At 32.7% G+C, this 51,461-nt stretch overlaps 5 protein-coding genes and 1 long non-coding RNA gene across 13 annotated transcripts; 1 reads left to right on the top strand and 5 right to left on the bottom strand.

Moving 5' to 3' along the window:
- Nucleotides 1–714: 714 nt before the first annotated feature.
- Nucleotides 715–11,748, bottom strand: LOC105795253 (autophagy-related protein 2). 2 transcript variants are annotated; one of them, XM_012624790.2, is made up of 15 exons: nt 11,162–11,746; nt 9,636–10,729; nt 9,082–9,230; nt 8,501–8,664; nt 5,179–8,385; nt 4,968–5,080; nt 4,139–4,337; nt 3,617–3,730; nt 2,570–2,677; nt 2,344–2,476; nt 2,045–2,259; nt 1,695–1,891; nt 1,381–1,479; nt 1,185–1,279; nt 715–999 (listed from the first exon to the last, which is right to left on the bottom strand). In XM_012624790.2, the coding sequence occupies exons 1-13, from the start codon at nt 11,369–11,371 to the stop codon at nt 1,407–1,409; spliced, it is 5,976 nt and encodes a 1,991-aa protein (XP_012480244.1). In that variant the 5' UTR covers nt 11,372–11,746; the 3' UTR covers nt 715–999; nt 1,185–1,279; nt 1,381–1,406. The 2 variants fall into 2 exon arrangements, with proteins under 2 accessions (XP_012480244.1, XP_052484653.1); XM_052628693.1 differs by lacking the exons at nt 715–999; nt 1,185–1,279; nt 1,381–1,479 and having other exon boundaries at nt 1,747–1,891; nt 2,017–2,259; nt 11,162–11,748.
- Nucleotides 11,749–15,823: 4,075 nt separating this feature from the next.
- Nucleotides 15,824–18,967, bottom strand: LOC105795254 (B3 domain-containing protein Os01g0234100). 4 transcript variants are annotated; one of them, XM_012624794.2, is made up of 6 exons: nt 18,724–18,967; nt 18,519–18,601; nt 17,352–17,459; nt 17,064–17,270; nt 16,894–16,984; nt 15,824–16,794 (listed from the first exon to the last, which is right to left on the bottom strand). In XM_012624794.2, the coding sequence occupies exons 2-6, from the start codon at nt 18,588–18,590 to the stop codon at nt 16,052–16,054; spliced, it is 1,221 nt and encodes a 406-aa protein (XP_012480248.1). In that variant the 5' UTR covers nt 18,591–18,601; nt 18,724–18,967; the 3' UTR covers nt 15,824–16,051. The 4 variants fall into 4 exon arrangements, with proteins under 4 accessions (XP_012480248.1, XP_012480249.1, XP_012480250.1 ...); XM_012624795.2 differs by having other exon boundaries at nt 18,519–18,617; XM_012624796.2 differs by lacking the exon at nt 18,519–18,601.
- Nucleotides 18,968–19,883: 916 nt separating this feature from the next.
- Nucleotides 19,884–23,521, bottom strand: LOC105795255 (B3 domain-containing protein Os01g0234100). Of its 2 annotated transcripts, none has more exons than XM_012624799.2 (6): nt 23,335–23,521; nt 22,740–22,774; nt 22,186–22,372; nt 21,885–22,091; nt 20,755–20,845; nt 19,884–20,645 (listed from the first exon to the last, which is right to left on the bottom strand). In XM_012624799.2, the coding sequence occupies exons 1-6, from the start codon at nt 23,464–23,466 to the stop codon at nt 20,125–20,127; spliced, it is 1,173 nt and encodes a 390-aa protein (XP_012480253.1). In that variant the 5' UTR covers nt 23,467–23,521; the 3' UTR covers nt 19,884–20,124. The 2 variants fall into 2 exon arrangements, with proteins under 2 accessions (XP_012480253.1, XP_012480251.1); XM_012624797.2 differs by having other exon boundaries at nt 22,740–22,777.
- A 6,243-nt stretch (nt 23,522–29,764) lies between these two features.
- Nucleotides 29,765–31,884, top strand: LOC105795257 (uncharacterized). Its single transcript, XR_008194626.1, has 2 exons — nt 29,765–29,960; nt 31,268–31,884. It is a non-coding gene; the product is annotated as an uncharacterized LOC105795257 (long non-coding RNA).
- Nucleotides 31,885–36,283: 4,399 nt separating this feature from the next.
- On the bottom strand, nt 36,284–40,762 carry LOC105795256 (uncharacterized). Its single transcript, XM_012624801.2, has 7 exons — nt 40,427–40,762; nt 39,121–39,178; nt 38,931–39,011; nt 38,416–38,451; nt 38,042–38,281; nt 37,815–37,956; nt 36,284–37,058 (listed from the first exon to the last, which is right to left on the bottom strand). Exons 1-7 carry the CDS (start codon nt 40,600–40,602, stop codon nt 36,580–36,582), a joined length of 1,212 nt encoding a protein of 403 aa, XP_012480255.1. The 5' UTR covers nt 40,603–40,762; the 3' UTR covers nt 36,284–36,579.
- A 5,385-nt stretch (nt 40,763–46,147) lies between these two features.
- LOC105795258 (cyclin-dependent kinase inhibitor 7) lies at nt 46,148–47,590 on the bottom strand. 3 transcript variants are annotated; one of them, XM_012624803.2, is made up of 4 exons: nt 47,243–47,590; nt 46,988–47,034; nt 46,570–46,725; nt 46,148–46,426 (listed from the first exon to the last, which is right to left on the bottom strand). In XM_012624803.2, the coding sequence occupies exons 1-4, from the start codon at nt 47,549–47,551 to the stop codon at nt 46,357–46,359; spliced, it is 582 nt and encodes a 193-aa protein (XP_012480257.1). In that variant the 5' UTR covers nt 47,552–47,590; the 3' UTR covers nt 46,148–46,356. The 3 variants fall into 3 exon arrangements, with proteins under 3 accessions (XP_012480257.1, XP_012480256.1, XP_052484655.1); XM_012624802.2 differs by having other exon boundaries at nt 46,982–47,034; XM_052628695.1 differs by having other exon boundaries at nt 46,148–46,448; nt 46,982–47,034.
- Between the last annotated feature and the right edge of the window lie 3,871 nt (nt 47,591–51,461).

Raw genomic sequence — 51,461 nt, forward strand, 5'->3', positions numbered from 1 at the left:
TTATTTGCAAAATTACCCCTCTATACATATCTAATTTGTTTTCCAAGCCCCCTCTCTTGCTCTCTTTTCAATTTATTTCACAAGTCCCTTCTCTTTGTAAGGAACCTTTGTTGTTTCTTTTTTCTTGTATGCTGTAATTGTAAATCACAACTATTCCACAGGTGAATCATCAAGCAAATCTAATAAAAAATTGGTATTACAAAACTTTTTTTTTTTATTAATCACATTTTCACACAAATTTAAAAACATTTTAAAAATGGCTGAATTCATGGGAGTCAAGTATACTATTATTTTAGGAGTATGAGGTTAAAGCGAGTTAAATTCTTTTAAAACCAAGCAAGCTCAATGCAGGCCAAAAAACCATCCCACCCATTCCCATCACAATATTTTTATATTAATTTCTATAAAACTAAATCAAATATTATAATATTCTTATAAAATTAAGAAATTATTATAAAATTAAAAGAGATGCAATAAATATATTAGTACCCAAACCCAAATTTTCAAAATAAAAAACTAATTGATTTTTTTTTGTTTTTGCGATCCCTACATGTTCATGTTAGGGGTGCTTGAGGTTCATCCCATAATTCATTTGATATTTAAGAAGGTAAGAGAAGATTAGATTTGAAGGTTGTAATAATATATATAGATTAATTTGGGCATCCTATAAATCTAATATATTTCCGATAAATAGGTAAAAAGCAAAGACAGACATTCTTTGAAAGAGGAATTCAAATTGCTTCCTTTTTCTTTCTTTCTTTTTTCTTTTCTGAATAACAAATATGCAATGAATTTATTTACAACACAAAACAGAAGCAATATGCACAGTGCACACAGCACACCTCACTGTTTTTAGTGGGAAAGACCATCACTATAGGAAAGCTAATACTTTGCTTATAATTACTGATATACATAATTACATTTTTGTACAAAACTTACCGCCGGAATCCGATTCCGACGAAAAAAGAATCAGTGTAATGGCCTTGATTAGCTGTATACCTGGAACAAGCAGATTACATTTAAAAAAAAAAAAAATCAGGCATTGCACAATTTCTGAAACCGGTTAAGTAAAGCCGAGCTAATAGGGTCAGGGCAGTAATTTAGCTAGTGACAGCGGACCATAAACCCAATAGAATAATTACAGTAAATGAATATTACTATTTTAAGAGGCTCACTCAACTTACATGAAAAGTCGAACTCTCGCCAGCGAAAAGTCGAGGTACATGACAATCCGTGTTCTCCTCGAGGAAAGAACACTCTTTGATCTATCACAACAATCCTGAGTATCGATAAGAAAATGAAACAAGTAGCTGAAAATTTCTTTTGATGCGCAAATAGTTGACCAATAGAAAATTTTGAACCGTAGCAAGGTGAAAATACCAGAAGTGACACTGTTGCTTGCAAGATTAATTTGGATCCTGTGGCAGAGTGGGACCAAAATATTTCTCCATCGACTCTTTCTTGCGTTCAGGATCAAGGCTGCAACCAAAGATACCATCATAAGTTATTTACTCCAGATTTAAAATGTCGCTTGGAAATCATTTTGTCAGAACAACTAAAAAAAAAGGAATGAATAAGTGACAAATGGAGGAGAGCAGTGTATTGCACTCGCACAACCAGAAGCTGGAGTAAAATGATTTATTCATTTGTCATGAGAAACCATGGCTCCTTCATTATAATCCTAGATAAATTACCTATTTCTGAGTCCAAGGAGAGCACAGTGTATTGCACTTGCACAACCGGAAGCTGGCGCTATAGCAGCAGTAGGAACTGCCCTAACAGCAGTTGCCAGAGCAGAACTTGCACTGGCTCCTCGTTGGTATTTTTTCAAAGGTGTCTGAACCAAAGCAGAAGCAGATTTCCCAAGCCCGTTACTGATGCTCTCATAAGCCTGCCAAATTTCGACCATCAAAAACTTTGAAATATAATTTGCTCAGAGCATGTATCAACTTTTAGTGTCACACTTTAAGACTAGAAAACATATATCTCAATATTAAAAAGGGTGAATGGGTTCACCTGAAGACAAGGATCTAGTACTGCTCACCTGTTGTATTCCTTGTTGGGCATCTTTAGGATGATTATGCCTAACATTTGTCTTTTTCTTCGTCTTTGACTTGCCTTGTGAAGACCATGATACAGGTGGAGGAATATTTGTGAACATATACTCAGCCTGAAGCAGAATGTCACGAGTCCCTGCTGCCAAATGCACACCAAGTCCAACAGCTTCAAGTGATATACTTCGAAGGAATGCCATTGTACCTGAATTGCACATCTTAGCTTGCACGCAAGGGCAAAATTTGCTTAAACAAGCAAGATTGAAGAAATTTTGCTTAAACAACCTACCTCTTTGCATTCCCTTCAGTACCCTCTGATCTTTTCTATAGCTCTCAAGTGGCAAGGAAACCAGCTTTGCAGCAGCAGCACCAACAGCAACCAAAGATTGGACGGTAGGAAAGCCACACAATACTTTATGAATCTATGTTAAGGAAAAGGAGAAGCATATCATGAATAAACATTTGCAAGATGGCAAACAAAATTCTCTCAATAAACATCCAGAAGGTTGGTATACCTGATTTTGAGAAATATCTTCCAACCACTCCCCGATAATTGTTTCACAAACACTGCCCCACCCATAGACACCAACAGCATGAACGTGTTTAAGTTCTAGCTCAATTCCCTGCATCAAAATCTTGTTTCAATAAGAAAGACATACCACACATAACCTTGCACAGTTGAAAGTCTACGCACATGTATGATGGGAAAGAGAGAAAGTCAAATGCATTTTAGTTATCAAGGTGCTGCAGGTGTAAGTTCAAATCACGAGAGAGCCATTATAGGCATATTACCAAATAAAACTACAAAACATGAGAATGCAATGAGGAACAGCGGTAACATCAAATCTACAAAGATAATGCATAATCTTGGCAACTAATTTAAGAACAAGAGGAGAACATTCTTAATCAGTTGGCAACTAATTTATGAACATGAGGATAAGGGAACATCACTAATCGGTTGGCAACTAATTTTGAGCTTGAAAGTAGGGAAACATTGTTAATCAGTTGGAAACTAATTTAGGAACATGTGACATATCTCGGCAGCAGCCAGAAGTACTATGAGATGTAACCATTACAACGAATAAGTGGATAGCAGAAGTTGTATTATTTTTGCAATTCCAGTAAAAAGAACAATGAAACAAAATGCCAGGTAGAAAGCACAATCCACAACATTCTTTTAAACAGAATTAAATAAGCAAATGAAAATAGAAATTTAGAAGCAGTTCTCTTGATCTTAATAAATATTATTTATGTGATGACATAAAAAGCAGTGGAACTACATAAGTAGGAGGTCTAGCACGTGTTTGGAACAATAAGAAACTAGACTAGGAGGCTTAATAGGACCAGAACAGAAATCATGACACAATGCCACTGAAATCATGCAGCACAAAACGTGAAGCCAACTATTGTCCTACTTTATTCATAGTTTAATTAGAAGATACAAATTATTCAAAAGAAAAAGAGCCAAAAACAAAAGAAAAGACAAAAAGCAACATCAAATGTAGCATTGGGACATGCATAATGAAATTGCAGAAAAATGATAATAGGAGGAAATAGTTCACCTTCCATGGAACAAAGTTTACAAGTTCCGCATATTTACCACCTTTCAGTGCAGCTAGATCAACATGGTGAGGACTATAGTCAACTCGAACAATAATGGGCCAAATATCAAACTTCTGTAACAAAATTTCCTCATTCAGTACACTAAATTAAGTAGACAAATAGATACATAAATAAATAATCCACAACCAATAAACTCAAGTTATGCTGCTCATAGATTATCCAACAATAACTATATTATATATCAGCCCTGAAACACAACACTATTCATCAAATCCATACCAGAATAGTATCAGAACACAAATAATGCCAAAAGGAGAAAGATAGGAAAACAAATTGGCTCGCCAACTGTCCTACCAAAACTAGAATCATATGCTAATAAGTGTTCATAAATTTGGATACCAACTGTGCAATTGCTACACCAATCACCAAGATGCCAACACACCAAAAAAAAGTGCTGAAAATGCAGATCCAAGTTAAAAGTGACTCAAGAACATGCAATAAAAATATAAAGCCACACTTGCCTGAAAATAAGGTAGCAATGCCTCATTTGCAATGGCATGGCCAGCAAGATTATGGCTCTTCTTCACCAACAAATCAGTATCTGGAGGATAGCTAGTAGTCTGATCAAGTGATGTGCTTTTTTCACCAAAAAAGCTGATGAGAAAATCAAGTTGGCTTTGATGAAGCTGTAACCGCATAGGAAGGAGGGCAATGCGTAACCTGCAAGTAAACAAAAGCAACAGCAAAGTTGCATAGCCATAAGAAAGTGACAGAAATTCAGAAACAGAAAAACAGCAAGCAGAATAGTGACAACTAAGAGTGATTCTAATATTTACTTCAGTTATAAATTGCGTCCAACACAAAAATAATTACAGTGAAACCTATGGTGGCAGCAATAGTTTTAATAATACAAACTTTTTCCTTCTGAATAGAAATGGTAAGCAAAGCAAGGCTCCAAGAAAATGCCGCTAAAAACTCAAAAAACTACATTATAGAACATAAAAATATTGACTACTGAGTATATAATATGTAATAGCATGAGGCAGTTATTTAGATCCGAATCAGATCAGTATCTAAAGTTCTGAGCAGATGGAGCTAGACATGTGAGTGACAAACCATTTCAAAACCTAAACTGCGAAAAACAAAATGACCAATTCTACTAGAATACTAGTCCTCCCAGTCAAAAACAAACAACTGAAATGATAAATTAATTTAGATCATGCATATGGGCAGCGCTTTTCATGGAAAGGACAACACATAATTTCCCTCACTGCTTATGGAACCCTCACAAGAAAAGATTCAGTGCTAATTTTCATTTATTCAGAAATATATATAAAGCAGTAAGAATACCGGTATTCCTCAAGAGGTGTAGAAGGATCTGGTCTTACAGCCTCTAGGTCCAGTTTGAATGCCTTTGAAGAGGATTCCCTAGGATGATCTTTTGAATCGTAGTATCTTAGCACCTACAAGTTAAGCAAGGATTAGAGAAATTCAAATTTTTTTATCATATAGGAGAGGTAACAAACTAGAAATAAAAGTAAAATAGTAACGTGAACATTACCAGTTTCCAAGGTGCATCTGTGCTCTTGTCATAGAGATGAAAATCATGGACTGAAAGAGAAAGTTTGGACACAGAAACTCCGCCAGGTGTGAATATGTCATATTGAAATTCCAACCCAGATACTGCAAGCTCTAGACATACAGTTCTATCCCTTCCAAGAATATTATTGGAACACATGTTACTCTTTCTAGTTTTGTGCCAGTCCAACCCAGCATGCATTCTCCATCTTACATTAATGTTCTTAAGGAGTACACGTCCTATGATGTTTACTGTATTATCAGGTACACCAGAGTCATGATATGAAAGCTGGCCTTCCACAATTGGTTTCAAACCAGCTTGACCACTTGGTTCTGAAATGTGATTTTCTACAATTCTTAAAGAAGCATCTTCATACCATCCACTGTTCCCTCTTCCAAGATCTCCCTCCCCCATATCTATGGATCTGTATTTCAGGACCTCATGAGAAGATTTTAGTCCTGTAGATAATTCTGTAAGGGGGCGTAACTCAGATAGACAGTAACTTTCTATTAGTTCAGGGAAGCAACCTGGTTCTAGAAAGGAAGTTTGGCTACTTTCAAGACCTATCCCATTAAAAGGTAGATCGTGAGAAAACATCTCAGCATTTTCAAAGCTTAAGCTACAAGCTTCTTCAGTAACATGTTCCTCAAGGGGAAGGTGAAACTCTACCTCAGAAGAACTGAACTGGAAGGTCTCCTTTCTATCCAAGTAAAATGCATCTTCAGATATCTCATCCATCAAGCCAGCCACCCCACATTTACCCTCTAACTCTACAGTAGCAGTATGAATTTGAGAAGATGGGCTAATGTCCGAATTTAGGTCTCTACTTTTCTCATCAGTCCTCTGTTGTGCCATCTGATAATTATTCCACCGTGTTTGTAAGTGCACAATAGACTCCTCCACATCAGGGGCAAATAACTGTTGGAATTGAGCAGCCAGGCGAATCAAACCAGATGTGGTGTCATGGCAGGTTTCAACATAAATTTGAGAATTAGAACACTCTACCATCCACAGAAGGCCATTGCTACAGTTAGTTTTTACAACAGCTTCAATAAGTGCCTCTCGAGCAACTTTAACATAACCACCCCCATTAAGTTGTTCGGCACTATAAGAATCCCCAAGTTTGTCGCACTCAAAGACTTCACAAAGAAGAAGACCTAGATCTTGCACTCTAATTTTATATTCATTATCTAGGGAATCTGCCACCATTGAATTTGAAAGACAGAAGGTAGATGCAGCTAGCAGACAAGCTACATAAGGTTCAGACATGTCTTCTTTGCCATTTGAAGAAGCAGAATTTGAATCAAGAACTTCACTATGAACAGTCAAGTTCTTTAAGTGGGGTTCATAACTCACAGCAATATCAACCAATTTAAGAACAAATGAAGCTCGGCGAGGGGGGGTGTCTAAATCTCCCTTTGGTAAATTATGCTCAACAGATTGTTCAGGATCCACTGAAGGCAAGCTGAAAAAGGAGCATATGACATCCATCCAGTCCAAACGACCACCTACAGCAACAATTGTGCTGCACCTCACAGTTATAGATGTAAAATCTTGGCAGCTCTCTGGCTCCCAGAAGTTTACAATATCTAAACCAGCTAACCTAGAAGATAAAGCATTTGAACCTCCTCCATCACCACGTTTCATTGCAGAATCACTACATGAGATTAAAAGAAACTCCTGATTTTGAACCCCAGAGATTGAACCCCATAATGTACCCTCACTGTGGGTTAACCATAGAAAACTGGAACCTCTAATACCACCAATATTTGAGACAGATAGTAAATTGAATTTCTGAATGTTCAGTCTCAGACAACCCCATGAACCTGGAAGTTCACTCTGCATGGGAGCTTTCACATTTTCAACTGCATCTGGTTTGATTGAAATTTCTAGAGAATCGCATTCCAGAAGAACTGATGTTTGAGGCATTGAATCCTCTTCTTTGGTACCAGTTGCATCACATGAGAAACACGATAATCCAGTAATAATCTGTTTTAAAAGGTTATGCAAGCCACTATACTGTGAACTGTCTAGGTCAACCATAACAGAAGACAAATGAATGTGAGCAAAGCATGTTGTGCTAAAAATTATCTCCTGGCGGGTTTGAACACTTAGATCATCAAGATCTTTCACAGTGGTAACAGTCGCAAACTCATAACCTTTTCCTATGTATTTATTTCCACTCCTGCTTTCTTCTTGTGTCGCTAAGAACTTGGCTTTCTCTGCTATCCAAAGGCCAGTCACAGGACCCTCCTGCCAAAAGATACTAATGAAGGAAAGACACCCACTCCCGTTGCTGACAGAAAGAATCTTTTGAGAAGAAAATTTATGCCTCTGCATGCCACCATAGTCAATTCCACTACCATCTTTATGAGCAGATATGACTGAGTATAAGCAAAGATTACCAAAGTTCAGATGCAAAGAACGTGTGCCAGCTGAGGGAAATTGTTTCTGCAGACTTCCATCAAGATGTGGACTATTGTCTTGCATTCCACCCTTTGACGGTGATGGTGAAGAAATATCAAGAACAATAAATTGATCCCATGAAGTGTATCTTCCATCATCATCATCATCACTCTTAAAAGGGAAACAGAGAATTACTCTTGCATCGGAGATTAATATGTTGCCTCGTAACGTTTCTGCCGAAGACAAGGTTGTAATGCAAGTGCTAGAACTTCTTTTAACACGAGGATGAGATGATTCAGAATTCTCATAGCAAGCATCATATGAGACTTTTTTGTTATTACCTATTTCAGTAGATTTTCCAACTTCCTTCAAGAGCTCCGATAACATTTTTAGCAATGAGAAGTTAAACCAAAAAGTTAGAGGTGGCAGTTTCAGTGAGAAAGAAGTTTGCCCCGAAAACCCACCACCAGATGAACTAGACCTCACAGTACATTGGCAGTGAGTGACCCCAGAGGTTGTAAACAACATAATTTTGACCATATCACCGTTGCCTCTGAGTGGAAAATCAGTAGAAACTAACTCGCGGAATACACCTGAAGATTGATCTCCCGTAGATGAGGAAAACAGAGGAAGAGCATGGTGAACCTCATCTTGCAGATTTCTGATTTTAAAGGTTTTACTGTCAACGTTACTGCTACCATCCCCTCCATCCTTGCAGAAGAAATAATCAGCAGCTTCAACATGCACCAGTGTTCCTTCAAACCTCATTTCTTGAGGACATACCTGTTAAGCTCACGCATATTTCAAATTAGTGTTGTTCTGTCATGAAGAACAAACATAAAATTATGTTTCAAAAATAAGACGGAACAGAAAAGGACCTCTCCAAACAAAATATTACCTGCACGAGAACAGAGATATCCCTGCATTCTATGCCCAAATAATGAATGTTTGAACTGAGATCTATTAGATCACACAAATGATCCAGATCTTCATCATGAAAGGACAACACAATAGAAATTCCAGCAAAGGCTGCTTTAAGATTAGTTTGAACGTGCTGCTGTTCTGTTTAGAAACAAGGAAAAGCACATGTCAAACCAAATTACACAGGCCAAAGCCTGAAATACTTGTTTATCAGGAAGTACAAGAAACAACAATGACAATAACAAAGTTCCCACTACTTCGGTGACAAGTGTCAATTATATTGATCAAATTATGCTCTGAAGCCTCTATTTATGACCGTATGTGAGCACCAAGATCAAATCTCCATCATGCTCAAAGTGGGTTAATACCTCCTGGACGTTAACCAGAGGTCTTCCTTTCATACACCAACAAGCACTGTTGATTAAAACAGGAGGTATGTAACCCTAACTTATTTGGCTCTTTCTTTCCTACAAAGAATTATTCCTTAAATCCCTTAACCTGTTCTAAAAGAATTGAATTTCAATCAGGCACAATGGAAGAGGAAAACAGAGCACATACCAGAAGGAATATGCAAAGATCCAGATGCAAGGCTGGAAGCAGCAGTTATTGCACTGAAAACAGAGCATGTCCAGTTCCACATTCCACTACTTCCCAAAGCTGATTGTGAATTTCTCATTCCATCAAAACACTCAAAAAATTGGTCCACGCTATGAAGAGGCAAGAAACTCAATAGGTTAGAAGAATCGCATTTGAAAAGATTACAATGCATAATCTTAGGAGGTAAGTTTCATCATTAAATTCTCCCTCATTCATATTTCATACTCAGTAATAGTCAATGCAGAACCATTGAAGCAATTTTTAGAAAATGTTCTTTAAGATTCGAATTAGAAATGCTTAAGATTTCTTTTTTATGAACAGAGATAACATGCGAAACAATGACAGTAAATACTACATGCAAGCTAGACGGTGCTTTTTTCTTTTTGTATTCTCTAAATTTTGTTACTCGTAGATATGATATATAGGTTTCTAAATAAAACCTTAGAAGCTTATGATATTAGTTCCTTTCAGAAAAACTCTACATAAATTTTAATTGTGCAGAAACTGGGACCAACCTTGCACCAAAGTCAGCTTCTTCTCCAACACGGTCCCTCTTGTTTTTACCAATGGAAATTGGTACCCAATTAGGTATAAAACGCGAACCAGGTAGCAATACTTCATCGACAGATTCTTGAACACGCAAGGAAGTACAGTCTGCAGAAAACCTTCCATGATTTTCTACAACTTCATCAATGACAGCCATGGCAGAAGCATGTGCTGGTGATTGGAATTGAGAATTGGAATTTAAGTATATAGAGTCTGCTGTCTCATAGTGCATACTCTTCTCAACCTTGTCAAACTTCTTGCAAGTTTCCCATGAAAGTAAGAACCATTTAATTATGCTAGGTTGAAATCTTAATTCTACTGGATCAATAGAAACATCTGCATCCACTTTGCGAATGTCCAAGGAACCATTCTTCCAGGGAATGCTAAGCTTCAAATTCCCTGAAAATCCACCTCCTTTCCCTGACAGGATTCGAATAGCAGCATTTGATGGAGAACACGACTGCAATCCAGAAAAAGTCATTCCTGATGTGTGTGAAGCACAAGATTTATTGTCAACATCCTCCATCTGAAGAAGCTCAAGTGCAGCTCCATGGAATTTAACAAAGTTTGTAAGTTGGCTAATTCCAAGAAAACTGTGATCTCTATCTTCATCACCTAAACTAGCATCTTCAGAGACACAAGTTCCACATTCTATTTCTGATATCCGAAGCACCAAAGTCCTGTGGAAGCCCAGTTCTTCACCCTTCTCTAGAGATGGATCAAATGCAACTATTAACTTTTTAATCTTTACATTAAAGCTTGTAAGAAACCATTTTACCATCTTTGCAATTGTTTTTACACCTTCATGGACATTATCAGGATTCCTATGACTTCCTGCCATTTCATTTGAAAATTTCCCTAAGTCAGTGTAATTATAATCATTACCATCATCATTGGAACTACAAGTCTCATCTGCACTTGATAAATGATCCTCCGAGCAAGGGGCAAGCAACAGCTCAAGTTCATCAACCTCAACTTGACATCCTTTACCCTTCCAAGGCATTTTAACTAATAAAGAGCCTATAGACCCCTCTTTTATGACCAAAGATGCTGCTGGACCAATCTGGCAATCAAGCGCAGAAAGAGCAATATAACCATAAGAAAGCAACAGAATGCTAAAAATGTTTTTTTTTTAATGTATGAGAATACTGCCCCTAGTTACACTGTGTTTCATTAATATTCTTGCCAAGAACCCCTAGTTACAAAGTCGCACTCAAAACCTAGAGCCTAATATTGTCTATCAAATTTCAAAATAAAGCAATACGGAATTTACTTGATTACTGACTGTTTCGTATTTCTTCCTTTCCGTTTTCCTTGTTCAAATTTCGCACTACTTATAAATGTAAAAGCCCAAATATACAGCCATAGCACCCCGTATCACATTTTGCCAACAAAAAAAAACCCATAATTTAAATTTTAATCATAATCAAGCATTTTTACTCTCATAATTCATTACAAGTTTTGAAATAAACCAATAAAAAAATACAAAGCGTACCTTCCGATTAAGATAATCGACGTTGAGGGCGAGGTCAGAGAGCTGGATGGTGCCTTCTGTAAGCTGAACATCGAGTTGGTCCAAATCAATATCCCCTAAAATAAATTGTCCAAGCTTCTTCTTCAGCAAAAATTTAAACACTCTCTTCACCGCCCACCGGGAAACCACCGCCTCAGCCGATTTCGCAAAATTATTCCACGCGCCAAACATCTCGTCCTTTCCTCAATTCGCCGCCGCTTCAATCCAAATTCGCAGCGAATTGGTCAAACCAAGAGAGTTTCTTTCTCTCTTTTTTCCCCTTTCTCGGTCTAGGGTGAAATTAGGGTTTGGAAACGGTGAATTATGTGCTCGTGATGGAAGATTGTGACTTCCATCTAGAGCGCGAAAGCGAAGAGAAATAAAATCGGGGATTTTCGTGAGAGAAAATTTTTTTTAAAAAAAGATTCAATTCAAAGGGATTTTGATTGATTTTTGGATGAAAATTCAATGATTTTGCGTTGCTATTTTTGAGAATCGGAGACGTACCTGTCGCTTTCGGACGTGCAATTTGTAAAAATCCAGCTGTTTTGTGCACACATGCAAAATTTCATTTTAGGGTAATTATTTTATGGGCTGCCTGCGGAACCATAGTTGAAGTTGCGTGTAAAATTCCCAGTTTTTATATATAAAATATTGATGTTAAAAGGTTAATTACACCATAAATCCTCTAACTATAGTTTAGATTTTGAATTGGTATTAAACTTCAAGGTGTTTTAATTGAGTTCTCAAAGTATCAATATAGTATCGATCATGTTCTTCCGTGAGTCTATCTGTTAGCTTGTATATTAAATATCAGCTCAAATATGACGTTAAAAGATATGGATTGAATTGTAAACAAGGTTTTCAAAATTGGACTAGTGGTCGAATCGGTCAAACTGTTGTTTGCCAATCTGATCAAACTGCCAGATTTGATTAAAAATTGTTAAAAATTAAAAATAAAATATGAAAATTTTGATTCAATTCCCTTCTCCAAACTAATACCCCATCGATTCTCGATCTAACCAATTCAACCGACTAATTCAATCAGTTCAAACAACCTTGATTGTAAATACTGTGTCAGATCCAAAATGTTCAAAAAGAAAGACTCCTAAATTTCATTCATTTTGTCTTTTTAACAAGTTAAATCCAAGTTGTCCATGTATTTGCACGTGTTGGGTATTTTGGTTTGACTCTGCTTTACACCCAAAAAGAAGCGAGCTACATCTAAATTAAACTTGGAGATGGAAGCCTTCTTTCGTTTCTTGATAGTGAAGTAAGACCAAGTCCATGAGCTTATTATCCTAAGTCAGAACAAGTTGATAAGATCTCCTTTTACGTCCCTGGGTCCCTTCCATGTGGCAACATAGGGGCGTAAAAAGGAAAGAGAGGGATGGGGTTTCTCTCGCTTTTGGCATAGCGGGCCCCAATGGAGGCTCTCACGACGAACTATTAGCTCGATGGTAAAGCGCCCATCGATAATTGCGTCATTGTGCTCGGGTCAAGGGCTCTCAGCCACATGGATAGTTCAATGTGCTCATCAGCGCTTGACCCTGAGATGTGGATCATCCAAGGCACTTTAGCATGGCATACTTCTCTTGTTCGAACCGGGGTTTGAAACCAAACTTCTCCTCAAGAGGATAGATCGGGCGATTCAGGTGAGATCCAATGTAAATCCAACTTTCCATTCACTCGTGGGATCTGGGCGGTCCGGGGGAGACCACCACGGCTCCTCTCTTCTCGATAATCCATACAGCGATTGATACAATACATATACTTTAATAATTCAATTAGAATGCTTTAAACCTTAGGGACCATTTTAGAATTTGGGTGATAGTTTAGGGATGTTTGATGAATTAACCCAAAAAATTGTATAATTTAAGTATAAGTTAATTATTATTATCTTTCAAAGTGTCTATTTAGAAAATAATTTAAAATACTTTTGAGTTTAAAATTTATTATCGATAATTAAATAGTAATTAATCAACACATCATCAAATTTTAATATAAATAAAACACTATTTTTAAATTTAAACTAATTAAAAGAATTAGATTATCTAAAACGATAAATAAAAATAAGCGATAGAAAAGGAATGTATATTATAAATACGTAAATCCTTAATTATATTGGAGGAATAAATAAAAGAAATTATATAAATTGCTTAATAAATTAATGAAATTCATTTTAAATTATCAATTACACTTTCAAATACAATTAAATTGTATAATTTATTAATAACTATTTTTAAAAAATAGGGGATAAAATTTTAAACGGGTTTTTGACACATTAATTCGAATTATTCATACAATAAGTATAAATGTATTTATATTTTAATTAATATATTTAAATATAATCAAGATTGAATTCTACCTAGCTTTTATCACCCAATATAACATCTAGATGAAGAAATAATTCGATTGATACGATAATATTTTAAACCCTCAATTAAAATATTTTAAAGCTTAGGGTCCAATTTAAAATTTGGGTTATAGTTGAAGAATATCTGGAGAAATTAACCCGAAAATAAAAATATCAGCTTCTATGGTATTAACAAGGGATAATATAATTTTTTGCCCCTTCGCAAGTCCACTTTAGAATTTGTACTTTTTTTGTTCACTTTGATCATTAAGCTTGGCAACTAGATCTATTTTGGTTCATAAACTTAGATTTTGTAACAAGAGATTGGATAGACCAAAAGTTTATGGATATAACGGTCCAAATAAATGGGTTGAATCGATTGACTCGGAAACTACTTGAAACTAGTAAAAATAAAAAAAATCGGGACAAAACTGAAAGTTAAACAAGTTGAATCGGTTTAATAAAATTTCTATATTTTTAAAATTCTTAAGACTTTCTAATTATTTATTTAATTTTTGTTGGTTTTACGATCGAACTAATCAAACTAGTTGAATTGAGAATCCGTAGTTTGACCTATCCAGCCATTTATGGATGTGACACTTTGAGATTGTACTACATTATATCACTTGAAATTTTATATACTTTTTTTTAATTTTCAGGTGATGATGTGGCACAATCTCAGAATACCATATTATCAAATTTTATATTTTTAAATTTAAGGACTAAAAAGATCTACTTATTAAATTCAACAACGATCAAAAAAATATAAATACTAAAATAGACTTAATTACCAAATTCTGGACAAAATTATATTATCACAATTTATAAGTCGGAAAAACAATTATAAACTTTTATTTGGCAGCTTGCTTGATTTTAGTTAAATAAATATACAGCGACAGTGAAAAGAAACGTCATTAATAGTTATATACAGTTCTCTTTTATTTTTCTTTTGTTTTGTTAGCTTTGCTTCTAAAGAAAGGATTCCTTCAACGTTAAAAGGGTTGCTTTGAAGCGACAATGAAAATGGAAAAACATATATATTTTACGATTTAGTCGTTCAGTTTTAAAAATTACAAAATAGTTATTAAATTATTTAAAAAATCTCATTTAAGTTGTTAAACTATTTGGAGATTTTTATTTAAGTTACTATGTTATTAAGTTTTTTTTTAAAGTTTGCCTAGTTAGTTTCAAGCGATGATTCAACAATGATAATGTGGATCAGTACCCATTAATAAGTAGAAGAATATACATTAAGTCCAAGTTGATCTGACGGCCAATGTCGAAGATTTGAAAAGAAAATTATTTAGATTCTGGTTTGTAGATTTGTGATGCTCAAAACTGTTTTATGAAAAAAAAAACTGAACAATAGAAGATAAGGAGAATAAGAGCCTTTGATTGGTGTAAGCGGTGACCATACAATAATTTTTTTAAAAGCCCAGTGACTTAAATAAAATTTTTCAAATAGTTCAGTGATAATTTTGTAATTTTTTAAAATTAAATTACTGAAATGTAAACTTATAAGTAATTTAATTACCATAGATGCAGTTTACCTAAATTTAAATTGTATCTATGTTTTTCCTTTAAGTTGGCACCTGAATTTAACTTCTATAGTACATTTAGTCCATTTTGTAACTCCATTAAAATTGGATGTTATGGACCAATCAAGTTATTACATGGGACAAGTACATCATGACATTTGTGCCATGTGTCTAAACATGATAGGTCCACGTTGTCAAATTTCAAGAAGTTACAAAAATAGACTAAAATGTGTGACGGAAACCAAATTCGATAGCAATCTAAACAAGAAAATATAAGTACCAATGTGAATATTAAAATTATTTAGTCAAATATATTTCATAAAATTTAACCCTTAACATTTACATATTTTATCAATTTGACCATTATTTTTTTTAGTTATATTTGATCATTAACTTTTCGTAAAAAGTCAAATAACTTTTTTAACGAATTATCGACTAAAACATTAATTTTTAACGATGCTAACATAGTATCACAATTTACGTGTACTTTATGCTAACATGATACTATTTATCTTAAATGCCATGTTAATAAATAGTTTGATTATTTCATAAAAAAAGAGCATAAAGTACACATTGATTGCCATGCTTAAAAATTTAATGTTTTAGTTAGAATTTCCTCTAAGGTTGATAATCAAATTTGACTCTTTTAAAAGGTTGAGAGCAAAATTGAAGTAAAAAAGAAAAGAATAAGGACCAAATTGACAAAAGATATAAATGCAAAAGGTTAAATTCATCATTATGCCATAAATATATAATATCTTAAATACGATATAATACGTGAAAATATACGTACACAGTAGGATACAACCAAATGGAATATATATTGATGAAAGCTTCTTCATTTTTCAACACCATTGAAGTCCCTTTCAATAGGCAAATAGAAGACTTAAAAATATTTCTACAACAACTTCCCTATATATGTCACGGTCCATCCGGTTGCTTGACTAAAGTTTCGGCCCGTGACACTTACATGAACTATCACCATGCGGCTGTAACCTCTTCCCGAAATATAAGCTCATATTTCTCGGCGTTTTCTTTCAAGGTTTCTATCTCGGTATCGAGCTTATGCATAGCATCTTTGAGTTTCACAAGCTTCTGTTCAAGTGATTTTTTCTCTTCTTTCATGTGATCTTGCTCTTTACACCTCTCCATATTCACACCCTGCTGTAATTCTAAGGAAAGGGTATTCAACCGGTTCAATTTAGCTCGAAGAAACCCGACATTCATGCCTAATAACTCAAAGCCTTTTAGAGTCTTGTCCCAAAGAGTATAATCTGCTTGAGAGGTAGAAATTTTACAGGCTCTAATAGCTTCTGCAATGTTGATAATCTGTGTGATTATTTCAAGTGCCAATTTACTACTAATACTCTCGAGAAGATTATCGTGGAGGAACGAGTTCTGACTACAACAAAGCTCATAGTACTTAGTTCTATGGTACTCTGAAAGCTCAGAGTCTATTCTCGAACCGTTCACTATAATGATGAAGTTGTCAATGCTTTTGATCTCTTTAAAATCAATAACGGACGCCAAAGATTTGATACCATCGTCGAGACCCGAGCTAGGATCCTTGTTGTCATTATCATATCGATCGGTTAAATGCTCACTATCGGTGTCTAATACCATTAGACTCTTATTTTCGACATTGTCATCTGGTGGGTCGAGTGGGAGAAGCTCCAAACACTTGGCCTTCTTAGAGGGTCTCTTTGTCCTCTTCATACGAACTTTCAAAATCACCGTAGAAAAAGGCCAAAACAATCGGATCAACAACGTTAATGGACTTAGAACTTATTAAATAAGAAAGAAGTTCAAAGAGAACATACTTGAACGAATTGGCTTCGCTTGGATATCCACTTCTAGAGACCTAAAACATCGATCTACTTCACTAGATTTGAATGCTCGGACTATGTAAACCTATAAGAACATATGCTAAAGGATTCAAAAACACATTATAGGACATACAAGTACAAGAGAAATAAATCAAATCGTGTACCTTAAATTTCGAAGAACCAACCAGATGGAAAACTAGAACGTCTCCCTCGACTAATTTATGATCAGCCGAGAATGCTTTCCAGCCGGCACTCAATGCCGTCCTTTGTGCAATGTAAGATGCTTTATATTCTTCCCCACTTTCATCTTCCAAAATTATGGTCGTATCTTGTTTTGGCATATGCAATTTGCAGAAAGGCATAGGAAGATGCTGTCAACATATAACCAAGAGTTAGAACTTCTAACACATAATATCATTCCTAACCAATTCACAAATATATTCGACACTCACCAGCCAAAATCCATGTGTAACATTCGAGCGAACCATGGTCTTCATACAGCTCGGGAATCTACCAGCTAGATTCGCTTGAATCTCCTCCACTCGCTCCATAACATTAGGCTACAGACACGATCAAAGAACATCGATCAGATCCTTCTTTTATTCACAGCAAGGAATTAACATGAGGCAAATCCTAAACCGAGAGACAAGCATTTGAACATATGGTGCAGATAAGCTCATAGCTGATCATTCATAGACAAAAAAAACAGCACAATGTTTGAAAACTATCCCAATGTTCATCAATCCTGAGGTTTCAAGCGAGGCTGGATTACGAGTTCGAGATGTTCCAAGCAATTTCTTAGGACGAAAACAGTGCAACGATAGGAAACCAGAACGGGAAACCTATTACAACTCTAGGAATGGCTAATAAGGCACTACCAGAATACAAATGGAGCAGCCATTGATGTCAATCAGCTCAATGTTTGAAAACTATCCCGATGTTCATCAATCCTGAGGTTTCAAGTGAGGCTCGATTACGAGTTTGAGATGTTCCAAACAATTCCTTAGCACAAAAACAGCGTGGCATCGGAAACCGGAAAGGGAAACCTATTATAACTCTGGGAATGACTAATTAGGCACACTACCAGTACCAGAATACAAATGGAGCTGCCGTTGATGTGTCAATTGAACATCAGCTAACTTAGCAACATCCTAGGAAAAGATCTTCGACCCTGTCTTGTTACAAACAAGTTCTTAGCACGAAAACAGTGCGATGACGATGAGAAATCGGAAAGGGAAACCTACTACAACTCTGGGAATGACTAATTAAGCACTACCAGTACCAGAATACAAATGGAGCTGCCATTGATGTGTTAATAGAACATCATCAGCTAACTTAGCAACTAAACTGCTTAAACAATGACATCCTAGTAAAAGATCTTCGACCCTGTCTTGTTCACAGGGATACAAAAAGATCCAAGTTCCTGATGGTCCTGACATAGGAACAAAAATGACCCAAAACCATCTGTGCATGTAACACTGTGAATCTTCCTAGCTATCTAAAACAAAAGAGAAAAAACAAAAGCAAACCCAGGATTTATTTTCTTACATATAACCTAAATCTAACAAACATCAAGGAAATGAAACAAAAATCATGTCGGAAACACAGGGTTTTCTTACTTGTGGGTTAGTAATTTCAGGAGGATCCAACGACATTTCAGGAATCTGAGGTTCATCTATTTTGGTTCCCATTAGCTTCTTCACTGTGATGATGGGAATCTTTTTGGTTAGAACAAACAGATTCACAGTGTAATCAGAAACTTGGATCACTAATACACGGGAAGAAACAAAAGGAAAAGGCTTGAAACTGGGGAAATTTACGAACCTGGTACTGTTTTGAAAGCTCTGGGTGTTTGGTTTTCTTTTTTCAGGTTTTGCTTGGTCTTTCAGGGGCTATAGTTTTGGTCTTCGTTTTATGTTCCTGACATAAAAGAAAATGAATTAAGTGATGTTTTTAGTAATACTACTATAGTATGGGTTAAAGAAGCTATATAATTTTGATTTGATGCTGTAAATTTTTTATTTTTTTTTCATGGCTCTGATCTTTGGGTTTTTTTTCAGACATGTTTTGGATTGTTCAGGAATCTTTGTCAGCGATAAAATTTTAGTTGATTATGAAGAGGATTAGTTTTGGAATTTTGGTTTTTAGTGCACAAAATTATGGTCGCTGGTCTATTTTTATCTATAATTTTAACTTTCATTGTAATGTTGAGTTAAGATTTAATTGACGATTAAATACAATTTGTGTTCGAATTATAATAAAATTAATTTAAGACTTAATCAAATATAGTTAATAGGTACTATTTCGGTCTTAAATCGATATATTTAGGTTTTGACAGGTAATATTTTAGGAAATATTTTTAACCTGGGTGTTGCAAAATGTAATATTTTTAATCACTTTTTATTTTTTTACTCGAAGTTTAATTTGGAAACAAAAAATCTATATATTAAAATTCAAATTTAAATATTTTGACATCATCATCAACCAATTATATTAATTTCAGATTTAATTATGCCACCATTCAAATAATGAAGATGTCTTAAGTTAAAATATTATAATTTTCAAAGTCATGTGTGATTGATTTTAATAATTTAAAATTCTCATATTGCGAAAAGGAATTTAGCGAAAATTATATGAAAACAAATATTACTTATTACTCTAATTGATAATATATTTATCTGCATAAGATTTTAAAAATAGTATAACTTAATGAATTTAACTATTACTTTTTGGTCAACATTGAATTTCGAATTCAAAAATGGGAAGATAAAAATATCAAATTAAAGTATAGAAATTAAATACATAATTTATGTCTAGAAGAGAGACTAATAGCAAAATTTAACTAAATTTAATCATCAAAAACACCAAAGAGAGAATTTCAATCAATCTATCTATTTATCTATGTATAAAAGAGTTTACCATCTTCTACAATATCCATAAGTCAAAAGCAAAGAACATTCAGAAAATTAAAGCACACTAAAGTCTAGACTATGAATATGATTTCAAGAACTGTCAAAATTTCCCAGAACTTTGAAGTATCTCTTATGCATTAATCACCTAAAATTCCTAAACTATATAATATTTAGTTCAAAGAAACAAAGAAAAAGCAAGTGCCAGTTAATATTTTCCTATAGAATGATGAATGGTTGAGGTGTAGCATTGGTATATAGCTAAAGCATTAATGGTATGCAATATATAGAGAGTAAAATGTTTCTCAACAGTCAATCACCATGGAGCATTAGCAGCTGCTTCAAACATTAGTTCATATCTCTTGGCATTCACTGTCAAAGCATCTATTTCAGCATCCAGCCTTTGCATTTCCTCTTTTTTCCCCGAAAGATCCGATTCGAGAGACTTTGTTTCTTGTTCTGCATAAGCTCTCTCGAGTTTGGCTTCCTTGTACTTCAATTTCAGTTCCGGTTTTGATTCAAAAGTATGGCTAAGTACATGGCGTACCCTTTTGTGTAAAGAACCAACATCGGTTCCTAGAAAATCGAAGCTGTTCAAAGCGTTGTCCCACGGCACGAAACCAGATCGCAGGGTGGAAATCTCGGAAGCTCTAATGGCATCTGCAATGCTAACAGTCTTAGTAAACCTAATGCCTTCCACTTTACTGGAGCCAACATCCAAAGTGCCATTCTCTGACTGGTTTTCTTGGGCCCTAAGAAAAGACCTGCCATACTTATGGACTTCATATTGATTTATATCATTGCAAAAAGGCCTTGAATTGTTCTTTCCTGCAGCATCTTTTGTATTCAATTCACAGTCAATGCATGGTAATTGTTAAAGGACCAAACTGAAATCAACTCTACATATGCATGGTAATGAAGCACAGTTGATGAGTAGATCACTTACAAATGCCTGTCTGATTTGCACTGCTTTGTAATCTGAGTAGGCCAAGAGCTGCATCTATTTCATCTAAGCCATTCATTCTCACAATATATACCTGAAATTTTGAGAAAAGAAGAGATGTTTTATGGAAATTTTCAACAAAGCCGGCAAATTTTTAATCACTTCTAGAAATGAAGCATTTGAAGTAGGAGTTTAGGCTCTATTCTAGCTCATGGACTCTTTGTCTTTATTAGGCAAATAAAAGTTTCTAAATAGAGAACTTAGTTTATAATTCCATGAAACTAAAAAACATTGGCTCAATAACAAGGTTGAGGTCCCAAGTTTGAGTACCCTGTGTAAATGTGTTCTACACCTTATTTTAGTTAGTTAACTATTCTAGACTCGTTCTTAACATTTTTAGGCCCTAGGCAAAACAATAAAATGGGGTTTTAGGTTCTTTAAAAGTTAGAGAGAAATTTTTTAGGTCTTTTAAAAGTTGGTAAAAAAAATTTGTGGCCCTTAAAAGCTAAAAAAAGAAATTGGGGCCCTTAAAGGTTGGGTTTTTTTTTTTTTTACTTTAAAAAGTTTAAAAAAAATTTTGTGGGCCTCTTAAAAACTGAAAAACAATATTTTGAACTCCTTTCAGCCTTGGGCCCTGGGCGACCGCACCTCTAGATGACCCCCAAGGTCAAGCTTGACTATTTAATTCAGTGCCTGCAATGGTTAATGGCATCAATTAATTGTTATATGGTAAATTTACCATGGAAGCTCTAGTACTAGAAGTCAAATTGCATTTTACTCTCTACTCAAAAAGTGGGTCAATTAGCCTCTATATGTTAGATCAAGAAGTAAATTGGTTATTCTATTAAAAAATTCATCTATTTTTACTATTAAAAACTGACCCTTATATGTTAACATAAGGTACACGTAGCACGCTTTGGTTATTCTATCAGTTATGCCAATTTTTAATAATAGAAATGGATAAAAATTTTAACAAAAAAGACCGGTTTGCTATTTGATCTAACGTATATGGACTAATTTGCCATTTTTAAAAAAAAGGGTTAAATACAATCTAACTCCTAGTATAAGGAACTTCATGGTACTTTTACCTTATATATTTTTATATGTATATGTATATATATATGAGACAATACCTTAAACTTGGAAGGCCTGATCAAATGGAAAACTAAAGCATCCCCAACAAGTAAACCATGTTCTTTGGAAAACTTTTTCCACCCACCACTCAAAGCCTTCCTTTGAACAAGAAAATTGATTCTGTATTCTTTTCCAGTTTCACCAACCAAGATCACAGTAGCATCATGATTAGGCAGATTCAGTTGGCAAAATTCCTTAGGTAATGACTAACAGCCAAAAGAAAAAAGAAAGAAAATCAATGCATTGCACAAAGATTTATTTTTCCATAAGCAATGGGGGAATGAATATATTCACACTCACCATCCAAAACCCACGGCAAACCACTGATGGGATCATGATCTTAAAGAAGCTAGGGAATTCAGCTGAAAGATTAGCTTGAACCTGTTCTGCTCTCTCTATTACAGGGGATTTTGCAAAATCTTGTTCTGATACCCTTTTGGTACCCTTAACAACATGATCATTATAGTTCTTATCCCTAGGTCTCTTCCTTTTGGATACATAAAGATGAACCAAATCAATGAAGACAATAAAAATCGAAGGCTAAATGCCCAAATTGGCCTTAACTTTTTACAAGTTGCTCACATAAGGACCAAGTTAAATAAGGGCTAATCCTTTTCAAGTGTGCTCAAATAAGGGTTAAATCTTTCAAAATGGTCAAATAAGAGTAAAACTTCTTTGAAAGTGCTCAAATAAAGAGTTTTCACATACTTAACCTCAGTTTGTAGTAAAAAATTAAATTCCGCTCTTATATGACCAGTTTGAAAATTTTGGCATTTATGTGAGTAACTTTTAAAACGTTGAGTCCTAACTAAGCATTTAGCCTAAATCAAAAAATTATCAATGAATTGACCAACCTGGAAGCTTTCTGTCGACAATCACGAATATTTTCCTGCTGAGGAAACCAGGTTTCCATTATTTTGGGGCACTCCAAAAGAAAATAATAATAATTGCCACACGATGCACCAACCAGATTCATGCATGAACCCCAGCTTACCAGTCAAGGCAATCGTGGTTACCCCTCCCTTGTCTACAGGTTCGAACCACCCTAATACTTGTTGGCTCAAATCTGATTTTCTGGTTTTGGGTATTAATTATTACCAAATGCATTCAATTCAAGTGAATCTTTATACCCAAAACATTACAGTTCCTATATGGTTTTCCTAAAGCAAAAACACTGGAAAAACAAAAAGTAAAAAATCCAAAGAACATCGTACTATGAGGATTCTTAATAATACATCCAAGATTCTACAGAGATAGCTCAAGAAAACAAAAAAAAAAAAAGAACAAAGGAGATAAGTAACTGAAGAAAATCAACAAATACTAAAAACACAGCCATTTAGCTACGTACAAAAATCATATATATATACATAAAACATGACAGGTTTTGCTTATTATTTTGTACCATAACACGTTCTAAGCAAGTAGAGAAAAGGGCAGAGAGTTGCATACCATGGAAATGGATTGGCGTTGTTGAAGGAGCTGGAAAAGTTGAGAAATGGGGAGACGGTCATTTCCTTCATCATCAAATAGTTCTTCTTCTTCTTCTTCAATCTTGATTTTCATGTTGGTATTCATCATCATCCATCAATATGCCCCCCAAAAAACAAACAAAACAATCTCTCTTTTCCTTTTTCTTTTTTTCAGCTTTGATCTCAAAGTGGGTTGGTTATATACTACCAAAATGTCAAGTGGTGATACTAATGAAATACCCAGAATTTGTTTGGCTCACTGTAATCAGTGTACCTGCGAATCTGTACGTCGTTTTCATTTGCATACGTATAGGTGAGGGTACGGTACAGTCAAAAGGATCGTTTCCGAGGATGGTTGATGGCGTGGCCTTAGCTGAGACGACAAAATAACGTGATTACCAGAGTGAATCAGGCTCCGTTCGTTTTAATCAATCAAAAAAGTTGGTGTTTTACGAGATATAATTGCATTGTATATTCTCAAACTAAGACACTCATTTTAAATTAGTCCTTAAACTTTAAAAGATTCTAATTACATCATTAAACTATTGACGTTTGTTGATACAAGTCTTAAAAAAGGAAGAGGTAGCGGTGATCCAAAGGAGGTCAGTTCACCTTAACAGGCTAAGAGCCAAAGAAGGTTAAGAGGATGATGAGGTAGATTGGTGAGGGCTAAGAGGATTAATTGTCGGAAATAGGTGCTCAAAGTTGCTAATGGGAGAAGAAGATTCCTTTCTCTTCGAATTGAAGGGTATTTATAGGAAATACTATTTGACTGAGAGTAATGACGGGATAAGGTGGTTATCATCATGGAGCATGTGAGGGAACATGTATAGTGGAACCTATTCTATTATGTCTTTTCAAACGAGGCTATTATGCTCAGGTACGTCTTAGTGGTCCTTGAAGAAAGTGTTTACACTTGAAGGAGTTCACATTGAAACCCAATAAGCCTAATGAGAGGGGACATTTTCATTATCAACGAGTAATCTTACAGCGGGTGGTTGGTTTCGAGAGGCTAGGCAATCGAGGACAGCCCAGTTGATGGGAGGTGGAGAACCGACTTTAGATACCCAACTGGTACCTCCCACAAGCGCCACATGTTTAGCTTGAGTAGGAGTGTAATAATGTTATATCAATAAGGTATTTTCTTATTAAAATCATTAGTTTAACCATTAAATTAGACGTCATATTTCATGCAGTATAATTTAAAATAAAAATTTTAATAGAAAAATGAATATTGTGAAAATGAATGTTGTAAAAGTTTTGGTTTTGAGGTTTTTAAAGCTTTATCGTTCTCTCTCTCTCTCTCTCTCTCTCTCTCTCCCTTATTTTATTTTATTTTATTTTATTTTATTTTTTATTTTTAAAAGTTATGTGACATTTTTCTATTGATATATCATCAAGAGTTTGGAGATATAATTGGAATATTTTGAAGATTAGGGACTAATGTAACACTCATACACCCGGTCTGATTGTATGGACCTAGTATAAGACTATTACATTTGGTGTCAAAACGGTTTTGGCTAGATACTGTTTAATTTAAACATTTATACATAGTATTTTAACTTACCAAACCACATTTGCAAACATACTTATAGTTTCACTAATTCATTTCATATAGACCAAAATATTTCAAGTAAACCAAAATAGATAGAATTTCAAGAGTTTGCATTTTAGTCCCTAACACATGAGAACACATTTGGTCTACCTATGTACATGTCATTTTAATTCAAAATATAGTACCTACTCTTGAAGTTCTTGAGGATGTGATGAGATGAGAGATCTCCTAACCGGACTCTACCTCTTCGAGTCTAACTGTTCCTACACGTTAAAAATAAACGCGTTAAGCCGATGAAGGTTTAGTAAGCACTACAAGAATTAAATAGATAAATGAAACATAACATAATATTTTAAACTTATTCAACTAAGACATATTTACACACATACACGTTTCTTCAACTATACCTTACTTTAATGAAATTTAACTTACCTTTTGTAAGTTATTAAACTTACCTCCACACATTGATGATTCACTTTTGTTCACAACTCATATTCTTAACACAAATTAGACTTTATAGAACAGAACAGATATACAGAACAAATACAGAGGTGCATTATTATGCACTATTGAACAAAAAGCACTGAAATGCTATACAGAGAGCACGGATGTGCTAAATGGAGAGCACTAATATGCTAATAATCGGAGAGCGCGCTAAGGTCCCTTAATGGCATGCCACTAATATCCTAGTAGTTCTAAATTCCATCTACTTGGGCATTAAAGCTGAATTTCATACATTTAAATAATTTATATAAATATTTCGAAAAAGATTTCTCATTTCTCCATCATCTACAATTTAGTCCCCATTTCACAAATCACAAATATCACACCTTTTGCACACATATACTTTTATCACAACATCATTGCTTAGTGTTCAAACAATATATCATTTCATATTCTCCACCTATAATTTTCTTTACAAATTTCATAATTTCATATTCTAATCTCTTTTTATCTATTTACAAATTTAAATATATATTTTACATTTCTATTCTAAGTAATTTCATACTACAATATAAGCATTTAAATAAAAAATAATTTAAAAATCTTGTAGTACTTACAATGTAAAGGTTGAGATGATGTATTTTCTTATTCCTTCACTCCTTAGCCTTTTCTTTTCCCTTTCTTCAATTAGGTTAGCCTTCTCTTTTCCTTTTTCTTCAATTAGGTCCTCTCCTTTCTTTTATTTCTCTTCAATTTTATATAAAACATATAACATTTATATGTTAAAAAAAACCACAATCAAGTGACTTTCCTATACTATTTAATAAAAATAAACATGTATGGTATGATAATTTCATCATTTCTTACCTTAAGCTTTTTTTATTTTTACTAAGGAAATTTCAAAGAAAAATGAAGGTTTGAAGCTTGGATGGTTCAACTATGATGGGAGGACATGAAGGGAATTAAAAGAAAAGTTAGATGAAAGTTGGGGGGAGAAGAAGAATTAGTGACGGTTTGGTGTTTGAGAAAAGATGACATCTTTTCTCCACTTTTCTATACCATTGCACTAAAATATCCCACCTTTTTAATTAAAATGATCAAATTGCTACTAAGTCCTTAAGTCATCCATCTTTTTGCTTTTACCCATCATTATTACACCTAATAAATATCCACTTGGCTAATTACCACTTTGTCCTTTCTCATCTTTCATATTTCCTAGTATGACTCAGACAATACTTTGGTTAAATTTCTTTTTAATCATTCATTCCTTTTCTCTACTGTTATATATCTCCTAACTTAATATTTTTCCTACTTTGGCCACAACAATTTCTTTATTCTTTCAACTAAATCAATGCATCTATTTTAAAATTTCCTATTTAAAGAGAATTATTTTTATTTTTTTTTCTAATTTCTTTTTGGATCTATATACTTTCTAATTTAATACTCAAAATTCTTATTTATTATATTTCAAAAATTTTATACTAATTCTTGACCCGATCCATCAATGTACCTAGTCTCGAGTTAAAACGCGGATGTTACAACTAATTTAGAATGAAGGTTATAGTTTGGGGATGTTTGGTGCAATTAGCTCTTTTTACGGTAAAAAAAAGATAAATATCAAAACTATACATGAACTTTGATTCAATGTGTAATTTGATACATGAACTTTGATTTATGCAATTATATTGTAACACTCCTTACCAGACCCGATCATCGGGTTCGAGCTACAGGATGTTACATCTGTTGCCGGAGCAACTTCCGTAAAAATACAGTAAATATATCAATCAAACAAATATTTATGACTTAAACACATTCATAATATGATTCACAACTAAATTTGAGCCTTGATCAAGCTTGCGAAAACTCTTTTGTTGACCTGAGCATGAATTAGAACCAATATATAAAGTTTTAAAAATTAAGGGTTGACATCGTGACGTCACCTTCTCTACGTCGTGATGTCGCCAAACAGTTTGTCACGTTGCGACATCCAGCGTCTCAACATCAGGATGTCATATATTATTGGTGGATGTTGCGACAATGAGAGTTGCTCGTCTCGACGTGAACTCTGTTTTTGATAAATTTTAGGCCATTTGGTACCTACTCCATGTCAACCTAATCAATTTCGCATTTGGAGCATAATTGTACACCTTTAGCTGCACAAGATCATACCATAATACATACCAAAAACGTTACAACATCATTTCAATTCAATCTATCCAAGATATCTTCATTTGAACAACAAAATATATCAAATTTGCTTAATCAATTCAATAGAATCATCAATGTATTTTCCATTTCTTACCATCACATACACTACCTCATTTCATACTCATTTTACCATTTAAATATCAAACACAAAGTTACACAAGTTACCAAAACATACACTAATGCATATATGAACATTGGCTTTCCAAAATCAAACATTAACCAAGGTTTAAACCAAACCATCATTCACAAGTAACACATATATAAACACCTATGTACATGTTACATAATTGAGCTTAAAATGAGCAAAAGTTTACCAATTGATAGTTGGATAGTCTGAGCTTTGAGGTGAGCTGGTCGACGAGTTCCGCAAACCAACAATCTACAAAAAAAGGGAAAAACTTTTAGGTAAACATTTCGAATGCTTAGTAAGTTTATAGGTATTAAAATGAGCAACTTACCTTGAATTATAATTAAATATAACAATCTAATTAACTTCATACAATTTTCCTGACATAGCATTTCACAACGATAAGGTGAGTTGTCACATAAAAAGTCATATAGCAATTCAACATCAAAACGCTATTCCATTTAATACAATCCGCAATTCAACTCTATTTATGATATCAAAATATCAAATTTCCATTTTGAACATCAAGCTTGTAACATTTCAATGTCATTTCTCTTTTGCATTAATCATTTAGCCCGATGAACTCTAATAAATAAACTTAAAAACATAGGTAACTACATCACACCAAAAAACACTGAGGTGCTAAAAAGAGAGCATTGAAATGCTGATCAAAGAGCATCAAAGTGCTAAGTAGAGAGCACCAAAGTACTAAACAGAGAGCACCGAGGTGCTAAACCCGTACAAGTGCACAAATAACCCTATTGCCATGTGTAATACCCTGAAAATTACTACAGTAAGAAAGTAAGATAGTATCCTCGATATAGTAAAAATAAGGAAATAACGTGACAAAAAGGGGAAATTTTGAGTTATGTCAACATTGGGAAGTATATTATGGTATATTATATATTAATTCAAGAAAGGACTAAATTGTAAAAGTGAGAAAAGTTTTGTTGTCTAAGAGTAAATACTCAAGATTTGAGAGGTTAAAGTGTAAATATGAAAAATTTGAAGGACCAATAGTGCAAATATTTTAAGGGTGGAATAATCTAGAAACTAAGGAAAATGGATGAATTAAGACTAAATTGAAAAGGTGAAGAATTTTGAGGGACTAAATTGCAATTTTACCAAATTAAGTGATGACTCAAGGATGGAATTTTAAATATTATAAAGGGTAAAATGGTCAATTAAAAGAGAGAGAAATCTAGAAGGCAATGATGATGTTAGTGATATTTTAGATTAATTAATTAAATAAATATTAGTTTATTAATATTTTAATTTAATTTTAATTGATATTTTATTATTTTATTAGTATTTTATTTAGTATATATAAGAAAAGGAAGATGAAGAATCATCCATTCCACCATTTTTCCATGCATTTCACATTAGAAGAGAAGAGAAGAAAGAAAGTTTTTCTTTCTTTGCAATTTGGTCCTCCAACCCAAAATTCACTATTTTCACTTAGAAATCAAAGAAATTTCCATAGCCACCAAGAGAGAAAATTGATAAGGAGACTATGGGGAGCTAGAATATCAAGTTAGATTCAAGAAGTAGAAGCTGGAGGAGAGAGAAAATCAAGTTAAAGATTGAAATCAATAGCACAAGGTAAGAGCATCAAGATTTCAATATATTTTTAAGTTTGATATTATTGAAAAAGCATGGAAATGATGTTATAGTAGAGTTTTATTAAATAAAGTCTTATGTTCTTGATATATTAGTGAAGGAAAATAAGAGAAAGTGATGGGAAATATTATAGAGAAAGGGAATAAGGGTGTTATAAATTTAGTAATCAACATTTTACACTAAAACAGTTTTGAACAGCAGCAGTAGGTTAACTTTAAAAAATCACCATAAATTGTGGAAATCGAATTAGAGTATGAATAAAACATGGAATTAAATATTATTGAGTCTAGTTTCTCATAGAAGAAACGGTGTAAGTAATGGAATTCTAAGGGTGCGTTTGTTTGCTGTAAAATGGTTTCCGGAAAACATTTTACACCATTTCCGGTGTTTGTTTGGGGGAAAATGATATCCTTGAGTAAAACATTTTCCAAAACACGGTAAAATCAAACCCATTCCTCCGGAAAATGTCTTACGGCTTCAAATTGGTAAGACATTTTCCATTCTTCTCTAAGCAGACATTTTCCATTCTCTTCTAAGCAGCAGACATTTTTCATTCCTCAAAGCTTCCGCCTCTCCTCCTCATCTTTGCCTCGCCATCTCTGTCTCTCAGCTTCATCTTCCTTCTCCATCTCTCTACTCCATAGATCTGTCGGTGAGTTACCCAAAAGCTTCAAGTTTTTATGAAATTGGTGGTTTTTGCTGGATTTTTCAAAAATTGGAAAAAGGATGAAAACTCATACTCTTCTTCCCTACACCACTCAACCCCCACTTCTTCACTAAAGGGAAGCTTTCCCTTTTAATTTTCTTGCTATTTTCACTATAAAAATCTCAACATTTCTACCTTTAAAGCTTCAGTTAGTATATGCGATTGACCCGATTCATTTATTAAGTACATGATTATAAATCTTGCTTATTTTTGCTGAATTACAATGATATCGGTATTTCTGCAACAGGCTTCTTTTGTTTCTTCCTTTTGATTTCTGAGTTTTTGATCCACTGCCTTGAGAGAGTGAATCTTTTTTCTGAAGGGATGCTTTGGGTTCATTTAAAAATGCATGAAAAAGGCACCGATGAAATACCAGTAAATTCTTGGTGACAGTTTATATTACTAGGATTTGGATTTTGTGTTTCTATTGTTTGCCTTTTTTTGAGTGGAATTGTTATAGCTTTGATTCCAATTTTAGAGACCAGATAAGAAGAGAAAAAGAAGAATATTTGGTATTTTTTCTTTCATGAGAGGTTGTGAATACACTTGATAAACAGTGCATGTTTTAGCTCTTCTCTCAATTATAATAGCTTTTACCTTCAACTGCTTCCTTATACCATCTTGCTTCGTTGTTTCCTTCTTGCCTACTAGTTTCACGACACTCTTCTTGATTTCCACTAAAGCAAAAATATGGTCTAGCAACCAATATGTTTACATACAGAGAAAAAGAAAATCAAGAATTTCTCCATTTCAATTACCCTCCCCTTCTACAAACTCTGAATCACAACTGATTAGGGACCCTGTCTCGGACAGAGTATCCGACTCCTGGGTGGTTCTGGACCGCCTGGAGCTTCCTTCACCACCCATGTCTTTCACCTTCTTTCGCCTACTTTTCTTTGAGTCTTTTGTGGTTGTCTCGGTTGTTTGGCTTGCATATAGGATAGTAATCGTGTACTTAATAAGCATGTAGCAAATTAGTAGCGTCCCATGTGGAGATTTTAGCTTCACCAGTGGTGCACTAAATAATCCTTTTTTTTTCATGGAGACAGTAGATTCTTTTATGTTAAGCATACTAGCAAATAGTGTATTCCATTGCAATTCCTCCTAGGCTCCTGCTAATGAATGATATGGATGTTTGAGTTATGCTAATTGAATTTCAAATGCAGTTTATCCTGAGGTGCTTAATGTTTGAGAATGTATGTTAAGCAATATTATTTGTTTAGTTATTTCAAGGATATATTACTTTTTTGCAGGGCTATTGAGCACCCAACTTTTTCAGCACTTACAAGACCATTGTGTGATCTGTATTCACTTATTCCTCCTCTTCTAGTTGTAACGCATAAGAAACGCAGGGTATGTAGATGTTTTTGTAGTTTATGATATTCTGAATGCCGTGGGTCTTATTTACTGGAATAAATTGTTAATGCTTTTAGTCCTTTGCATTATAATTAATTCCATGGTTTAGTTTTAGCATTGAGTTAATGGATTAAAAGGAAGTATTGAGGTGATTCTCCTTTGCAGTTTAACATGGGGAATGATGTGTTGTCTTTTGGTGATTTGAATGTTTATGGAAGTTGAGTTCTTCTAGTAATGAGTTTGATAGCTTTTATGGAGGTAATAAAGGGAAAGCTGTTGGTTTTTATGGTGTTGAAGATTGGGGTGAAACTGGTGGCATTGATCCCTTGCCTTCTGATTATGGATTAGGCTCAGGAGTTGCAATGGGCAAGCACTAGGTTTAAAGGCAATTAGGATTTTATTGATGTGCATGTATAAGTTTTTTAGCTAATGTCTGGTTCATCATTTTTTGCTGCAGTGAAATTTATGCTAATGTATAAGAGACTTTATGCTTGAGATTTTGGACTCGTTTTCATATGCAAATTGTTTGTGAAATGAGTTGGTAACATGCTAAACATGTTTAAGAGCATGTAGGAGACCATTAGCATATCTTGAAATTCTATTTGTTTGAGTTACACCATCAACAAATTTTGCGTCTTTCATCCAAATCCTCAAATTTGCACCTAATAATATATTGATTTTTAAATGAATTCCATTCAAATTTCCCATTCAAATTCTTGATTAAATATATAATGAGGATTAATTAATTAACGGAAAGATAACCTAATAATATATAACAAAATCTTGCACCAATCAAACTCATGATTCAACACATTAGTTACAATTCTTTCACAATTTCCTACAAGAAAACTCATTTTTCATGCTTTCATTTTAAGTGGTACTTTCAAAAATTTATATATGTAAAAATAATTTATTAATATATATTAATAAATATATATATTAATATATGTAAAATATATGTAAAACAACTTTTCCGAAAAATATTTTAAGGAAATCTGTCAAACAGTAGAAAATATTTTACACAGATTTACCAAACACCAGAAAATATTTTCCAGTAAATTATTTTACAGAAAAGTAAAACATTTTCCAGAAAACATTTTACTGCCAAACAAACAGACCCTAAATCATGAGATATAATAAATTTTGTGAGATAAGGTCAGAATAAATTCGGGTTTCCCCTGTTCTGACTTGGAAAAATCATTAAAAATTTTACAAAAATAATTATGGGTTATAATTTATATTTTAAAATCCTTAATGAGTCTATTTTCAATAGAAACAAACGGGGACATCATACTAATTCTGTACAAAGAGATAATTAATTTTTAGTGAAGAGGGTCGGAACTGTCAAACAGTGAAATATGAGAAACTTTAAAGAATAAACTGTACTTATTGGATAAACCAAAATTCTTAAAATTTTATAGTAATAAGATATATGAGTCTAGTTTCATATAAAATTAACGGATCTCAATTCAGAGTTATGTAGCTCAAGATATAAATAATTTAGTGACTACAACTCAAGTGGACAGCTTTGAATGAACAATTAAGTAAATAGTGAAATTATAGATAATGTTACATATAAGCATGTTATATACATTAAGGATGTGGAATGGAGAGGAGGAGGAAAATATATGATTATTCAACTAGCATGAATTTTCATTAAAATGGCTAATTTACATGTTTTAGGTTCGAGATTAAATTGAATAAAAGTAATATTTTAAGGGTAAATTTGTTAAAATGTCAAAAAGTGACCAAATTGTATGAAATGAATTATTTTATTATTTAAATTAATAAATTGAATGAAATATTAATTTAGATCAAGATTGGGTGGAAATTTGAGGAAAATAGAAAATTATCAAAATGTCCCGAATTTTGATATTTCGCAATTTAGCCTGGTAAGTTTGTGTAACTTGAATTATATTCTTAAATGCTTGAAATGTTTGTTATTGATGTGAATATGATTTGAATGTTCATTATATGAAAATTGATGAAACATTGATATATTTGATAAAAAGGGGAAGAAATCCCGGTTGAATGGAAGGAAAATTCGATGGATCTCTGAAAAGGAATTGACGGTAAAAATGATCTAGCCCGCACGGGTGATCCTATCCTAATATAGTCCTCCCAAAGAATATGTGGAAAATGGATTTAGCCCGGATGGGTAATCCGAATTAGGGTCTGAATTTAGCCTGGACTGATAATTCAGATCTCAGCTCATTAGAGTAATTGTCATTGTAGGGGATTTAGCCTGGACTGGTAATCCCACTGTAAAGATGAGGTTCACGGGAGTGTGCTCTCTGAAATGAAAATGTGCGCACATGAATATGAATTGACGGACCCGGATTTGTACACTTAGGTGTACCCTTGAAAATCCATCGAAATTTCAAGTAGTTCAATGGGATAAATACGGAAAAATAACAAGGGAATGGAAATCATGGAATTGATGAGCTCATCAATCATGGTATATATATTATTGATACATGGAAATGATTGAAATAACTTGAATGTTGAGTTTGTGCATGTTAGGGGAATAATGCATTGAATGGCATGTATAATTTAAATTGGCCAACGTTTGCTCATTAATGTTTTAATTTTGATTGGTTTCAAATATGAATGCTCCGTAACCCTGTTCCGGTGACAAATTCGGGTTAGGGGTGTTACACCATGCCAGTCGTATCATACTCATTTATTAAGTTCACGTAGGCATTAATACAGTATTCATAACATTTAAATCCTTGTAATGTCGTCGTATACATATTATCACATTATAAAACATTTCATATCCAATCAAGTACATATAGCACATATTATCATTTCTTTACAATTTAATCCATGTCTCACCTTTTTGTACCAAATTGTAACCAATTCAAATTTTTAATTACACACAAACAAATTCATAATTAAAAGATATTTACATTAATATTACATATTATTACACCATATGAATCTACCTAGCAAAACTACAATAACAAAATGTCGGGACTAATATGTAATTTTCCTTTCTCGATTATTTTTAGTTGGTTCAATTCCGATCTATCATAATAATTTATTTCAATCTATCAATTTCAAATACTTTGTAACTTCATATTTTATGCATATGACAACTCAATTTAATATTTCAAATGTTCCCTAAAATTTTAAATTTTATTCAATTTAGCCCTAAAATAGAAATTTCTATAACTTTCAAATTTGAGCTTTGATTTTGAAACTAATATCAATTTAATCCTTCTACAGCCCTCTACTATCCATAATTATAGAAATTTAACATCAATTTCAAAATATTTACACTTTAGTCTCTATGTTAAAAACTAGCAATTAAACATTATAAGGTAGTCATTTTTCATATCTAAGCTAAAATCTAACAATTTAATACCAAAAGCTTCAATATTCAACAATGGAAACTTTTGAAAACTTTAACAGTTTTACAAATTGGTGCATTGGCTAACTAAACCAAGCTTTTGGAACCTCAAAAACATAAAAATTACAAGAAAATGACTTAATTGCAATACCTATTTATCAACTGAAAGTTGAAGCTTTAAAATAGGGTTTTATCAATTTTCTATCTTTTATACTTTAATTAAATTACTAATCTTAATTAATTTTAACTAAACTTAATTAGTTAATGTTAATGATAATTTAACAAAGTTGGTGGATGTAAAGCCCTATCCAGCCCCCAACATTTAATTAGAAATGGATAACTGCTTAATTGGTTGTCCCAGCAAATAAAAATTTATAGCAATTAACTTTTACGATTTAGTTCATATACATTAATTAATTATTCAATTGACCAAATTAAAGGATCAAACTTTAATCAAACTTTATATTAGCCTTGTAAATATTAAATAATAATATTTACAGACTCATTCGTCGAAAATGGGATTCTGAAACTACTGTTTCCTACACCACTGACCTTTGGGTCGTTACATATACAGGTTAAACTTTGATTTTGATTTAATTCTACACATTTAGAGAAATGAATATATTTATTTATTTTATATTAGATAAGTATAATTATTTATGTAAGTAATAAAATGGTATTATACCGATAATGATGTTAGTTCTTTACAAAATTGAATAAAATTAAAATCTTATATAAAATTGTACAAAATTAAAGTTTATGTACACCATAATTCTTGTATGGTTTTGGGATTTATCCTAGAAAAAGTTTTTGAAAAATACTATCGCTTTTGGATGGTTAAAATATGATGTAAGTCATTGTACTCCTCACAAATCTAGAATTTATTCTTTGTACTTTTATTTTCATGAATTTAGTCTCTTTATTTTCGATTTCAAAATTCGATCCAATTGTTAATACTAATATTTTTTATTAAATTTATCGATGTAACATTTTGAAATAAAAAAATAATTTGGTAGCTATGTAACTAAAACAATAACTTTGTAATGAACCTAAATTTAACAAAAGAAGATTAACAGTGTTGACAATTCGACTCCATATACTAGGAGTTAGATTATATTTTGTCTTTTAAAAAATAGCAAATTAGTCATTGTACATTAAATCAAAGAGCAAATTGATCATTTCATTAAAAATTTCATTAATTTCTATGTTAAAATTGGAATGTCTGACGAATAATCACGAGCTACACATGGCACACCATGTGTACCTCACGATAATATATAATGACAAGTTTTTAACAGTAAAAGTGGGTAAAAATTTTAACGAAAAAATTAATTTACTCTTTAATTTAAGATACAATAATTAGTTTATTCATTTTTTGAAATAAAAAATCAAAATGTAATTTAACTCCTAATAAAAAAAGCCTCTATAGAACTCTGACCTTATTTGAGCTTTATAATGAAACTTTCAAAATTCATCCTTTTATTAAATTTATTAATTCAGGTAATAATTAAAATACATTTGATTCAATTTCAATTAATAAATACCACATACATATAAATTATTTCAAATTTGCTCTCATGACTGTTTCACTAGAAAAAAGAACAAAAAAAAGATGTTTGTACACATATATGAACTTTCAAATTGTCATCAGAACAATTTCATAAAGCTCACATACAAACAGTCCTATACATATAGTCTAATACAATATATATATGTTCATATTCCTGAACTACCTGTACACTTCTTGCCAGAGGATTAGACCACAAAAAGGAAGAGGCCAAAAAAAAAAAACCACAGATAAACAAACAATGAAGCTAATGAGGTGCCCCAAATTGAAATCGTAAAAGACATGCACTATAATCTCGAACGACGACTGGACTTGATACCAAGGAAAGAAGACCTACGATCAGAAGAAAATGGTTGCCCCTTTACACAACCCGAAAATCTAATATCCCAACCTTCGATGTTCTTTGGAACACAAGCATCAAAGAGAATTTGGCCGAGGACGCTGTGAGCGTTAATGGTAGGGGGTACAGGTAGAGAGAACGGTTGTTCTCTTTGTTCATCTTGTTTAGAATTGGTCTCTCTACCGTTGTGACATTCGGCTGAACTTGGCAAGAAAAAGTGGTCACTAGGTCCAACGGCAACTCTCCTAAGGCTTTGGTTTGAGTTCACTGTTGCTTTCTGCAGGTTGAAGATTAGCTCGGAGATCTCATCGTGCAAGCCATTTGTTTCTCCGAGTTTCTTGATCCTATGGGAATAGACTGAAGTTGCCTTCTCGAGAAAACTGGCCACAACAGCTCTGTATCGAATAGGATAATGCTTGTAGTGTTCTGAAATAGAAAACACTGACAGTAGGTAAGTTTTCATGTGTCACAAAGTAACTGAACATTTAAAGAGTGCAGAAGCAGGATACGGTGCTTTCGAGTTAGAGCAGAAAACCTCAGGTTTTTGTAACTCTAGAAGAAGATTACATAAATCAGCTTACGATGCCTTTATGTTCTTATCTAGGGTTTAAGGTTTAGAGTTCAGACCTTCAGTTGAATTAACTGAATAGTATAGGAAACTCCATTTGTAAATTGTAATCTAGAGAGGAAACAGCTGATAGCAAAAAACATAATACAGCAGTAAAAGTACCATGAAGGTCCCTGTAATAAGAGTTAGATTGCATTTTGCACTTTTTACTCAAAAAATTTTCAAACTAATCCTTGTACATTAGATCAAAGAGCAAACTTATCATTTCTATTAAAAACTAACGTGATTGATGGATTAACCAGACAGTTACACGTAGCGTGCCACATGTATCTCATTTGAGAGGTAGGCACAAGTTTTTAGCAATAGAAATAGATGGGATTTCAACAGAAGGACCAATTTGCTCTTTGATCTAGTATACAATGACTAATTTGTCCATTTTTATAATAGAGGGGGCAAAAAGCAATCTGACTCTTAGTACAAAGGGCCTCCATGTTATCTTTACCTAATACAGAATGTATATATGCTCTGATCATATATGGCAATTGATAATATAGTTTATGGAAGCTACAGTATGTTCTAGTAATAACAAACCAAGAACATGGCTCAGGACAGACCTAAGTGAGTAGAGCCATCCCACTTTACAACCTTAATATCTGCTCCACGATCTTGTAAGCATTCAGTAAAATTGTTGATAACTGGATACGAGGCAAGGTCATCATTCTCCGAGCATAAAATAAGGTATGGAGCATCCAAGTCCTGCAAAAGAGGAAAGGTGTAAAATTAACTGATGGGAGCAGATTAAAAACAACTTGGACCACCTACGGGGTTAATATTAACTCACAACTGATGAGTAAAGGGTCTGCCAATACTCGGCACGTTGCGACTCGAAGCCAGTAAGATAGAGACCATCCAAACCAGAAGCAACGCCTTTAGCAATCCAAGAAACGAGCTTTGAAGGTCCAGGCATTTTACGTATGGAGGGATGTAAAGTAAATCGTGCATTCAGATCACTTGCAAAATCTACGGGGCTAGAATCATAGATTTGTCCCGAAATGCAATTTCTAACCAAGTGGCTCCCATCCTTTACAAAATGAAAAAAAGGGGGAAAATAACAACAAAAACTTTAGTATGATATATAAAAAGTTGAGATTTTAGAAAACTATTACATTTTACTAATAAATCATTACAAGAAATTAGGAGAGAAAAGAAGGGTACCAGATTAAGCTGAGCTTCACCTATTCCTTGAATAATCTACATTAAACTTAGCTAAATTATTTCAACTGCAATAATGGGGTAAAAGTACCATGGAGGCCCTTATATTAGGAGTCGGATGACATCTTGCTCCCTCTACTCAAAAAATGAGCAAATGAATCATTCTACGTTAGATCAAAGAGCAAACTGGTCACTCTATTAAAAATTCCATCCATTATTACTGTTAAAAACTGATCCTTGTACGTCAACATAAGGCATACGTAGCATGCCACCTGTAACTGTTTGGTTATTTAGTCAACCATGCTAGTTCTTAAGAGAAGAAATGAATGAAATTTTTAACAGAAAGAACCTTTGATCTAACATACAGGGACTATTTGCCCATTTTTTGAGTAAAAGGGGTAAAATGCAATCTGACTCTTAGTAAATGGGCCTCCATGATACTTTTGCCGCAATAATGGAGATAAGAGAACAAAAAGTGAATTGATTCATTGGGAACTGGAATAAGAACTAAAGTTTACCTGAAAAACCTTGTACATACAAGCCTTTGGACTGCCAGAGAAAGCAACAAATACTACAGGACAAGTTCTAATCTTTAGCTCCTGTGAACCAAAAACCAAACAGGTGTTTAATGTTTTAAGATTTTTGTGGAACTCCCAAGTGAAAAATTATCAGGGATCATTAAAGATAATAAACCTTAATGAAACTGACCTCAATAAGCTCATTTAGAAGAACAAATGCCAAGGACATTGCCCTATCAGGATAATACCTGCAGAAAGAATATGAAATGAAAATTTCAAATACTTGAAAATGAAAAAAGGAAAGCAATTTGCGAAAAGTGCAGCAAAGAAATGCCAAGTTCAATATCTTAAAATTTTGATTAATACCATAACAGATTGTCAAATCTCTAATCTTACAAAGCCACACATAACTTATATAGCCCACAACTACTACTCTTCCCCCGAGGCACACCTTATATCTGTTCATGTGAGCCATCAACTCATTCTCACACTAGTAGTAAACATTATTTTCAGCTATCATTTTCGAAACGCTCGGATCCCAAACCAAACCACTTCTTGCTGACATCGTATCCTTTATTCCCCATCCCAATAACTAAAACTAAATCTTACTTTTCCACAAACAATTACTTTTGATTGCCAAAAGGAAGTCCTAAAATAAACCCCATTCGAATACCCCAATAATACAATTATCAGTCATTACCACTCTTTCAACAAGTCACATCTTCCATGTGTTCTATGTAAGATCAATTCATTCACCATACCAGTAGTTAACATTATTGTCGGCTATCATTTTCGAAACAACTCCACCCCCAAACCAAACCATTTCTAGCTGATATTATATCCTTACTTTCCCATCCTCAATAACTGAACTTAAATCTTCCTTTTCCACAGACAATGACTTTTGGTTGCCAAATTATAGTCTTAAAATAAACCCATTCAAACGCCCCAATAATAGAATTATCACAGTCATTATCACTCTTCCAACAAGCTGCATCTACAATGTGTTCTTTGTAATCCATCAACTCATTCACCATATCAGTAGTTAACTTTCTTTTCAGCTATCATTTTTGAAACAGCTCCACCCCCAAACCTAACCACTTCTAGCTGATATTATATGATTATATCCTTATTTTTCCATCCTCAATAACTAAAATTAGATCTTCCCTTTCCACAAACAACCACTTTTGATTGCCAAAATACAGTTCTAAAAATAAACCCATTCAAAAACCCTAATGATACAATCATCACAATCATTAGCAGGACAAATAAAATACAATGAAAGCATCTGAAAAACACCATCAAAATAGAAGAAGCACAAACTCACCTACAAAAAACCCAATTTATAAGAATCCCAAAAACCCACTAAAGTTCTCAACCCATGTGATAAAATTTAGAAAAATTAACAATAACTAAATTAAGCTTGTTCTAATTCTAATTCACTTCCTAAATAACCCCCAAAAAAATCAATGAGAAAATGAAAGAAAAAAAAAACTTACACGTTGAGAAAATCGGCACGAGAAACGAGGGAATTCCAACCGAGGGAGGAAAATAAATCCACGTAATTCAAAAGGTGTTTCTCGTGAATCGAAACCCAAGCAAACATCACCACTATTCCCTTCACTCGTTTACTCTTTTCTTTCCTTCCCCAGTACACACTTCCACCGCCCATCATTTTATCTTTTTCAACACTCTCCGATTTCAACTACTACTATTTTTTTTCCCTTGAATCCAAATTTTCCGGGAAAACTTTGAATCGGGAACTTTATTTTTGTGGGTTAAATTTAATGGGGTTTATATTTCTTGGCAGTAAATTGCAATTTGTGCAATAATAAATAAACAAAATATGAACAGAAATAATAATAATAAATAATGGTGATCTGGTGGTGGTAGAGCTGGGGGCCGGGAAGATGCTGTAAAGATGCCTTATGCCACGTTGGATGTTACGCACCCCTAGCACATCTTGGGATGGATAAGTTTTTTTTAGGTAAAAAAATCTCTTCAGTCCCTATCAATTTTGATATTGAGTAAATTGGTCCCTCTAAAGTAATAACTTAATTCTTGTCAATTCTGAAGGTGAACAATTAAAATAATTAATCACGTTGATAATATTTTTCATCAATTGTACATAATTTTAATTGATATAATAATAAATTTAGCCCTCAAAATTTACATATTTTGTCAATTGGCCTTAATTCTAAAAATATCAACAAATTTAGCTTCAACATTTCTACATTTACACAAATGTTACAAGCTAAATTTGTTAATTAAAACTAAGTTGACAGCATGTGTAAAATTTGAGGGCTAAATTTATTATATCAATCAAAATTATGTACCATTGATGAAAAACATTAATGTTGTGATTAATTGTACTTGGCTGCTCACTTTTGAAATTGGCAGGAATTAAATTGCTCTGGTTTTTTTAGAGAGACCAATTTGCTCTATTGAAATTGAGAGGGATTGGAGAGACCTTTTTACTGTTTTGTTTACTTTACCAAATTTTAGCCTTAAAACGATGTCGGGTAAGAGTAGGGTGTTTGTTTAACACAATGATGTTGTTTTTCTCTTATGCTAGAGTAACTAGATGCCAGGAATGGGGTTTATAGGCCTATTTAAGGGTCAAACTACCCACTTAAGCCTGAAAGTACACACCAAATTTAGGAAGGTTTGAATAACAATATTAGGCTCGAAAAATGAATTTAGACAAAAAATTAGGCTCATTTAAATATGGGCCAAACTCATGCTCAAACATTTAAGGCGCGACCTACTTTCTAAGTTTTTAATATATTATAGTGTTATTTTATATATTATATAATATATAATACATTTTAAACAAATAAGTTATTTATTTATATAATTTTAATAAATGAATATACATAATTATTAAATATTAAATTAAAAAATATAAATATTTTTAAAATAAATTTAAAAATAATATGAGTGGACTTGAAGTAGGCTTGGGTTAACCATTGATAAATATGGGTGAGTTTGACCAAAATTTTAGGTCCATATTTTGGGCTGAACCGAACTTAAGTAAGCTTAAAGAATGTTAATACCATGCTTAAACTTATCCCACAACCACACCTAGGTCTTTAACTCAATTGGGTGACCAAAAAAGAGATATACTTATAGTTGAATAACTATTGGTATAATTTACCAAATAAAAATAATTAGTAAAACTATCATGGAGACTTTGAATTAAGAGTTAACTTGAATTTTGCTCCTTCTGTTCAAAAAATAGCAAATTAGTCATTGTACTTTAGATTAAAGAGCAGATTGATCATTTTTGTTAAAAAGATTATCCATTTGTGCTGTTAAAAACTGGCATTACTGGCGAAATAACCAAACAATGACACATGTTGACGCACGTGGACCAATTTTTAACAGTAGAAACGGATGAAAATTTTAACGAATGACCAATTTGCTTTTTTATCCAACATACAAAGATTAATTTTCTCATTTTTTGAGTCAATGGGGCAAAATACAACATGACTCCTGGTACAAGGGTCTCCATGGTACGTTTACCATCGATTCGGTTATAAATTTCAACAACCCATAACTAATCAACTTGATCAAGATCATAATTGACTAAAGTGATAAAATTGATTTAATTGATACATAATTGATTGAATGAATTGGTTAAGTGCATTATCTTCATTTCGAGTGCTCTCTAAAGAGATAAACAACTGGTCACAAAATATGTTCCATTCTCATGAGGAAAGATCTAATCTTTAAACCACATGGTTAAAAAAAATGTGAACAAACACTACATGATAGACTTGTCTAAGGGTTGGGTAGCCTGTCAGGCCAAGCTTGGACAATGATTTTTGTACTTTAGGCCGCACTAATTCAATTTAAATAATAAAAAAATATTTTTAAATTAAAATTTAATTATAAAAATGTATAAAATAACAGTTAAAAAATATAATTTTAATATTTTATTAATTTTTAAATAGCAAAACAAGTTTTTTGGATGGGTCGACTCGATCTGAAAACAGGATTGGGCTTGAAAAATATTTTAGAACAAAGTCTTTGCCTAGCCCGACTCAGCCCATAAACACTTCTACTACATGACATCTTGTAATTTAATTTTGGCCTCTCTTGAAAGTTAAAAATTCAATTCATTACTTCACCCCAAAGAACGACTATAAACAATATCCAATGTCTATGTAGAGATAGTAATAATATTTAGTAAAAGTACCATGAAACCTTTTGTATTAAGAGTCGGATTGCATTTTTCCCTTCTACTTAGAAAATGTACAATTTAGTCATTGTATGTTAAATCAAAGAGCAAACTAGTCCTGCTAAAAATTCATTCATTTCTATTGTTAAAAATTGATCTATGTAATGCCACGTATCACTATCTAGTTATCCTATCAACTACACTAAATATGTTCTTTGAACTAATGCACATCAGTACATGAACCGATTTTTATCCATTTTTTAGTATGAAGACCTTCATGATATTTTTACTATTAATATCCAAGTTTTAACACTTACGTTCTCATAACCCATATCAACATTAAAACAAGGATGAATTTAATAACCTCTACCCGACCTCACTCCATTGCCATCCTTAATCGAATCGGAAAATTTGTATTTTCACTTTATTTTTTTCCTTATAAAATCAGGTGATTTGGGTGATATCACCACTTTTGGCACCGCCATTCAATCATCTCTCCCTCACAAATCCCACATCGGATAAATTTTCTTTTTTTCCTAACGATTATCAGTAGGCAGTGGTACCTTTATTCTGTCACAAATGCATGAAGAATTAAAAATTAAAAAATAATAAAATTTGTGGCCATACATAGGCCAAAAGGGAATATTTTTTCTCAACAGCATCTGCAAATAGCAATGATGAAATGAACCAATTATACAGTCTTTCTTTCCCCTTTTCTTGCTATCCTTGTGCTTTTGACAAAAACGTGTTTCCTTATCTATTATTTTTTATTATTATAAAATAGTTTCATAACTGTCTCTCTCAAATGTTGTCTTCAAGATTTGAACTTATTTTCTCCCCTTAAGAATACAATATACCTTACCATTACACCCAACCACTTGTTGGTATCTATTATTTTATTTTACCTATATTTCAATCTTACAAAAAGAGATGGGAAAATCTTTTCTCTTACTTTCTATGTTTGATGATAATTATATTAGATCTTGATTAAGCTTAAAGTTAAGTTGGATTGAAATTTTAAATGGAGTTCAAGTTTTATCGGTATAAGGATATCGGTTTGGAGAGATATTAGATTGGTTGATCCAAGAATCAATATGAGATGGTTGAACCAATTATTTTTTAAAAGATTTATTTAATTGAATCGATTGGACTGATGAATTAGTAAACTGACCGATTCAATAGTTAATTCGATTTTGATAATATTATTTAAGAAAAAGGACATTAAGCTCCTTATTATTCAATGAAGAAGATAACAGTTTGGCTCGAATTGATTCTAGAGAAAATTTTCAATTATCACACAATAATCTGATTTTAAAATTTTGATCCAAAACCGAATAAATTAGTTTGGTTTATTGTTTCTATTAGCATTTTAAAGTTTTTTTCAACCATTTAAAATATAAAATTTTTTATGTTATAAAAAATAATTATAAATAAATTAAAATTAAAATTTAGCTTCAAATGATTTTGTCTTTTTAATTGGAATTTGATATTTAGCTTGAGGTTGATCAAACATTTATTTTCAAACTTAACTTTGGCTCGAAACATAATCGAGCTATTTGAGCTCAAGTTTAATTAAGCTCGTTTACTTATTTTTGTACTCAAATTCAAGCCCGACATGATAATTAAATACAGAGTTAATAATATATATTAAGGGTAATAACATAATTTAATAATATAAAAATATGAAATATTTGATAAGGCTCGCGAGTCATTTGAGTTAAATATTACTATACTTGAATTCAGCTTGATCAATAGCTCAAGCTTGTCTCAATAATTATTAAATCGAGTTTCGAACTTTTTTAGTTGAATTTAAGTAACTTATGGACACCACTGTCTCACTAATACTCTAACTCTAAAGGAAGAATGCAAATTTAGATTCTGAAAATGATATTATTAAGAGATACGACCACAAATTCTAAACATAAATAGTAAAACGAAATATTATATTTGTGTACTAAAAATCTAGTAATGATTGACAAGTGTTTTTAGTCATGTTGTGTACAACTGACACTTAACCAAAAGGATTAGGGTATAAAAGTTAAAATCTCAAAAAGAAATGACACTTTCTGTTTTCCATTCTCACACATGATGCCCCTTATCCTTCTTAAATGGTCCCCATTAGTAAGCTGGCATTGTAATATGAATGAATATCAAAACAAGTAATTTTCGAAAAGTAGATTAAAATGTGTAAGTTTTGTTTTGGTTCCAAGTGAATATATTATGTATCGATTTTGTCACGGTAATAGATTTTTAGTCTCGCAATTCGTACGATTTTGGATAATTTTTTAGTTTCAAATCTTTTAAGTTAGTCTAATTTTCGTAAAAAATAAAACTGAAGCAACTTAAAAGAAAAAATAATTAAAGATCAAAATATGCCATAAGAAAATTAGGTACACTATATGTTTAAATAAATACTCTTAAAGTATTATTTTATAATCGAGTTTCTCAAAACCAACCGTATAAATTAAAGTATGAATAATGAAAGTTAAAATCTATCTAAATTAAGAATCTTAGAACATTTGTTGTAAATTTTATCATTTAATTACGCATAAACACACTTATCTATGCACTCTTATCTATAAAATTAAGCCTTTCAAAAGGAAATTAAATAGTGATCAAAATTAAGTATTTTTCCCCAACTACATAGATTACTACTCTCACTGAAAAATAACTTTTAAATTTTACTTTTTTTAATAGGTCCAATTTTGCAGTCGATTTTCATATAAATTTTATTTTTATTCAAAGAATTCCATGCATTAATATATATTTGATACTTTAACATTGTATAAGTTCATACACTCTCAATAAACAATAATATGTCACTTTAATTATATTTATTATTAATAAATTTAAAATTTATTAATTTTTATATTTTTATTTTATTTTACAGTCCATATTCGAATTCAGGTTATTCTTCCTAATAATGTTATTAATTTATTACTTATGTAACTTAATAGGATTTATTGAAATGTATCCTAGCAACGATACTAATATCAACTAAGCTAAAACTCAACCGGTAACTAAATTTTAAATAAGATAAATAAAAGATTAAATTTATAAAATTAAAAGTAAAAGTCCAAAGTATATGAACACTATGGACATAATTAAAACTTTTTTACTATTGTTTTACCCAAAAGAAAAAAATAAACAAAAAAAAAGGCTTGCTTCTTAACTGTACAAATTAAGTGACTAACGCAAAAATCCGTGCTACTTTGTGTAACTCTAGCATCTCTCTTCTTCTGTCTTTCAGGGCTTTAACCGAACCCACTGGTATCGACCGTCGACTGCCATATCCTTGACAATATCATAGTTGTACCTGCAAAAATAAAAAGAAAAAACTTTGTTTGTTTGTTAGTTAGTTAGAGACTGGGATTTTTTTCTGATTCTATGAATGCTAAATTGCGACATTGCGGTGACAATGCTTATCCTACGCACCAAGGAAATGGAAACGATACTCACTTTTCCATGAATCGTTTTTGCTCGTAGTTTTCAGCTACTGTGAAAAACTCGTCGATCTCCTCTTGTGAAGGCGTTTTCGGCTGCTTCGCAGGTGAAGGTGGCGTTTTTATCTCCGGCGATTTCATTTCCTCTTCGGTTAATGGAGTTGTTTTTTGACTGAAATAGGTGAAAAATGAAAATGAAGGTTATAATTTGTAAAACGGTGAGTTAAGGAAACGAGTCAGCTTTTTTTTTTCTTAATATGAAGGATAGTGTGAGTGTACACTGAGCTCGGTTAAAACGGTGAGTTAAAAGAGAAACGATTCAGGTTTTTGAATTTTTGAAAATTTGAAAGATAGAACTAGAAATAAATGAAAAGAAGAAGAAGAAGAAGAAGAGATAGTCACTAATGAAGGAATTAGTGAAAATTAACCTGAACCTGTTGACGTTGATGCACGTTGAGATTTCAGTTTCGAAACTCTTGGCCTGCAAAAAAGCACATTCATGAACTACGATAAGGTAAATTAATTGTAAAAAAACGATCAATTAAACCTCATATGAAACGGCAATCTTTTGACGAACCGTTCCGTGATTTCCTTTCTATGTGTATTTTTCTTCATTTCTCAGCAACCAAACTGGAGAAACATAAAAGCACAGAAGGAAAAAAAAACCGAAACAGAAATTCAAACTTCACCTTTAGATCTACGAATCTCAAGCTATCCTTGACAACATCACAGCAGCCATTGCTAAAACAACTAGAAAAAGAAAACTCGTCGTGGCTAAGTCTGCAACACTTGTCACCGGCGAATACTACGTCGGAAGTAGCAGAAGCGGCAGTTATAGCGTTGTCCAACTCAACGTCCGCCGGTGAAGCTAACGCCAGTTCCTGTAATTCTATAGAAACAACGGATTTTCTTCTCTTTGATAACAATAACCTTTTTTTCGAAGCTTCCATTTCCGCTCTTTCTACACTTCGTTTATAGCTCCTCATACAATCGCCCATTTTTTTTGTTCGTGTGTGAGATTTTTTTTTTTTTTTTGCTTTTTTAGATGGAGAAGAGAGTGTTTATAAACAAAAAGGCGATCGATCGAGTGATTAAATGGTTTATTTGCAACCGTTGATATCTTGGACGGTGGAGATTTGTTTTTTTTTCCCTTGTTTTGGTACTTTGTGTGTAAAATGTATACGTGGTTTCTAAACTCCGTTATATGTGACACCGTGACCGACCTGGAATAAGAATAACGCCGTTACCGTCTTTGGTCTGCAGTCACGTCAACTTCCTCTGGCTGGTTGGTGGCTACATCTAAAAAACTTGAAGCATGATATAATTTTTTTTTTGAAATTGCTGGTTTTTTTTTCTTTTTCTAATTTTATAAAATAAATCAAATTTATCATATTTTTAAATTTAGATTATATTCAAAATTTTCACTAATAATGAATATTCTTATATTTAAGTAAGTTTTTAATCTTAATATTGTGAATAGAGAAAATAATATTCGAAGCGCTTGTTTTTTAAATTGAAGTTGACTTGACTTGGAATTTATTTGAAATTTGAGATATAAGTCAAAGACCGAAATGAGATTTTATGAGAGCTCATGCAATCTTATATATATATAACAATTCAAGGTGTTTATATAAAGATAGGGTTGTCGCGGTTTGTGATAGTTCATCCGGCAAGCCAAGAACTATAGCAAATAGTAAGTTTGGGTTCCCTGATAGTTTAGTACAAAAGAAAAGGGATGGGGTTATGGTGGTTTGTTACGGTTCATCTAACGAGTATGAGCCACAGAAGATAGTGAGTTCGAGTTCTTTGGCGAGTTAGTACACGAGAAGAGAGAGAAAGAGAGATTCCCTTTTCCTTGGATCGAGATGGTCTTATGCATCACCAGTCATTCTCAATGTGTCATGTCTCATTCGATCTTATTACTTTCGCATTCTTTAGAGCTCAACCGACTTACTAACATCTCTTCCCCGTAAGTATAGATTATCGTATCAAGACAAGCAAATAAATGTGATTTAGGGATGATAGATACAACATAAAATAAGCAATAGGCATAACATGTGAATGGATATGGCATATGAATGTTACCAATACTTTAAGCAAGAGACCTAATTATTCCCTTCTGTTTAAGGACTTATTGTACTTTAAACCTCTATAGTCTTTGATAGTTATTGCCACCATAAATATATATATATTGTATTCTGGAAAATAATAATAATAATAATGAAGATATATACCATCTTAAGAAATACATGATGGGTAGATGAAAATTTTAACACATACAATAACTCTTAAATTTATCAACTTTCTCTAAACATATATATACAGATGAATTCTAATAAATAAATGGGATCTTTGTATTGCAAAAATAATGCCTTTTAGTTATTAGAGTTGGTATTGGTCGGATCTAATTAAGAATTGTAGCAGATGGATTAAGTACGTAGGAAAATAAATGCAAGATAAATATCCAATCAAATTGTCGGTTTAAAATATTTAAATATTCACCTTATTTATTAAAAAGATATGACATTTATTGATTGAGTCTTAGTACAGTTGGTATGAGTATTGTTGTCAATGTTGGAAGACGTGGGTTTGAGTGGAGTGAAGCGCATTATTCTCCTATTCATGGGTTGGAAAGGAGCTATGAGTAGGTCTAGGCATTATGTCAAAAATAACAAATCTGATCAGAACTTACAATGGTTTAGATGTTTATCCCTTCTTAAGGATTAAAAAAATGATTTTTCCATTTGTGGGGGTCAAGGTCTCTACTTGCTCCCTCTAAATTCGCCCACGTGTGCAATGATAAGACACATTGTATTCATAAGTTTAAATACTCAAGTTGGCATTGTTGAAAGAGATGGTTATGAAGTATTGATTATTAGCAAAAACTTCAAACTTCTAATTAATATGAAGTATTGGCGAGAATTTTGTTTTCCAATTCTGCCGAAAGGTTAAACTCTAAGTTTGGATCCTTAACGCTTCAAGTATTGTCTTGAGTGGACACTTTTTATTTTGAACAATCTTTTTATAAGTTCTGATCATATCTGTTCTTTTTGACACAATACTTAAAATTACTCATAGTCCCTCCCCAACCCATAAATAGGAGGATAATGCGCTTCCACGTATTCGAACCCACATCCTCCTACATTGACAATAATACCCATGTCAATCGAGTTAAGACTCAATTTGCAAATTTTGGACACTTTTAAAGTAGTATATGAATGAAGACAATCATGAACCATCTTTCATAATAAATTTTGATTGGATATATTGTTGAAACAAGAGTTTCAAAGGATGCAATATGCAATGTGCTTAATATGAAATTTCAAGATAAAAGCAAATGAGGGACCAAATTAATTAAGGTCCACAAAGTCTCAACTTCAAAAGGCAATGTTTCTAAAGTCGATGACCCTTTTCATCAAAGTTGAACACTTTGCGGCTACCTTTATCAACATAATTCATCATTGAGAGCTTTGAGAGATTCCCTTTACTGTCAAGCCACAATTGGAGAAAATAAAAAAACAACTATAAAAATAAAAGGCAAATAATTTTTATATTAAAAAATTATATATACTAATATATAATAAAAATTTATTTAATATCTTGTAATAAAGTTTTTGGGTAAACTATCAAAATAGTCACTTTTGTTTGCCTCAGGTTACATTTTAGTCACTTATGTTTGAAATATTACGTTTTAGTCACTTACATTATCGTGTTGTAACATTTTAGTCATTGAGCAGTTAATTGTCATTAATGGTGTAACGGTAAGTTTACATGACATGTTAAATAATCATTTCAAACAAAAATTTAGGTTAAATTCTACAATCGGTCCATATATTTTATTCATTTTGAGAAATTTAATTTTTTCCTTTTATGTTTTTTAACTTTCTTTTTTTATTTAGTTCTCTTCTTTCTCCTTTATTTTCCTCCATTATTCATTTCTTTTAACGTAGTTTTCTATGTTTTCCATTTGTTAAAACTAGTACACAAGCTCGCCTCACTCGAAAATTTAAATTGTTCAAAAAAATAAAAGTATAGGAACTAGTTTTAACAAATGAAAATATAGAAAAACTATGTTAAAAGAAATGGAGAATGGAGGAAAACAGAGGAGAAAGAAGAGAATGAAAAATAAAGAAAAATGAGAGTTAAAAGAACATAAAAAATTAAATTGCTCAAAATGAAAAAAATATAAGGACCGATTGTATAAATTAACTTAAAATTTTTGTTTGAAATGATATTTAACGTGCCACGTTAGCTTACCATTACATCGTTAATGACTTGTGACTAAAATGTTATAACGCGATAACATAAGTGACTAAAACGTAACATTTCAAACATAAGTGACTAAAATATAATCTGAAGTAAATAAAAGTGATTATTTTGATAATTTACCCTAAAGTTTTTAGACTTTACAACGAATTAGGTTGAAAGGGGTGAGATATGTCATTGTTTTGTAAGGTTGAGTTCGGGTTTTTTTAAATGTATTTTTGAATTGTTCATGATAATTTAATTCGTTTTAACTTTATATTTGACTATTGAACATTAATTTGTATTTTAAATTATTTTTATATGTATTTTAAATTATTTTTATTATTTTAAATATAAAATATTTATTTTACATAAAAATAGTTATAAAAACTATAAAAATAGAATTAAATTTGGTTGGATTATGTTAATCTTAGCTTTTTAATATGCAATTACTTTTGAGACCCGTGAATCTTTCTTGCTTTATAAGTTTTAGTTATATATATATACACGGTAAAAGTATCATGGAGATCTATATACTAAGAGTCGGATTGCATTTTATTTCCTCTACTAAAAATGAGCAAATCAATCCATGTACATTAAATTAAAGAGAAATTGGCTCTTTTGTTAAAAGTTCCATTCATTTCTCTACGGTTAAAAACCGGT

Source organism: Gossypium raimondii, chromosome 3, assembly GCF_025698545.1.
Source record: "Gossypium raimondii isolate GPD5lz chromosome 3, ASM2569854v1, whole genome shotgun sequence".
In the NCBI taxonomy this organism is placed as follows: Eukaryota; Viridiplantae; Streptophyta; class Magnoliopsida; order Malvales; family Malvaceae; genus Gossypium; species Gossypium raimondii.

Bases quoted from the DNA above. Each gene is read 5' to 3' on its own strand.
- LOC105795253 (XM_012624790.2), bottom strand. From the start codon at position 11,371: ATGTTTGGCGCGTGGAATAATTTTGCGAAATCGGCTGAGGCGGTGGTT. The intron at 5,081-5,178 runs GTAATGTTCACG...CTTAACTTGTAG, and splicing joins CAGATGCACCTTGGAAACTG to GTGCTAAGATACTACGATTC. The intron at 2,260-2,343 runs GTAGGTTGTTTA...TGTGCAATTCAG, and splicing joins ACTGAAGGGAATGCAAAGAG to GTACAATGGCATTCCTTCGA.
- LOC105795254 (XM_012624794.2), bottom strand. From the start codon at position 18,590: ATGGGAACCAAAATAGATGAACCTCAGATTCCTGAAATGTCGTTGGAT. The intron at 17,460-18,518 runs GTAAGAAAACCC...TCGTGTCTGTAG, and splicing joins CTGAAATTACTAACCCACAA to CCTAATGTTATGGAGCGAGT. The intron at 16,795-16,893 runs GTATGTTCTCTT...TGATTTTGAAAG, and splicing joins AGCGAAGCCAATTCGTTCAA to TTCGTATGAAGAGGACAAAG.
- LOC105795255 (XM_012624797.2), bottom strand. From the start codon at position 23,466: ATGATGATGAATACCAACATGAAAATCAAGATTGAAGAAGAAGAAGAA. The intron at 22,778-23,334 runs GTATGCAACTCT...TGGTTTCCTCAG, and splicing joins AACGCCAATCCATTTCCATG to CAGGAAAATATTCGTGATTG. The intron at 22,373-22,739 runs GTTGGTCAATTC...TGTATCCAAAAG, and splicing joins TGTCGACAGAAAGCTTCCAG to GAAGAGACCTAGGGATAAGA.
- LOC105795256 (XM_012624801.2), bottom strand. From the start codon at position 40,602: ATGATGGGCGGTGGAAGTGTGTACTGGGGAAGGAAAGAAAAGAGTAAA. The intron at 39,179-40,426 runs GTAAGTTTTTTT...TTCTTTCTGCAG, and splicing joins CGTGCCGATTTTCTCAACGT to GTATTATCCTGATAGGGCAA. The intron at 38,282-38,415 runs GTACCCTTCTTT...CATTTTGTAAAG, and splicing joins GTGAAGCTCAGCTTAATCTG to GATGGGAGCCACTTGGTTAG.
- LOC105795258 (XM_012624802.2), bottom strand. From the start codon at position 47,551: ATGGGCGATTGTATGAGGAGCTATAAACGAAGTGTAGAAAGAGCGGAA. The intron at 47,035-47,242 runs GTGAAGTTTGAA...GCTTTTTTGCAG, and splicing joins TGAGATTCGTAGATCTAAAG to GCCAAGAGTTTCGAAACTGA. The intron at 46,427-46,569 runs GTGAGTATCGTT...TTATTTTTGCAG, and splicing joins CAAAAACGATTCATGGAAAA to GTACAACTATGATATTGTCA.